Genomic DNA, 72,089 nt, shown 5'->3' with positions numbered 1-72,089 from the left:
GTACCACCTCATACCGCATTAGGGCACCCCTAGCACCTCTACTTGTCATGTCATGCATCGCTATGCATCTGTTTGCTTAATATTTATTGTTTCTTCCCCCTCTTCTCTCCGATAGACTACGAGACCAATGCCGCTGCTACCCAGTACGACTACGGTGTTGACGACCCCTCTCTCTTGCCAGAGCAACCAGGCAAGCCCCCCCCCCTTGATCACCAGATATCGCCTACTCTTCTCTATACTGCTTGCATTAGAGTAGTGTAGCATGTTACTGCTTTCCGTTAATCCTATTCTGATGCATAGCCTGTCATTGTTGCTACAGCTGTTGATACCTTACCTGCAATCCTAAATGCTTAGTATAGGATGCTAGTTTATCATCAGTGGCCCTACATTCTTGTCTGTCTTCCATGCTATACTGTCGGGCCGTGATCACGTCGGGTGTTGATCACGGGTATATACTATACCTACTACACATGATATATGTTGTGACTAAAGTTGGGTCGGCTCATTGAGTACCCGCGGTTGATTCACGAATTGGGGGCTGGAAGGACATACTTTCCCGACGGCCCTCTGTGTGGATCTTCGAGGTGGAGCGATAGGGCAGGTTGAGACCACCCAGGTGAGAGGTGGGCCTGGCACTGGTCGGCGTTCGCGGTGACTTCAAGATAACACGCTTAACGAGATCTTGGTATTTGATCTGAGCCTGGCTACTGGCCTATACGCACTAACCAACTACGTGGGAACAGTTATGGGCACTCGACGTTGTGGTATCAGCCGAAGCCTTCTTGATGTCAGCGACTGAGCGGCGCGCGCCGGGTTGGACCGCGTAACGTAACTTCCTTTGTAATGGAGGTTGCTAGGTCTGCTCACCGGCCGCCCTCGCAACGTGTAGGTGTGCAATGGGCGATGGGCCCAGACCCCTGCGCCATAGGATTTAGACCGGCGTGCTGACCTCTCTGTTGTGCCTAGGTAGGGTTGCGACGTGTTGATCTTCTGAGGCCGGGCATGACCTAGGAAAGTGTGTCCGGACAAAGGGGATCGAGCATGTTAGGAAATGTGGTGCACCCCTATAGGGAAGTTAATCTATTCGAATAGCCATGATCTTCGGTAACAGGACGACTTGGAGTTGTACCATGACCTTATGACAACTAGAACCGGTTACTTAATAAAACACACCCTTCCAAGTGCCAGATACAACCCGGTGATCGCTCTCTAACAGGGCGACGAGGGGAGGATCACCGGGTAGGATTATGCTACACGATGTTACTTGGTGAACTTACCATCTACTCTCTTCTACATGCTGCAAGATGGAGGTGGCCAGAAGCGTAGTCTTTAATAGGACTAGCTATCCCCCTCTTATTCCGGCATTCTGCAGTTCAGTCCACATATGATACCCTCATTCCATTTGATACCAATGCATACATATGTAGTGTAGCTCCTTGCTTGTGGGTACTTTGGATGAGTACTCACGGTTGCTTTGCTCCCTCTTTCCCCCTTTCTATACCCGTTTGCTGCGACCAGACGATGGAGCCCAGGAGCCAGACGCCACCGTCGACGACGACTCTTGCTACACTGGAGGTGCCTACTACTACGTGCAGCCCGCTGACGACGACCAGGAGTAGTTTAGGAGGATCCCAGGTAGGAGGCCTACGCCTCTTTCGATCTGTATCCCAGTTTGTGCTAGCCTTCTTAAGGCAAACTTGTTTAACTTATGTATGTACTCAGATATTGTTGCTTCCGCTGACTCGTCTATGATCGAGCTCTTGTATTCGAGCCTTCGATGCCCCTGGCTTGTAATATGATGCTTGTATGACTTATTTCTATTTGTAGAGTTGTGTTGTGATATCTTTCCGTGAGTCCCTGATCTTGATCATACACGTTTGCGTGTATGATTAGTGTACGATTGAATCGGGGGCGTCACAAGTTGGTATCAGAGCCGGCTGCCTGTAGGAATCCCCCTTCGACACTCCTTGGCCGAAGTCGAGTCTAGACATTACAAAACTTTTTACTAACATGGATGTGTGTCTTACGGGCCCACATCGCCATTTGGGTGGTATTAGGATCTTTTACTCCTCGATCTTTACTCTAGAACTCTAAACTCTCTTCTACTCGGGTTAAATGATTTTACTAACCCTAACATTAGGATCCCGTGACCACGTTCACCCCAAAGTTGGATAAGCCCTAGCTATTCTTTAGAGTAGTATATTGAACATTATCCACACTGTCATTTGACTCCTTTGAAACATCTTTGTTTTCAGATGGAACCCACGAGACAGGTCGTGCGCCACACGACGGCCATTGGTGCCTCAGGATCACCTGTTGTGTTGGTTGAGATGATGACCTATCTGGGTTATCGCTGGCACCCTGAGTACACCGTCTACGAGGAGTACCAGGACTTCAACCAGGAGCAGTACCGTGCCATCGTCCACCTCTACTCTCGGGAGTATGACTCCACTACCGTGCTGCACACTGCTCATGGTGTTGGAGTGACTATCGACATGGCGGTCCACGATGCTGCTTATGCTGCTCTGACACGTCTTCGTGGAGAGTACCGGGAATTGGACACCTCCCCCTTCAGGCACATTGCTATCGCATCCGATGTTGGTGCGGAGGGATACTACACTTCTGCCTACTCCACTGTCACCCGAGAGCCCTTGTACCATTAGAACCTGGTTCTGCATGCTGATGGGCTGGATAAAGCTAACCGAGCTCTTCCCCACGAGTTGTACACCACCCGTCAGCACCTGTACCGTGCTCTGACGCTGTTGCACCCCTCTGTCCGATCTGGTGATCTGTCGCGTTCTGTGATCTACCCTGCCAGGACCGTGATGCCCCAGGGTGTCGGCTGGCCGGATGTGGGAGGCTACTCTCCCGCACTTGGTCCTCTCCTGCCACCTGCACGTCGGGTTCCGCACTAGAGTATCCACGGACCCCAGGCTACTCACGTGGAGGACTTCCCTTCGCGTCACTACCAGCTGTCCGGCTACACCTACCTCCACAGTTCCTCCTGGGACTGATGTAGGCTTGCTTATTAGTGTTAGATGCATTCGCCATGAGCCTGCGTGCCGCCTATGATGTTCTTAGCCTATGTACTGAACTCTATGTACCGAACTCTATGCATGATCTCTTTTGTAAGATATGCCAACTACTATGTAGTATCTATCGTGTTCCTTTCATTATGCATGTTTTATCATGAATGATGTTTGCCCTTGCAAATTCTCAATGCTGACCTACCCCTGTTATATATTAGCGGGATGGTTAGACCAGGTGGTCATGGTCGTGGTGTCCATGCCCCTCCACCGCCTGAGTACATGGCTGGTATGATCCAACATTTCTAGCTGAACCGTCAGTTCATGGAAAATATGATGGCTCAGTTTCCTCGCCCCAATATGAACCAGCAGCCAGCCCAAGTGACACTGCAGGATTTCATGCGCCTCAACCCAACCATGTACCGCAGCTCAACTCAGCCTCTGGATGCTGATGACTGGCTCCGTGACATCAACTATGAGATGGAGTCTGCTGATGTAGCCCCTGCCAGCTATGTCACCTTTGCTTCCTTCTTCCTGAAAGGACCCGCTGCTCAATGGTGGGACAGCCACAGGCGTACTCTGCCGGTTGGAACAATCATCACCTGGCCAGACTTCCAAGCTGCTTTCTGTGCTCACTTCATTCCTTAAGGAGTCATGGACCGTAAGAAGCGTGAGTTCCGCAACCTCACCCAAGGCAACAAAACTGTGGAAGCTTATCAGCGGGGGTTTCTGGATCTGTCCCGCTATGCTGAAGAAGACATTGCAACTGATGCACGCAGACAGGAGAAGTTTCATGATGGACTTCAAGCTGACATCAAGCTCGCACTTTTAGTGCATGACTTTGCTGATTTCGCCACCTTGGTGAACAAGGCCATCAATGTCGAAACTGGTCTACAGGAACACCAGAGCTCTCACAGGCGCAACCATGACACGGGCTCATCTTCGGGCCCGTCCTCGCAGAAGCGTAGGATATGGATTCCCAACAGCATGTACCAGCCAACTGCACCTACTCCAAGACAGTCCTATGCTGCACCGCGTCTGCCTCCCCCATCAAATAGGCAGCCAAGACTTCCAGCTCCACCACTCCGAGCTCCTGTTCCCACTCCCAATAATGGTCTGTGCTACAAGTGTGGCCAACTAGGTCACCTCGCCAGGAACTGCTTTCAGAACCAGAATCAACTGGCCCTTCCTGCAGCTGGCCGTGGAAGCAACCAGCCTCGCAACAACAATGCCAGGTCTTATGGTCGTGTTCATGCCAACCACGTTGATCTCAACGAAGTTCTAGACCAGCCTGCTATCGTGATGGGTACACTCCTCGTAAATTCAGTACCAGCATCTGTTTTATTCGATACAGGTGCATCACATTCATTCATGTCAGAGGATTTTGCATTCATGCATGGCATTAAAAGCGAGGACATGAACACTTTGCTATTAGTACACACTCCCGCGGGCCTATGTCGGACCTCCATGATTTGCAACGACGTCCCCGTTGAAATCGAAGGACTAGAATTCCTTGTCTCTCCCATCATACTGAAGTCATGTAGCATCGACCTCATTCTGGGAATGGATTGGTTGAAAGTGCATACTGCTTCTATAGTTTGCGCCACTAATATCGTCCATCTGCTACACCCTTCTGATGAAATAACTTCTTACCAAGCTCATCTAGTTCAGAACACCGAGGCACGGCTTTATGCCTTGAATGCGTTGAACGCTGCACCACTCGAGGGCATTGAAAACATTCCCATCGTTCGTGAATTCCAAGATGTCTTTCCGGAAGAACTTCTAGGGATTCCCCCTGCTAGAGCTGTCGAATTCATCATCGACTTGAAACCAGGCACCACTCCTATAGCCAAACGACCCTACAAGATGCCGCCGCATGAACTCATTGAGCTTAAGGAGGAAATCAACAAATCTCTTAGCAAAGGTTTCGTTCGCCCTAGTTGCTCTCCTTGGGGAGCACCTTCTCTCTTTGTTAAGAAGAAGGATGGGACGAACCGATTAGTCCAAGACTACCGTCCTATAAACCAAGCTACCATTCAGAATAAATATCCTCTTCCTCGGATCAATGATCTTTATGATCAACTGGTTGGATCATCAGTGTTCTCCAAACTCGACTTGAGGTTGGGTTACCACCAGATCCGTGTTCGTGAAGAGGATATCCCAAAGACCGCCTTCGTGACTCGGTATGGATCATACGAGTACACCATCATGTCATTCGGCTTAACGAATGCTCTAGCCACTTTCTCTCGTCTGATGGACTATATATTCATGGATTACCTCGACAAGTTCGTCATGGTTTATTTGGACGATATCCTTGTATTTTCCAAGAACAAAGAAGAACATGCTGAACATCTTCGTCTTGTGCTGGAAAAGCTTCGAGAGCATCAACTCTATGCTAAGTATTCCAAGTGTGAATTCTGGCTCCCCGAAGTAACCTATCTTGGGCATGTCATCTCCAAGGATGGTATTGCCGTCAACCCTGAACGAGTTCAGGCTATTGTCGATTGGACTCCCCCGAAGAATGTCAAGCAAGTCCGAAGTTTTCTCGGTCTCGCCAGCTATTGCCGTCGATTCGTCGAGAACTTCTCCAAGATTGCCAGGCCTTTGACTAACCTGTTGCATAAGGGTGTCAAGTTCCAATGGATAGACAAGTGTCAGGAAAGTTTCCAGGCGCTCAAAGACAAGTTGACTTCTGCCCCAGTGCTTGCTCCACCTGATACTAAGGACTTCGTCATTTACTGCGACGCTTACCGTCAAGGATTAGGCTGCGTACTAATGCAAGAGCGCAGAGTGATTGCTTATGCCTCTCGTCAACTGCGCCCTCATGAAGAAAACTACCCAGTTCACGACCTCGAGCTTGCTGTTATCATTCATGCTTTGAAGCAGTGGAGACATTACCTTCTCGGTAATCGTTGCGAGATCTTCACCGACCATCAAAGTCTAAAGTATCTGTTTACTCAGCCAGACCTAAACCTCCGTCAGCAGAGATGGATGGAGACTATTGCAGATTTTGACATGGGTATATCCTATACCCCAGGCAAGACTAATGTAATGGCTGACGCCTTGAGCCGCAAGTCTTAATGCAACCACCTCCAGGTTCACAAAGTTCAGCCCTTGCTTGTTGAAGAATTCAAAAAGCTGAACCTTCATATTGTTCCCCCCGGTGCACTCGCTCCCCCTCCCCCAAAGTTCCAAAAGATGAATCTTCGTGTTGTTACTAAGGGTTCTCTAAATACCCTGGCTGTCATACCAGATCTCATAGATGGTATAAAGACTATTCAAGGTTACGACTCTGAAGTCCAGAAGATTAAACGCCATCTCGCAGAAGGAATGCCCTCATTCTTCACTATCGCCGAAGATGGCGCCTTGTACTTCAAAGGCCGCCTAGTGGTACCATGTTCGAGGAAAAACCTGGATCAGACTAAAAAGGTTATGAAAGAAGCTCATGATATGCCTCTGTCCATCCATCCTGGTAGTACAAAGATGTATCAGGATATTTGACAAAGATTCTGGTGGTCTAATATGAAGCAGGACATTGCTCGATATGTTGCTGAGTGTGATGTTTGCCGCTGTATCAAAGCAGAGCATCAAAGGCCTGCTAGAACTCTGCAACCTATCTCTATTCCTGAATGGAAATGGGACCATGTTGAAATGGATTTCGTCACTGGGTTTCCCAAATCGCAGAAAGGTAATGATGCTATTCTTGTCGTCATTGACTGGCTTTCTAAAGTTGCACATTTTCTGGCGGTCAAAGAAACAATCACTGCTAGTCAGCTTGCAACTCTCTACATGTCCAGAATTGTTTCACTTCACGGAATTCCACTGGTTATCAGTTCAGACCGTGGCAGCTTGTTTACTTCAAGATTCTAGGCAAGTTTCCAAGAAGCTATGGGAACTCATCTATCGTTCAGTACTGTGTTTCATCCTCAGTCGTAAGGGCAGGTTGAACGTGTCAACCAGGTTCTCGAAGACATGCTTCGAGCTTGTGTAATTTCCTTCGGCAAGAAATGGGAGGAATCTCTTCCATATGCCGAGTTCTCTTATAATAATAGCTATCAAGCTAGTCTGAAGATGTCCTCCTTCGAAGTATTATATGGAAGAAAGTGTCGGACCCCTCTGAACTGGTCAGAAACTGGGGAATGTCCACTCTTCGGTCTGGATATTATCCAACAGGACGAAGAACAAGTCCGCATTATTCGCGAGAATCTCAAGACTGCTCAATCACGTCAGAAAAGTCAGTATGACCGTCATCACAAAGACATGGTCTATCAACCTGGCGAAAAGGCTTATCTTCGAGTTACACCAATGAAGGGTGCTCACCGCTTCGGGATCAAGGGCAAGCTAGCTCCTCGCTATATCGGTCCCTTCACTATTCTCGAAAGGCATGGAAAACTGGCATATCAACTGGAGCTTCCGCCGAACCTTTCTCAGGTTCATGACGTGTTCCACGTGTCACAGCTCCGCCGTTGCTTCAAGAATCCAATCCGAGCAGTGGATCATGAAGTGCTCGAATTGCAACAGGACCTCTCCTATAAAGAGCATCCGGTCCGCATTCTTGACCAAGCTGAATGCCACACACGTCAGAAAGCGATCAAGTTCCTCAAGGTCCAATGGTCGCATCACTCTAAAGATGAAGCCACTTGGGAACGCGAGGACCGCCTGCGTGATGAATACCCCGCACTATTTCCTTCTACCTCCTAAATCTCGGGACGAGATTTCTTGTAGTGGAGGAGTTTTGTAACGCCCGGATAATCATGCTACAGCAATCCCATGTTAACGATGCCACGTCACCTCTATCACTGTAGTTAATCTCGGGTTAGTTCAAAACCGATTCAAATTCAAATTTAAAATAAAATTAAATAATAAAAGCTTTCAAAAGATAAAACAAAAATGTTCGGGCGGTGCCATAATTTGCATATGTAATTATGGTGTGATAATCACATTTTTATAAAGTGCCTAAGTATTTTAAAATGAATTAAAACATAAAAGAAAATAAATAAAAAGAAAAACTAAAACAAAAAAAGAAAAAGGGAGAAAGCCCCCCCTCGGGCCATCTGTGGCCCAGCTGGCCAACCCAACTGGGCAAAGGGCCAACCAGGCCGGCCCCCCTCACTCCATAACCCCCCTGCCCCACTACCGCTCCCACTCCCCTCCCCCCACGTCGCCACTCCCTCTCCCCTCTCCCGATCCAATCTGGATCGGGGCAAAAAAACCCACTCCCCTCGCTCCTCGCACCCCCCTCTGCCCGCACTGGTTCGGGCACGACGCCCCAACCCCGTCGTCGACGCTCACCGTCACCGCCTCCGACGCGACTGGACCCCGCCGTCCTCTCCGTCTTCGCCATCGTCCTCGACCTCCCCCCCCCCCCCCCCCGCCCCCCCCCCCCCCCCCCCCCCCTACGGTGAGGCCCTCGGCCTCCTCTTCCCCTCTCTCCCTGTCGAACACCGTCCTCCACGCCCGACGCCGTTCCCGCCCGCTCTAGGCCGCACTCGCCCTCCACCGCTACCACCCGCATGCGCTGCACCCGCGCCGTGGCGGGCCCTCTGTTGTTGCTCTACCCCACCGCGTTGCCGCCCTCTTCCTCACCCGACGACCTCGCCGCGCTCCCGCTCGGCCCCTGGCCTCGCCCGCAGCCTCCCGTGCGCTGCTCTCGCGTCGCCGTGCTGTGCAGCCCGCACTGGCACCTCGCTCGCGCTCTCCACAACCAGCACCATGGCGACCGCGCCCTCCTCCACACGCGCACGCCGCCGGCCTGCTCTGCCCCCCCCCCCCCCCCCCCCCCCCCCCCCCCCCCCCCCCCCCCCCCCCCCCCCCCCCCCCCCCCCCCCCCCCCCCCCCCCCCCGCTCCGCCCCCCCCCCCCCCCCCGCGGCGCCCTCCCGCCGCTCTGCTGCTGCGGCTCACCGCCGCCCAACGCTCCTCCGCCTGTCGCTCACCCGAGCATCGCCTCGCCTACGCCGCTCGCTCGCCTCACGGCGCGCCACCGCCCCGCACTCCGCCTCGCCCCGACCAACGCTGTCGCGGAGCTTCTCGTTGCAGGCCGTGTCCGCCGTTTCCCTGCACTGTTCGTCGGGCCTCATCGCTGCCGCATCCGGCGCCCGGTGCGGGCGCCCATCTGCATTGCTCGACCCTCTCCTGGGTTGGGCGCTCGCATCGCCCAGCGCTCGCATCCCCAGTGCCCGTAACCGCTATGGCCCCCTGGCCCAATGACAGCCGGGGCCCACGACCCAGAACGTTTATTAAAAAAAGATTAAAAAATATATATATAATAAAAATAAATTTACTTACTTAATTAATTAATTAACTAAAATAATTAACTTAATTAATCATGTTTAATTAACCTAACTAGCTAATTAACTTAATTAACTATCATTAGTTAACTAATTAGTCAATGATAGTGGGGCCCACACCCCTAATTAATCTTGATTAGGTTAATTAATGTGTTTAATTAAAATGGGTCACTGATAGGTGGGACCCACCTGTCAGGTTGACCAGGTCAACTGCTGATGTAATGATGACGTCAGCAAACACTGTTCTGGATAATGTTGAATTAAATTAATTAAATAAATTCTAAAATTAATTTAAATCTTTTAAAATTAATATAAAATAAACCATTACCTCAGATGGAAAAACTTTGTACATGAAAGTTGCTCAGAACGACGAGACAAATCCGGATACGCAGCCCGTTCGCCCCTCTAGTTCATCTGTCCAAAAACGCGAAACACCGGATATTTTCCTGGATGTTTCCCCCCTTCACCGGTACCACCTCATACCGCATTAGGGCACCCCTAGCACCTCTACTTGTCATGTCATGCATCGCTATGCATCTGTTTGCTTATATTTATTGTTTCTTCCCCATCTTCTCTCCGATAGACAACGAGACCAATGCCGCTGCTACCCAGTACGACTATAGTGTTGACGACCCCTCTCTCTTGCCAGAGCAACCAGGCAAGCCCCCCCTTTGATCACCAGATATCGCCTACTCTTCTCTCTACTGCTTGTATTAGAGTAGTGTAGCATGTTACTGCTTTCCGTTAATCCTATTCTGATGCATAGCCTGTCATTGTTGCTCCAGCTGTTGATACCTTACCCGCAATCCTAAATGCTTAGTATAGGATGCTAGTTTATCATCAGTGGCCCTACATTCTTGTCTGTCTGCCATGCTATACTATCGGGTCGTGATCACGTCGGGTGTTGATCACGGGTATATACTATACATATTACATGATATATGTGTGACTAAAGTTGGGTCGGCTCATTTGAGTACCCGCGGTTGATTCACTGAATTGGGGGCTGGAGGACATACTTTCCCGACGGCCCTCTGTGTGGATCTTCGAGGTGGAGCGATAGGGCAGGTTGAGACCACCCAGGTGAGAGGTGGGCCTGGCACTGGTCGGCGTTCGCGGTGACTTCAAGATAACACGCTTAACGAGATCTTGGTATTTGATCTGAGCCTGGCTACTGGCCTATACGCACTAACCAACTACGTGGGAACAGTTATGGGCACTCGACGTTGTGGTATCAGCCGAAGCCTTCGCCTTCATGATGTCAGCGACTGAGCGGCGCGCGCCGGGTTGGACCGCGTAACGTAACTTCCTTTGTAATGGAGGTTGCTAGGTCTGCTCACCGGCCGCCCTCGCAACGTGTAGGTGTGCAATGGGCGATGGGCCCAGACCCCTGCGCCATAGGATTTAGACCGGCGTGCTGACCTCTCTGTTGTGCCTAGGTAGGGCTGCGACGTGTTGATCTTCTGAGGCCGGGCATGACCTAGGAAAGTGTGTCCGGACAAAGGGGATCGAGCATGTTAGGAAATGTGGTGCACCCCTATAGGGAAGTTAATCTATTCGAATAGCCATGATCTTCGGTAACAGGACGACTTGGAGTTGTACCATGACCTTATGACAACTAGAACCGGTTACTTAATAAAACACACCCTTCCAAGTGCCAGATACAACCCGGTGATCGCTCTCTAACAGGGCAACGAGGGGAGGATCGTCGGGTAGGATTATGCCACACGATGCTACTTGGTGAACTTACCATCTACTCTCTTCTACATGCTGCAAGATGGAGGTGGCCAGAAGCGTAGTCTTCAATAGGACTAGCTATCCCCCTCTTATTCCGGCATTCTGCAGTTCAGTCCACATATGATACCCTCATTCCATTTAATACCAATGCATACATATGTAGTGTGGCTCCTTGCTTGAGAGTACTTTGGATGAGTACTCATGGTTGCTTTGCTCCCTCTTTTCCCCCTTTCTATACCCGTTTGCTGCGACCAGACGATGGAGCCCAGGAGCCAGACGCCACGGTCGACGATGACTCCTACTACACTGGAGGTGCCTACTACTACGTGCAGCCCACTGACGATGACCAGGAGTAGTTTAGCAGGATCCCAGGCAGGAGCCATGCGCCTCTTTTGATCTGTATCCTAGTTTGTGCTAGCCTTCTTAAGGCAAACTTGTTTAACTTATGTTTGTACTCAGATATTGTTGCTTCCGCTGACTCGTCTATGATCGAGCTCTTGTATTCGAGCCTTCGAGGCCCCTGGCTTGTAATATGATGCTTGTATGACTTATTTTTATTTGTAGAGTTGTGTTGTGATATCTTCCCGTGAGTCCCTGATCTTGATCGTACACGTTTGCGTGTATGATTAGTGTACGATTGAATCGGGGGCGTCACATAAGTGGCCTTTTGTTGTTTGCAGGGAATGATTCTGAGTGGCCTATGTTTTGCCAGAATGTTGGTTCATTTCCGTTCCAGCAAATTTCAGGCGCTCGATTTGTCCACTTTTTAGCAAAGGTCATGCCGAAATTTTCCGTGAATTTCGGCATGACTTGAGCCCTTAGGGCATCGTTTAGACTTTGGGTTTTGTTTAGATTAAAGTTCACCATAGCTGCAACTTCGCGTACTTCATTTGTGTTCAACGACCAGACAAAGGTGTCACAGAGCCCCACCTTATTCAATAAAGCTTTCCTCTTATATTCGCAATATCCAGATTGCAATCTTAGTTTCTTGCTTGTTCTTTGTTTTCCTGCAGGAAACGGACCTTCGTGGTCAGGTTTTTCATGCTCCGGTGTGGTCAATAACCTCTCGGAGTTGGTTTAGCGATTGCTAAGGCGTGACGTCCTCGCACGTTCATAGTCGGATCGTCAAAGTCGACTTCCTCCAAAACAATAGCCACCATCTCATCGAAAGATGGGACACCTTTGCCTCTATCACATGTTCTCCTCAGTGTTCTTGGAGATCTATTCGATGTAATCTTCTTTTGCGGTGTGTTTGTCAAGATCCGATGAATTATGGATTGATGATCAGCTTATTTATGAATATTATTAGAATCTTCTCTGGATTCTTTTATGCATGATTTGATATCTTTATAATTCTCTTCGAACTATCGGTTTAGTTTGGCCAACTAGATTGGTTTTTCTTACAATGGGAGAAGTGCTTAGCTTTGGGTTCAATCTTGCGGTGTCCTCTCCTAGTGACAGTAGGGGCAGCGAGGCACGTATTGTATTGTTGCCATCGAGGATAAAAAGATGGGGTTTACACCATATTGCTCGAGTTTATTCCTCTACATCATGTCATCTTACTTAAAGCGTTACTCTGTTCTTCATGAACTTAATACTCTAGATGCAGGCAGGAGTCGGTCGATGTGTGGAGTAATAGTAGTAGATGCAGGCAGGAGTCGGTCTACTTGACACGGACGTGATGCCTATATTTCATAATCATTGCCTTGGATATCGTCATAACTTTGCACTTTTCTATCAATTGCTCGACAGTAATTTGTTCACCCACCATATTATTTGCTATCTTGAGAGAAGCCTCTAGTGAAACCTATGGCCCCGGGTCTATTTTCCATCATATAAGTTTCCGATCTACTATTTTGCAATCTTTTACTTTTCGATCTATAAACCAAAAAACCCCAAAAATATTTACTTTATCTTTTGTTTAGTTTTATCTATCTCTATCAGATCTCACTTTTGCAAGTGACCGTGAAGGGATTGACAACCCCTTTATCGCGTTGGGTGCAAGTGTTTGATTGTTTGTGCAGGTATTGGTGATTTGTTCGTTGTCTCCTACTGGATTGATACCTTGGTTCTTTAACTGAGGGAAATACTTATCTCTACTTTGTTGTATCACCCTTTTATCTTCAAGGGAAAAACCAACGCAAGCTCAAGAAGTAGCAGGCAACCATTAGTCCATAGGGATTGTCATCAATTACCAAAACCAAACATGGGGGCACCATGCTCTTTTAGAGGTGTTCATGAAGACGGCGTTGTTGTTGGAGATGATCGCCATCATGATGGTTCCCCCGGCAGTGCTCCGACGCCACTGAAAGAGAGGGGAGAGATCCCCCCTCCTTCTTCTTCTTGATTGGCCTCCCCCTAGATGGGATAAGGGTTCCCCCTCTAGTGCTTGACCTCCACGACCCCCGAGGGGCAGGAGCCCCTCCGAGATTGGATCTCTCTTTCCTCTAGGGTTTCTTCTTTGTTTTTGGTACTATTTTACGGGCCAAGCACCATTTCTTAAATATCTAGATATTCGTGACTCTGATCAGGCTAAAATTTTAACACAATATTTCCCGATATTAGCTTCCTTCCGGCCGAAGTACACCTCCAACCGACTTACGGGTGGCCACAGGCTCACTCGGCACGCCTGGAGGCTAGGAATGTGCTCTGAGCTTGTGGAGCCCATGGGCCTCCTATTGCAAATTCTTACGCCAAAAAATCAGATATATTCCCCAAAAAATCGACGTAAATTTTCATGTCATTTCGACTCCATGAATTTTTCGCCTAAAAACCCCCAAAAAGAATAGAATACACGAGTTGGCCTTTGGAAGTGGGTTAATAGGTTCGTTCAAATAGAAATAATATGGATTTTTGCCAAAACTATGTGGAAGTTATAGGATAATGGCATGAAACAATCAAAAATTATAGATACATCAAAGACATATCAGCCCCCCTCCTTCTTCTTCTTCCTTGGCCATCCTCCTAGATGGAAGAAGGTTTCCCCCTCTGTTCCTTGGCCTCCATGGCTACTGGAGGGAGGGAGCCCCTCCGAGATCAGATATAATCTCCTTTGTTTCTCTCTATTTTTTGTACTATTTCTGAGGCCGAGCACAATTTCTTTTATTGTCAGAGATCCATAACTCCGATCGACCTCATTTTTTAACATGATTTTTCCCCATAAAATTATTTATCTTGTGGTGAAAGAAGGGCATCAACACAACTTTGAGGTGATTTATTACCTACGTGATTTCATCCTACTTTCTCTAATAGGAGTGGAGACTTTGGAGTGATTCTTTGGTGCACTTTGAGGGATTTTCATGTGATTCAATTATGTTAATGATGTTGAGAGATTGCACTAGTGAAAGTATGAACCCTTGGCCTTGTTTCTAAGCATTGAAACGTCGTTTTGCTCGCTTTGCTACCTTGCTGTTTTCAATTGTTTAGATTATAAAAAGTTATTTCTATCATCCATATTACACATCTATCATCACCTCTTAGCCGAACTAGTGCACCTATACAACTAACAATTGTATTGGGTGTGTTGGGGACACAAGAGACTTTTTGTATTTGATTGCAGGGTTGTTTTGGATGGGAATCATTGCATGGAAACAAAAATGTTCATACGAATTCACCCAAGATCCAATCTACTAGATGCTAGCAACGAGAGGGAAAGTGTCTACATACCCTTGTTGACCGAAAGCGGAAGCGTCCTAATGAAAGGGGTTGGCATAGCGTACTTTCTTCGAGATCCAATCTGATCCAGCACCGCACGAACGGCACCTCCGAGTGCGCACGTATGGCTCAGTGGCGTCTCACCTTCTTGATCCAGCAAGGAAGAGGGAGAGGTAGACAAGATCTAGGCCAGCACGGCGGCGTGGTGATGGAGTTTATGGTGGAACTCCGGCAAGGCTTCCCCAAGTGTCTATGAAGGAGGAGGGAGGTGTAACAGGGAGGGGATGCGCCTAGGGTTGGATGGGCTGCTGCCCCCTACGCCTCCTCTCTTTATATAGGCATGGGGGAGAGGGCTTGGCCACTCCTCCAAGCCCTAAGGGCCGACGGCCAAGGTGGGGCAGGAAATCCCCTCTTTTCCTTCCCCACTGATGCGATCCCTCTTTTTAGGGATCTTGATCTTATCCCTTCAGGATATGATCCTATTCCTTTTAGGGGGGTCTTGGTGCGCTTGGACCATGGTTGTGGGGCCTTACCCCACTACCCATGTCCATTTGGGTCCCTCCATGTATGTGGGGCCCACTCTGAAACCTTCTAGAACCTTCCCAGTACAATACCAAAAATCCCGAACATTTTCCGGAACCCTGAAAACCACTTTCCTTATATGAAACTTTATCTCCTGACCATTTTGAAGCTCCTCATGATATCCTGGATCCCATCCCAGGCTCCCAACTATCTTTGGTCTCAACATTATGAATATCCCATTACTACCCTAGCGTTACCGAAGGTTAAGTGTGTGACCCTACAGGTTCGAGAACATGCGGACATGATCGAGACAACTTCTCCGATCAATAATAAATAGCGGGACCTAGATGCCCATAATGACTCCCACATATTCAACGAAAATCTTTATCGGTTTGAACCACAGTGTCGAGGATTGAACAATCATGTATTCCATTCCCTTTGTCTCGTAATATTTTACTTGCCCGAGATTCGATCATCGGTATCACCATACCTAGTTCAATCTCGTTACCTGACACTCTTTACTCGTTATGCAATACAATATCCCCGTGACTGAACACATTAGTCACATGCTTGCAAGCTACTTAGGATGTTGTATTACCGAGAGGGACCAGAGATATCTCTCCGTCACATGGAGTGACACATCCCAGTCTTTATCCATACGACCCAACTAGTACCTTCCGAGATACCTGAAGAGCACCTTTATGATCACCCGGTTACAAAGTGACGATTGATACCCAAAGAGCATTCTTCTGGTATTAGGGAGTGGCATGATCTCATGGTCTAAGGAATAGATACTTGACATTAAGAAAGCAACATCAATTTCAACTTAGTGACGCAGTCAGATGCTAAACTTACGATTGGGTTTGTCCATCACATTATTCTCCTAATGATGTGATCTCGTTATTAAATGACAACTCATGTATATGGTTAGGAAACGTTAACCATATTTAATCAACGAACTAGTGTAGTAGAGGCTCACTAGGGACACGGTGTTTGTTTATGTATCCCCACATGTATTTGAGTTTCTGGTTAATACAATTATAGCATGAAGAATAAACATTTATCAAGAACAAGGAAATATGGTAATAACAACTTTATTATTGCCTCTAGGGCATATTTCCAACATGTTTGAGAGAGACCATCTTCATCCTACACCTCCCACGGATTGATAAACCTTAGGTCATCCACTTGAGGGAAATTTGTTGTTGTCCTATGAAACTCTACGCTTGGGGGCCCAACAGAGTCTATAAGAATAAAGTTGCATAGTAGACATCAAGCATCCCCAAGCTTGAGCTCTTGCATCATGTTGTCTCCCCTGGGTCTTAAAAACTTCATCCACACAGAACTTTTATTAGATGGGTTCGTGCAAATAACATTTCACATCATGTCTTGTTGTGGCATCAATGTTCAATTATAATATAACACTACCTACTGTATGCTAACACAACTCTAACACTCCCACATCAATGCGGCAAAATAAAATTGCAAACATAAGCAGTTAAAGAGAACTCATAAATGTGTAATGTGTTAAAATTTCATGGTTTATCACCTTCTATTGAATTGATATGATTTTTCTAGTAACAACAAACAATCTGTTTCGGCACGGCACACATAAACTTTTAAACTACCACATGCTAAAGGTAAATCTTGGGACTTTATTGTATGGTAGTGGCCGGTGATCGTGATCATGGTTGTTGGTGTAGTGGTCATTGGACCGAGCAACACTTTGCAGCAGATCGACAAAGCTCATTAAAGGACACCAAGCTTGTGTCAGCTCGGCATAAGCACGACGTTCGAAAATGCACTACAGAAGATATGGCTTACTAGACATGATCTCCGACGCCTAGTTCAACTCCTTCTAGGCGCTAGCCCGGCGCATCTTGGCCTCATTCAAGTCATGGGCCTACTTTTGCAGGTCCTCGACCAAGGTGTAACACTTAGACTTGAGCTGACCGCAGCACTCGACGTGCTTGTTGACATCTTGTTGGAGAAGGAGGGAAGCTTCTCGGATAGCCTTGCTGGCCTCCTGCTCTTCCTTTGAGCAATGTGGCGGTCTTCTCGACCGTCTCTCAGGCGAGTCGAGCTTCCTGCCCCTCTGACTGCGCCTGCTGCTGGGCAATCCAGAGCTGGATCTCCAGCTCAGCAACACGTCGCTCGACCACTTCACAAATGCTGGCAAAACATGTAAGCCATTACTAAATTCCATTAAGGATGTGAGCACACAAGCATAACAACTGAGGTGTCATACCAGTGGCGGTTTCGGTGCTTTGCTCAAGGCGTTACAATCTTGAGCTTGGACTGACTGAGTTGCTCCTTCATCGTCACTGGATCCTTGGTGAGGTGCTGGATTCCCAGTGCAACCTTTTGCACAAGACAAAACATAAAATGAATTGTGTTAAAGAACATGATATGATTCGATCCTAAGGCCACCTCTTGGAGAAGGCCTCACTCTCGGGGGCTATTGCGCCCGCGTTTTAAAGAAAATATAACTAATGCTAGTGTTTCTGAGGAAGATTCAATCCTCAAGTCGGCCGCACAACCTGAGTCTCGGAGCTAATGCATATTTGTTTACCTCTAAGTTAGTTCCCTAGTCTGGATTTGATCCTCGGACCGGTTGTGGCAAATTTACCTAAGTCTCGGGGGTTACTGGCTCAGCGGTTTATTACTTAAAATTTTCAAATTGCTAGTGAGAAGGAGTTCAATCCTCAGGTCAGCTGCTTGCGCTCTACCTTGGTCTCGGGGGCTATTGCACACTGTATTTTTTTTAAATGTGGTGATTCACCAATCTGCAGCTCGACATCTTTCCTACGGAGTTGCACCCTGGTGAAGGGCAGGGTATGAAAAATTGCTAGGCAAAGTTTTTTTAGATTCTAGATCCATACCGGATTTTGAGCCGGTACATATCTTGAGCGCTACTGGCTATACTATCATGCATAAAATAAATTGCACAATGAACACTTACCTACATGTCGGCCGCGAAGACATCCATCATGCCCTTCACGGCCTTGTTTATGGCGTCCGCCTGATCCCACACAAGCTTCATGCTGCCCCGCTACGCTGAGGTTAGTGCCCGGTTCAACCATGTCTTCTTATCCTTCGGCGTTGAAGTGTCAGCGCCAGCTCGAAAGGTGTCACTAACATCTGATCATATGTTTCCTGCGCCAGCGCCACTTCGGGCGCGAGGAAGGATCCGGGTCGGAGAAAGAACTACGACACTAAGGATCAGCGTCGTGTACGGCTCGGCCACACGCCCTCACCTTACGGTCTAACCATGGGCCATGTGGGGCCCATAGAGCCCCCCTCTGTTGGCTTCTGGTTCACTGGCTCTTTCCGAATGAGAAACTTTTAGAAATACTTATATATACTTTTTTTGTCCTCAACATGATGTTTTTCTAGAAGTTCAAAAACATAGAAAAAACATCAATCAACATTGGATTAATAGGTTAGTCCAACACAATTAATATAAAATTATGTCAAAAATATGCAATAATGGTATACAATTAGTATAAACGTAAGAAAAGTATCAAAAATATACAATTAATTATAAAGAAGTAGCATAAATGTAAGAAAATGATATCCTAAAATGTAAGACATTTTTTGACACTATTATAATGTAACAAGAATCTTACATTTTTTTTGTTTAAAAAACAAGAATCTTACATTTTAGGACGAAGGGGATAGATATGTGTAAAACATCTATAAGGGCATGCCAATGGTATGCTCCAAACCTACTGCCCCACTATCCAACTAGGTGGCTCGGATATCAAATGGAGCTCGAGTAGTAGCCCCGTGGTGTGTAGAAGAAAAGGAGAAGAGAAAGAGGGAAAAGGAGGCCAGAGATGACGCTGGGTGTTCGGGTGGGGACCTAAAAATATGACACAGGTGAGACCATTGTAATGATAGCCTCAATTTAGGGTATCGGTGAGAAAAAATCAAACCAATGCCTCATTATTTTTCTATATACCTAACTGGGTTGCTCTAAGATTGTGCCAAAAATATTTCCGTTCCCCATCCCACGGCGCACGCGCGCTCGCTCCTGATCTTCTTTAAGTTGAAGAGAAGAGAAACACGCAAAGCAGCCACCACCCCTGTCCTCCTAATCGTACGGCTCAGCGGCGCCATGTCGTCGTCGTTCAAGCCCAACCCCCTCTCGCTGAGCGTCCCGGACCCCGCTCTCGACCGCTGGCTCCGCGACTCCGGCTACCTCGACCTCCTCGACTCCTCCGCCCCCGCACCCGCCGCCGCCGCCCCCACACGCGCCAGCCCCGCATCCACCTCCTCGGGGGCCGGCGCCGCCGCCGACGTCCTCGCCTTCGCGCGCACCCTAGCCTCTCTCCTCGCGCTCAACCCCTTTGCGTGCCTCTCCGCCGCCGACCTCGCCGCGCCCACCCCCTCCTGGTCCCTCGCCTTCATCGGCGCTCCCGGCGTCGCCTCCTACTCCTGGCCCCCGACCCCCACCCAGGCCCGACTCCGCGTCCAGGAGAACGTCCGCCGCTACGCCCGCAACTATGCCGCGCTATCCGTCCTCGTCTTCGCCTGCTGCCTGTATGCCACTGCCATCTGCCCTCTTTCCTTCATCCCTGCCTTCGTTTCGTTATCTTTCCTGTCTTTGCATGTCCGTGCGTGCGGATGGAGTACTAAAGCAGCTGCTGCTGCTGTCTGTGGCGGCATGTGTGCAGGTACCGGATGCCTATGTCGCTGCTGGGGTTGCTGGCCAGCCTCGCCGTGTGGGAGGCTGTGCGGTACTGCCGGAAGCGGTGGGAGCTCGCCACACGAGCGCCCGGAATTGGGCAGGCTCTTCTGCACTGTGCCCAGATTGGTGAGTGTTGGGTTTCGAATGCTGTTTCTGCGCAAACATTGCTAGTGCAATGATGAAACGAACAGCTAGGTGGATTTCATTTGCAGCAGCATTACTGACAGTGTATAGGCATGGGTCCTTTGTTTTCTAGTAATAGATAAGATTGGTAGTGAATATATAGGGAATTCATTTCTTACTATTCTTGTGGGATAGAAAGGATATCTTGAACAGAGCAACGTACAGGTAATGAAAGACTTTTTTTTTCTTTCTTTATGATGATTCTGACGTGTTTGCTTCGTTAATTGTTCAGCAAACTTTGTAAATGCTTCGAGCAAGAAAAATGCCACAAAGTTCTATTTTCTTCAAGAAATTATTCATATGCTTGAATATGACAAAACACATAACTTGTTCAAGTTGTTCAACTTGGTCATAATGTATACTCCCTCCGTCCGAAAAAGTTTGTCCCTCAAATGGATGTATCTAGCACCAAGTTAGTGGTAGATACATCCATTTGAGGGACAAGCTTGGGATAAGTTTTTTTGAACGGAGGGAGTATTTATTTATGTAGTTTACTGATTATTCCATGCAACATATTTTCTTATTCGCTATATATATCATGAGAACTTGGTCATGATGCCACACAGTACACATTAAGAATAATTCCTCATTTGTTTTCTCAATTAGTCATTCTTAATCAATTGGAAAATATTTGTACAAACTGTAGAAGTTTAATCCATGTATCCAGTGCATACATTGATGGGAGTTGCTTGTTGCTCATTGTGTAACTTGAAATCTCAGATGCAATGGCGCAAGTGCAGCAACCTGGTTTTCGATGCGTAAAACACAAACCTCAAGGCCTACATTCTTAGGACAGTGCCAAGTTACCAATTTTCTTTCACACCTTCATCCCACCTGCCCAAATGATCACCTTAAGACACATGGGTCATGTTCATCTTTCTTTTCATTTTGAATATCACACCTGTGGTTCGGTGCTATCCTGTTAAATTTTCTTTTATTTTGAATGGTATACCTGTAGTCTGATGCTCTTGTCTCTAACTATCCGTCGGTTTTGCTCCTGAACAGCCACTGCTATACTACTATATGTATGCAACCTGCAGTTTGCTCTTGTGTATGCCATTGGGTTGAGTTATGCAGGTGAATGACCCTTTTACCTCTCTCCTTCCTTTTCGTGTCTTCTGATTATTCTTGTAACTCGCTGTGCTATGTTTTGCAGTCATGATGCTGCATGCTTCTCTTCGGAAGTTGACTCCCTCAAGCTTATCTGTTCCAGCAAATAAGAATAGGAGGGCACAGCCAAGACGAAGCTAGTTGCCATTGGAGGTAGGCTGCAGATGGCAGGTACATTGCCATGTCGTAGTACGGTGGAGCCACTGCCCTGAAAGCAATTCTACACCTAAGATCGTGTGCCCCGACTATATACGCCGTTCAATCCTTCCACAGGGTTATGTCAAAAGATATTGGCTGCATGAGTTCGGAAACGGGGAAGACGATTGCAAGAGTGAAACTGTAAACACAGCGGAATGTGGAAACAATGTGTGCTTACAATCCTAGGACTTGTAAAATCCAGTTTTTGGCACCAACGCTGATTGAAGAATTTTTGGAAGGAATTTCAGAGTCTTAATACAGTTTTGCTAAAGCACATCTAGATGTGCCATAAGTATTGCACATCTAAGTCCTATGCCCTTGATCTTGCACTGAGGTTTGTGTGGGTATTATTTTTTTTTCTTTTTCTTTTCCTTTTCTCCTTGCCACCGGGGTTTCCTCTCTGCATCCCTCTGCTTTGGTTTTTTCTCCTCCACGCACCTTTGTCTTAGAAATAATGCTCCCTTGTCTTAGAAATAATCTAAACCGAGTCGATATTTTTCTTTTCTTATCCTACTGGAAACCACATATCCTGCATTAACTTAATTAAAGCTTACCAATATTATATTAAACTTAATCAAATTTTGCTAGTATTATGTTCTGCATTGAAATCAACTCAAATTTTACCAAAACCTCAATTAAATTAAAATGTTTCTTGCCTTCTTCTACCTATACTCCAATATGATGGGTTTAAGGCATATGTTTGACTCGATTGCTGTTTAATACTGAAACATATATGCATCATTCCAACGCACAGACAACTTTTTGAACACAGTAGACAGAAACACTTATACATACATGTCCTGCATTAACTTAATTAAAACTTACCAATATATATATTCATCCCTATGAACGCATGCCCTCCCCTATGAGCACCTCCGAAAGACTTGAGCTGGCATATAATCTTTGAGATTGATGAAGTTATCACAAATATCTTCGAAGTCGACGGAGCGTATCCCATTGAACGCACATTGCCGAAAGGCTAAAATAAGGCTGGTCGTAATGGGAGTATCATATGCGGTATCATGCATGTCAACTAGATTTTTTGAATGATGTGACACACAATTAAATGAAAAAAAAGAGGATATGGCATCATATCATGATGCCGTAGCATATTAAATGATGTACTACTTTGTGTCATGCATGACAATTAATAAGGCAACTTAAGATATTAACTTATGATACTATGCATTATAAAGATAATATCATATACTAATATCATATGCATGATACTAGTATATGATACTTCCCATTACAACTAACCTAAATCGAGGAACATGCGACCATCAATGCAAGTCACAAGCAATTAACTAGTGTACCTAAATCGAGGAACATGCGACCATCAATGCAAGTCACAAACAATTAACTAGTGTGTTTAATGTTGAAGTAATGAGGCGCCTCTTCCTTTCTGAATGGTTACACCCTCCGTTTCAAACTGTAAAATGGTCTTATATTTTGGTATTTTGGGATAGAGGGAATACATCTAAATAACTCGGACGATAATTTCATAACTGAACCTGCAAGCTGATGCTCTTTTGTTGCCATGATGCATGTTTCCATAGTTCATACTACCAACGTATGTGTGAGGTCTCATGCAACATTTCATTTATTAGATTATAGACTCATTTTGTCTTGGTATATGTGATGTTACTCATGATGAGTAATAGCTATGTTACTCAATTTGTCGCTCATTAATTAGTTGGCACATCATTTTTTTTGCTTAGGTTTCATCTACTCCCTCCGTTCTTAAATATTTGTCTTTCTAAACATTTCAAATAACTACTACATACGGATGTATGTAGACATATTTTAGAGTGTAAATTCACTTATTTTGTTCCGTATGTAGTCACTTGTTGAAATGCCTAGAAAGACAAGTACTCCCTTCGGTCCTTTTTACTCTGCATATTAGAATCTAAAGTCAAACTTCATAAAGTTTGACCGTATTTATATGAAAAAATATCAACATCTGTCATGCTAAAGTTATACAATATGAAACTTTAAGTCATGACACATCTATTGGTATTGATTTCAGATTGTGAATGTTCGATACTTTTTTCTATAAAGTTGGTCAAACTTTACGAGGCTTGACTTTAGTCAAATCTTATATGCGAACTAAAAAGGACCGGAGAGAGTATTTAGGAACGGAGGGAGTATGTTACTCCCACTATAGGTAGTCTCATGTATTCTAGTCTATGTTACTCCCACTATAGGTAGCCTCATGTGTGCTAGTCATGATGCATGTTACCATCGTTGATTTGTGTAAAATCATGATGCATGTGCCATCAGCCCATCATTTGGTGTTACCGCCACCTAGGGGTGTGCTTTTTTAGGCAAACGTTACACAAGACCTTGAATAGCGAGTTCAAACACCGAAACCAAGCAGCAGCCAATAAATCAGTAACAGCATGTTCATTACGACAGGAAAAGAAAATAAACACGAAGACAGGCACATGGTTTACAACTGATAACAATTAGCATTAGCAAGTCTTTCAGTCACCACTTAACATCATGACTTCTTAAACATCAAATGGGCTGTGCCTATGGCAGGGCACACTGGAAACAGTGAATGGCCGAATTACATGTAAACTCTGAATATTTTTGATGCCCTACATGATCATCAATTTCAGTTATGGTTGGCAATCATGCATGTTGGATTGCCAACCTACTTCTGAGTATCTATACACTACACTGGCATTCCATCTAAAACAATGTGAGAATGAATCGTTAGCATTCCTAGAATCATAAAGCCGGTCAACTTGAGAATAACACAGCAAGCACTGGCAGCACCGCAGTTCCTCAATTCAGTAAATCCAAGCCTTGGGCATTTCCAGATACCCACTGCGAAAATTGAAGTGTCAGAATGGCTGCAATCACGTAATAACAATAACAATTTTGTTAAAATATATTTGCTAGATGCCTCGATTGGTAGGGCTACACATAGCATTGACTCCAGTGGAATACCAATGCTTCAGATAATATCCGGCTGAGCATCTCCAAGGGCAAGTAGCAAATTTTAGCCCCATATATGTCCACGGACAGCAGGGATCCGGCTCCTCCATTTTCCGCCCCTACAACAGCGGGCTCCATTTCACCCCTCCCCATTTGTTGGCCCCATTTTTTTGCCCTTCTCATTTTTTTTCAAACAAACTTGTTGAATACTAGAAAGGTTTAGATTGAACATAGAATAAACAGTTCAAATTTAAAAATACATAATTCAAACACAAATATTATCCGGAGTACATAGTTCAAATTTAAAGATATCGATTTGGTTGGTTTGGGGTGGGGCCGGCTTGTTCGGTCTGACATGGCGGACATGTCCAGACAGCCCATATCTGACCAACATTTGGGCTGGGTTTAGGGCAGTCCAAACTGTATGGACAATGGGGCCGGTTTGGGGAGGACCGTAGGACGGTATTTTTTGTTTGGACTGCCCGTTGGGGCGTAACCCTCTTAGGGGCGTGCCATATCTGAACCCAGGTGGCGTTTAAATGGGCAAGGGTCAGGCCCTCACCCCTTTGGTGAGTCGTATGCTGATATGGATACGGTGATAGGTGGGCAAGGATAAGGTCATCGCATCCTTAGTGGCACGCTACATCGATGCCCAGGTGTAATGAAATATGAGCAAGGGTCTTCGCATTTGACTTGACAAATATGAAGGGTAAGGAAGCTAGCCAAGCCAAGTAGGATCCGCTTAGGTAGCTCGAACGTAGGGTCCCTGGCGGGTAAGTTACGGGAGTTGGTGATACAACGGTGAGAAGGTGCTGATATCCTATGCATCCAAGAAACCAAATGTAAGCTTCGCTTTAGCCTACGAAATGATCATAGCTAGCAACCTCTTTAGAAAGAGAGAATCCCATCTAGTGACTTGTAGTGGTGGTTAACGCTCTAGCCAGATTGATTTCATCCTCTCGAGAAGAGAAGACAGACGGGTTTTTGCCTAGATTGGTGATACCTAAAGAGAGTGTTGTCCCACGACATAAGCTTGGTGCTGGCTTACTTCCACTTTCAGATATCTGTCCGGCGGAATAAGTGCGTCAAAGTCGCTAGAACGAAGTGGTGGAAGCTCAAGGGGAGGCAACTCAGGCTTTCAAGGAGGGGGTTATTAAGGAGGGTTCTTGGGAGGAAGGAGGTTATGCAAATAATAGGTGGATGAAGATGGCAACTTGAGTTCGAAAGGTGGCTTAAGAGGAGTTTGAGGTCAAGTACAAGCGAAGCAAAGGTTACCAAGTGGTGGAACAATGATGCCAGAAGGCTATTAAGGAGAAGAAAGAATGTTCGCCTACACCTGGATAGGAGTGCAGACAACATATAGAAGTACAAGGTGACAAAGAGACCACAAAGCGAGCTGCGAGTGAAGCAATGGGTCGGGCCTCTTTCAGAGTTTAAACATGAGGGAAGCGAAAGGGACTACCAAGGAAGATGGGGAATGACAACCAAGTCAAATGCATCAAGGATGGAACAGATCAAATTCTGGTTAAGGACAAGGAGATCAAGAATAGATGAAGAGAGTACTTCAACAAACTGTTCAATGGAGAGAATGGGAGCTCAGCCATTGAGCTGGACGACTCCTTTCATGATACCAACAAACATTTTGTGCAACCAATCCGTCTGAGATCAAGGAGACTTTAAAAAGGAAGAAAGCAGGCAAGGTGATGAGCCCTGATTGTATCCCAATTGAAGTGTGGAGATGCCTTGGAGCGTAGCTAACTAAGTTGTTCAACCTCATTTTTAGGTCAAACAAGATGCCCAAAGAATGTACCAACTTCAAGAATAAGGGGGGTATTCAAAGCTGTACTAATTACCGTGGATTTAAGTTGATCAGCCATAAAATGAAGTATGGGAGAGTCATTGAGCACCGCATAAGAAGAATGACAAGCGTGGCAAAAAAATCAGTTTGGTTTCATGCCTGGGAGGTCGACCATGGAAGTTATTTTCTGGGTACGACAACTTATGGAGGGATACGGGGCACAAAAAAAGACCTGCATATGGTGTTCATTGACTTGGAGAAGGCCTACGATAAGAGACCACAGAATGTCATATGGTGGGCCTTGGAGAAACACAAAGTCCCAACAAAGTACATTATCCTCATCAAGGCATGTGCGATAATGTTGTGACAAGTGTTCAAACAAGTGATGATGACACCAATGGCTTTTCAAATTTAAAATAGGACTGCACCAAGTGTCAGCTTTGAGCTCTTAGGGCAACTCCAACATGGATCACCAAAACAGACATCATCAAATGTCTGTAGGCACATCCGGACATGTCCACGAACAGCAATGGGGGCGGAGGCCATCCAATCGTAATCACCAAATGTCGACCCCATTTCAAACGGATCTTTCAAAAAAGGATGATATTTGTTAAATTTTGATATACTACAACCAAAGGACGAAATTTAACAAAGTTCCAACTAAATTGAACAAAATTTTAACTAAGCCTAAACTAAACTAAGTGAGGTGCCGGACAGTGACCTGGTAGGCATGGCCTCCAAGGCCGTTGACACCTTGTTGTCGTCACCATCGCCGTCCTTCCAGTTGGTAGAAGGCCCGCCAATGGTCATGGCAGCCCTGATCGGCCGCCGTAGCGCGCTCGTGATGCAGCTGCTCCACTGCCTCCGCCTAGCACCGACTGCCATTGCCTTTGAACCGGGCCAAGCACTCGGACTCCTCCAGCCCCTCTTTGTGGAGCTGGTCGTTGATCCGGCAGCGGCGAGTGGAGGTCTCCATGGTGGTCGTGGACCGATCAGCGGCCCAAGCCCCCACGGGCACTTGTCTGCCGAGACCCAAGGCGGCGCAACATCCGACAGCAGAACGACGCCTGGCACCGCGCGTTGCGCCACTCCCGGTACGCCGCCTCGAAAGCCACCCGGGAGGCCGACATTATTGTGCAGGACGAGTCGTCATCGTCGCCAATAGAGGTATTAGGCAAGGTGGTCGCATGCTTTGGAGATCGCCGGATAGGGCGACTCCTCCACGGCGACCGGGTGGGCTCCCAGACTATCGCCAAGGCAGGGAAAGTAGCTCCTCCTTCGCGGCGACAACTAGGCGCCACTGGATCTCGGACTATCGACGGCCAGGGACAGCGGCGCCACCTTGCTACGTAGGGGACTACGGCTCCTTCATGCGGTGTTTGATTCGGATGCCGCTGTTGAGCGGGAGCGGCAGGGAAGGCGGCACCAGACCACGGTAGTACCGTGACTCCTCGTCCATCGCGGCGGCCTCAGCAAGGAGGGGCGGTTGTTGCTACTCCACGACGTTCGAGGAGATGGGCTCCGGCTTCACCTACGACGGAGCGGTCGATGCTGACGGGCCCAGAGAATGTGATTGTCGGCACCAGGAGCACCCGCCAGGGCCGGTGGGGGTCACGAAGAACCACTTCGGGCCGTCCGACTTGCCCATCAAGGCGGCCAGAGCTGGAGTTCCATGGATTTGGGGGGAGGAGGGGCGGGGGTGTAAGGTTTGCGTCAGCGGTCGCCCAGCTTAAATACCAGGGCAAACGAATTGGCTCTACTTCAACGCGGACAGCAAACGGAGTAGGCTTCTCGAAAAACGTGCCAATGTGAATGTCAGACACACAGCTGGCAGGTCAACACGCATAAATGCATGTAGTGAAACATCTCATCCGATCAAGTCCTCTTTGACCGGCATGAATGCGGCGCGAAAAGCGGAGTGAGGATTCTAGGCAAAGCAGAACGAGGGTTATTGACATGGGTTCGCGTTGTAAAAGGCCTACATGGCAAATCTCCGGACGCCCGCAAACCACCCCTACGTTTGGTTCCGATTTGTGGGATTTCGGATGTCTGGACAAATTTGGTGATCAATGTTAGATGGCGAAAAATGTATGGGATGTCTGGTCCAGACATTTAGGGGTTATTTGGTGATCCGCGTTGGAATTGCCCTTATCTTTTTGCTTTGGTGATGGATAAGGTCGCAAGGGATATACATATCCCATGGCATATGCTCTTTGCAGATGATGTGGTGCCAGACAGGGGTTAATAGAAAGTTAGTTGTGGAGACAGACTTCGGAATCAAAAGGTTTTAGGCTCAGTAGGATTAAAACCAAGTACAAGAGGTGTGGTTTCATTACTATTAGGCGTGAGGAGGATAGCCTTGATGAGCAGGCGGTACCTCAGAAGGACACCTTTTGATGTTTGGGGTACATGTTGCAGAAAGATGTTGATATTGATGCAGATGCTCTGTTTGTAAAGCGTAGCGACGCTTAAGCGTCAGAGCACCCTCCAAGCTCAAAGCGTCCAACTTGCTTTAGATATGTGTCTAAGGCGTCCACCTTAGACATTAAAGCGTCTGCTTAGGCGTCCTGATTGGCGCTTTAGGGCAGGGAGGACGCCTTAGACTTGCCAGGCAGGGGAACAGAGATTTCTGGCAGGGAAAAAGGGCTGGGCGGGAAAACTGGGCTCACATGTGAAACAGTTACAGGGGGGGGGGGGGGGGGGGTAAGAAAGAGAGAGAGCCAAAACCAGAGCGTGCAAATCTCCGCTTTCAGCTCTTTCCTCTAGCAGCAGCTTCCTCAGATCTGCACCAGCCTTTCCTGCTCTGTTGTGTGTTATGCTATGCACAGCTCCTCTGCTGTTAGGTGCTGCTACTGCCTCTCTTATAGTAGTTGGCTAGTTGCTTACTGCTTAGTGGATGGATCAGAATATATGTGCTCACTGGCGGATTAGAATCAACGTATGTATGTCTCACTAAATGGTGCTCTATTCTACTGCCCATCAGGTTCAGAGTCTGTCTAAAGTGTCGCCTCGCTTTACGCTTAAGCAATGAGGCACCCCCCAGCGCCTCGCTTCGCTTTACCGCTTTAAAAACATAGTGCATATGTGATCCATCGAAGCAAAGCAAATGGATGACGTGGCACCAAGTTTTGGGGGTCCTCTGTGACAAGAGTGCCACAAAACCTAAGAGCCAGGTTCCATAGGACGGCGATTCGACATACAGAGACCTAAAGGATTGGAATATCATCAAAGAACTAGCCATGGATAGGGGGTGTGGAAGTTAGCTATCCACGACAGAACCATGACTAGGTTACAAGATCTTATGGGTTTCAACTCTAGCATACCCTAATTTGTAGACTAAAAGCTTTGTTGTTCTTGTGTTCCGGGCTGTCTGTCCGAACAATTGGGGCAGCTATGGGGACTCCCCTTGGATATGCGCTGAAGCTGATCAAACTTTCCATGACCAGTATAGCCAGCTCCTAACAGCAAGCTGATAACCACCTCATTCCTGATAACAATTCACTATTCCATAGGTCTAACCCACGCCAAGCCAAAGCGACCGACTCATGCTTATACAATGATATACCAATCCAGATGTCAAGCAGCAAACTGCTCCATTTTGCACCAGTCTTCACAATTATTGAGACATGGTACATGTCCAGGGACATCCATTATTTTCTGCCCGATCAAGTCTTTGCAGTAGTAACCAGAGGGGATATACAAGTATTAGCGCTGAGATGCACTAACTTATATGGATGCTTTTAGCCAATCCTAACTGATTCAATCTAGAGAACCAACACAAGCCAAGAGTGTGTTATGAAAATTTTAACCAACTCACTAATAAAAACCATTCAACATTATATATTCATGCGCTAAACTAAACCATGTTCAGAAATAATTAACATCAATCCTTGTTCACACAACCCTGGTGGTGGGGGACGCAACTCCTGTGCATCGATCATGAGACCTATGACAGATACGGAGTAATTGCTAATCCCCTTCAACATTGCAATACAGGCCTTAATTAGTGTTGACGAGTTGTAATTGTCATACACATAACATGTTCAGAAATAATTAACATCAATCCTTGTTCATACAACCCTGGTGGTGGGGGGCGCAACTCCTGTGCATCGATCATGAGACCTATGACAGATACGGAGTAATTGCTAATCCCCTTTAACATTGCAATACAGGCCTTAATTAGTGTTGACGAGTTGTAATTGTCATACACATAACATGTAAATTCCATAATTTTTGGAGGACTTCCTCCACATCATGTGTATCTATTATTAGAGCTTGCACCCAAAGAAACGTCGATAGGGCATCAGACACCACAAGCAATGTGCCGCCATTTATTATTGAATTGGAGAAATAGATAAAATGATAAATATTGTCGGTAGTTCGACTTCCCACTAACACTTGCATAGGAAGGACTGACCATTAGTCTTTTTGCTGAAATAATTCACTTCTGGTGACTCTTATTTTGGTTGATTGGACCTCTGCTTCAACATCATTAACAACTCCCCGGCATTTTGGAAATCCACAATAACAAGGAAGCCGTTGTTCATTCGAAACAAACCTGAATAAAGCATATAAATTATTGGTAAAACTACAACGTGAGAGAGACCAAAAGCAATATGATATTCAGATCTGACCTATAATCATAGGTCAACTCTTCCCATGGGTCTATATCCCGCTTTGCAAAAATGATGATATGCTCATCCCCAAGAACACTTATCACACGCGAATAACAATTAGGCTGCAATGATGAAGAGATATCATGAAAATTGCCTACCAAAATACCATAGAAGCAAATATAAGATCAAAAACTAAAAATGGTAAAGATTAGACTAGAGTATGCCAGCAGACAGCTATATGACGAAACCATTCCCATCAACCTGATCACGCATGTACTCCCTCCGTCCAAAAAAGCTTGTCCCTCAAATGGATGTATCTTGCTAGATACATCCATTTGAGGGACAAGCTTTTCCGGACGGAGGGAGTATGCACTATGCAGTAACGCAATACATCAGTATGTCATCATTAATAGTAGTGCCTCTGAACTGTTAGAACAAACAGTTTGATATTTAATAAGCTGACACAACATAAGGCCAACATACAAAGTGTATGGTAAAGCTGATTATCCCCTTATCTTCAAACAAGTACAAATTTTTCATAACTCGTTGTGAAAATTTATTTGCTTCAAAAGAGACATCCTCGTGCCAATTGTACTATATTCCTTTTTCATGACGACTTCTTATTTTGGTTAAAAAAAATGGCCAGAATAGGCACAAGTAATGTTCAACGTGAATTTCCTCAAAATATACCCCATTGTCCAACCACCCATATGTACAGTATGTAGTGGCCCAGAATTCGAAGAAATACCATGCCAAGGTTATACAACAATTAATGAGAATATAATCCATACTCCTCAGCACATAAAAGATATGAAGGGATCTGAGCTGCTAACAAAGTGGAAAGCACATGCATAGTAGACCAAGATTTTTCTTACCTCGCATGAGTGATTGATCAAATGGGCTATGCTTCCTGCTCGTGTAGCGTCAATAACACGCTCATCATCTATCCTGAACATGTATGTCCCAGCACCCTGCATGGAGTTACTTTGAGTAGTTAACAGATTGTAATTACTATCCAAGTAGAGCATAGTTAGATAACAGGTGTTTTCTACCAGTATCATGGAGGCATGTATACTGAGCTAACATTTTGAGACAGTGGGTACCAAGCTGGACCATGTGTACCAAATATAAAGAAAGTTAATTCTAACATACATTGATTAGTGTTACAGTGACAAGCATGCAAGCAGAACCTATTAGATACAAGAGATATCCATTTATGACTGACCGTGAGAAAATATATGTATGGTCTATAATCTTCTAATTTATGTACAGTACTGTCGGAATTTTTAGTCCTCTATTGACCCTTCATTCAATCCCTTTCATTTTCTTTGTTTAACCAAATCGGGTACATGGTTCTCTCCTGACGTTTTCGTCCCTCAAATTCTTTTCACCAATACTTCGATTTAAAAGCTACTACTCCCTCTGTCGCTATTTATATGGCGCACACGTTATTCGAGGTTCAACTTTGACCAAAAATATGTGGGTTGTGTCACAAAACATGCACCATTTAATTTGTACGTATTAAAATGCAGTTTGTACATTTTTATTACATATAATTAATATATTATCAGTGAAATTAATGGTCGAAATTTTATCACAAACAACAAGAGTGACATGTAAATAGGGACAGAGAGAGTACCAGTTGTGAGTTTGGAGGGGGGGTTGGGGTTGAATTTCATATATTTGTTAAAATCGACAGTTGGTTTTATCAGTTGAAGGTCTGTTAATTCCAGATGTCATGAATATATTAGAATGGACAGTTGGTACCAGTTGAAAACTGGAAGTGCTCCACTTAAATGCTTACTTTTCTGAAGTTGAAAGTTACCATTCAACAACCTAAAGGTAGGAATGGGTTCTGTGTTCATTCTTGTCTCCACTGTGCCGCTGGCCAGCAACAAAACCATCGCTAGACGAAGGAGAGGCAGAGCGGGAGGCAGCAAGAGGGAAAGGGGCATGACGTGGATGCTAGTGGCGTCATGGATAATGGTCAGAGCACACAGGGTCAGAGGACGTGTGGGAAGGTCTCCACACCCATGCTCATGTAATAATAGCTGACACCCATTCAACATAAGATCAACTTACAAGCAACCATATTAAAAGCTGCAAAATTTTGTTGTGCATATTGACGTATCAACAATTCTGAACACCCAAAAGATGTAAATTCCAAACAGAACTTACCACCAAAGAGTTGTATATATGCCGCTCTCTAAGGTCTGATATCGGTGGCCTAACAAGCTCCCCTATGTATTCGATCATCTGAACAAGTAGATACAAAATAGAGAATTTCAGAACATTAGCACAAATAGCATCACAGTCATCTTCAAATAATCGACATATTTTACTGTTTGCAGTGCTATCAGGCAGTTACAAAATCTTCCCTAAAAGAAACCCATCTCCTTTCCAGAAGCGACCACAATCTATAAGGGGAAGTTACAGAAACATACCATGTCTCCTGCCTTGTGTGCAACCTTTGCAAAAACACCAAACCCATGAATTCTTGATTTTCCTGCCAAGAAAAATCATAACATAAAACACAATTCATAGAAAGCATAAATCAGAATCCCAAACTAATACTAAGTTTCAGTTATAATCCACCCACTGGCATGTCTCATTATAGAGCTCATGCTAATATATGCACATGTTTTCACCGGACAGATTTATACCAAGATCGTATACACTTCCTATAGATTTGACTATTATTGCAGAAAATGATTCATCTAGCATCCACAAAAGAGTTAACAGAACAGCATAAATGATGAAGCAGCAGTTGATAAATACTTATATGATACAGTATGTGTAGTAACCAATTAGTGTATTCAAGTTAAAAGTAAAAAAAGATGCTTTGCAAATAAATAAGACCACAAAACACACTTTTTTTTCTTCAACAAGATAATAAAAAAGAAACTAATCATCTTCAGAAATAATGCTATGGAGATGCCATTGGTTCAAAGATTAGTGAAACTCACCAAAAGCTAGTCTCTTCCTGAATGTGGCCTTCATGCTTTTATATTTTTCAGCCATAGAAGACACATTGACAGAAGCTTCTTGTGATGCAGCATCCAACAAGGCGACTGATTGAATTGGTTCACAGCTAGTATCACAGCCTACTTTATTTTGGCAGTAGCCACTAACAATATAAGGCATGTTCTCCACATACAAACGCTTTACAGAAGCAGTAGCTGTAACTTGAGGTTGTTGTTGGCCTCTTCTCCGGTGAAAATTATAGGGCTCTGAACAAAGGAATGAGTAAACAGAGATGTCACCGAGGAGCGAGAACAGAATAGATAGGTAATCATAAGGATAGGAGATCGTCTACTAATAAACAAACATAGCCTTTCAAGAACTAGGCAACCCCATCCCATAAGACTTCAAGATTCACTTTCAAACCAAAACAATAATAATAATAATAATATCTGAGCAACAAATCTATATAAAAAAGCTGAACAGGAGAGCAAAATTCAACAGGGCATATTGTTTAAGGTGTTTCTTTTGTGAGGATAGTTAAAAGTGACTATCTTAATACACAACCAAAATGAATATGTGCAGAACTTTTGGAAAGATGCTAGTCAAATAAACATTGCTATTACCAGTCCTTGCACAACCAGATGATGAAGCCGCGTCTGTCTGAACTAACTGAGCAGGGTTACCAAGATTACTTTCAAGAGATGGACGTTCAGTAGATGGTTGTCTGTGCTTCTTGCAATACGAGAGTAGACGAATACATGGGTCCTCATCCTCCTCAAGTAACATGAGATGGATTTTGTCATCATCTTCAAGCTAAAATTAACATAGTACTAATTAAGGTATAAAATTAGTCCCCAAGAAAGTAGGGTCACTTACATTGAAGTAATTTACCTCAACACATAGATCAGCAGCACGTGCACAGAGCGGGTGATATGCAACTCGACAAGTAGGATGTGAGCACTACATTGATGCATGGAGAAGGGTCATAATATATTATAGGTGTCACAACATAAGCTTAAACAGTTCCTGAAGTACCTGTATGCAAGCTCCATAAGCAACTGTACAAATGCTGCATAGAAGTTTCCAGCGGTCCTGGAGATAACTTAAAACTGAAAATGTTTCTACAAAAATGCTCCAAAAGCTGTCACCTAAGTCAAGAGTGGAAGGGGTGAAAACCTTGTTGATTTTGCTCAATCCATCAATGGGTTCCATTCTCTTTACATCTTTTAAGCATGTTTCTGCAACCAATATAAGATTAATAAGAAAACTAAAGTATGTCATGATATGATACCACTAAGAAAATATATGGAGTGGTTAAGTTATTATACCAGGAATCCATATTGCACATGCTAGATGAGCCCAACGGCCATCTGTTGTAGGTTTCATTGCACCCCCTACAAACAGAGATTGCATCTTATAAGTACATAGACTCGCTTTGCAAGAAGTCCAACACAATTGTATACCTGTGACAGGACATAGGCAGCATCGTGGGGACACGCGAGGTGCCCCAGGTCGGCACAGGTTGCATAACCAAAGTACTCCATTCAATGGTTCTAGTTCGCCATAGCACCGAGCATGAACCTGAATCATGTTAAGGCTGTCAGGATTTGTTAATACTTATATTTGACAATATTCATTGAGTTGAGTGATCCTGTAAGTGTATACCATCATACGGCACTTGTCACATTGCAAGAACAAATTGTCTTCATACTCCTGGAAGGCAAAAGAGAATTTAAGTAACTTTTCAGTTTCATTACTTGCATTTTGAATAAGCATGAGAATAGGATTAGGATCATTTACCTCATCCATATCACAAACACTGCAAAAGTCTAGATCTTTCCAATTAACATGAACAGCTCTGTAACCACGGAGGGTATCCCCACCATTTTCAAAATACTTCAAACACGACCTTGCATTTGGCAACTCCTAACAAATACACAAGTAACTTTGAAGTTAACAAAGATAAAGAATGGTATGCATTATCTAAAGCATACCAATATGAAGTCAATACAAAGAAGAAGGCAAAAGCCCTGACAGAGAATGGCATCACTACATGGCAACAATGATTTCCATTTTTCAATGAAACTTGTAAACACGCATCTACAATATGTGCATCAATGCTTTCACCAAAGACAACTCTTTTTTTGTGGAAAATGGTAGGAAATGCTGGTAAGGCGAGCACGGTAGTATCAAAGCATAAAAGTAAATTCACCAACATAAATGATTTATTCAATCCCAACCTCAGGGTGAACAAGATAAACAAAAAATATATTCTCCTTTTTGTCCATGAGGAAGAATTCAGGCATTAAAGAACGCATTGGCTCTTTCCTGATCATAATGTAATACTAGTATGAATGAACAAAATATGAATTTGCAATAAATGGTAATGTCTCCTTATCCAACAAAAGGGCTATCTGAAGCAATGGGAAGCATCGCCAAACTAAGTAAAAAAAGAGTGTTGACTAATTTGAAATACTAGGTTGACGGCTGAAGTGTATGGCATCAGCCAATCACATATTCACAGAAACAACAAAACTTCCAATCCACAAAAGTCCAGTACCAGATACATGGGTGGGTATAAATCAAATAACCAATAATACTGAACTGAAATACAAATAACAAAAGGCCATAGACAAAACTTAGACTTACAGAAATGATTATCAAAACAAATGTGCATTTATAAAAGAAACAAAAGACCTTTCTTAAAGATGAATTAATTGTCTAGCACCAATGCACTGCCTAACAAAAGTAATACTGATAAAATGAAGCGTGAAAACCATGAAAGCTATTTGTTTAAAAACCTGAATAAGCTGCCTAATTTGTGGGTTTGAAAAGCCAAACATGTCAGAACCAGATCTCTGACAAACATTTCCTTCCAGTTCCGAGGTAACATTGCACTGTTTTTCTTTTATCCTGCAGTATATCTCCTTCCAGCATGCATTAGGCGTAGAGCCATCAATCTGGTCAACAAAAGACATCATGTTAGTAAATGTACAGATTCCGAACTGCTGAATTTGTCAAAATGCTGCTATATCCAAGGCATATCAAGAGGGTTTCGCTGATAATCCTAAAATATGCTCTTTTTAATGAACCATGCAGTGATCATTCAGAGCAGCAAATAAATTGGCTGATTTGAGAAGAGACTCAAGTTTGTGGTTACTGCACTGTGTTGCACTGAACCTATTTTATAATCTGCTGCAGAAACTTAGCCAGCGGAAGTAGGAAATACTGAAATAATCTAATGAGAAGATGATGCAACACAGCCAGGAATATATGAAGGCAGCTATTTACTGCAGTTCAAGGTACATTTAATCACAATGCCACCTAAGCGAGCTATTATTAGAGCATCATCTACAAGTATAGTAAAGCAAACATTCCATCACAGCATCATGCAACATGCACAATGAGACGAGGACACTAGCTTATATATGTGAATTTCTTCATAATAGTAAACTAAACTTTAGCAAGTGATACAGACAGCAATATTCATTGTGACAACACAATGATATTGCTAAGAAACTATCATCTGCATTGGTCCTTAGGATATCCCTTCCATACATGGCAATGAAACACAACATCATGATATGCTTTAGGCCTACGCTTAACACTAAAGATTCAGCAAAATGGAGTATCAACAGAAACAGGATTGGTACTAGTACAAAAATTTCAATCTGCTTACCTGCAATCCATCTTCCGAGATCACCCTAAACAAAGGTCGTGCTTTAATATCTGAATTCCTCAGTACTTCCATTTTGTAAGATGTTACTAGGTGTGGATCTGTGAAAGTATTACAGTGTACTCGTAAAACATACTCTCATGAGAGTAAACTGTTCCAAAATGGAACACCAAATTTCATGCAAGCTTGATGACAGTCTGGAGCTGAACAAATACCTTTTACTGATGCGAACTTCCTGAAAGCAGTATACCCTTCAGGCCATATGTGCATTTTGTTATGGAAATGGTCTGAATCAGATACTATCCTGCCTGGAAAGAAATTCACACAATCAGGTTTGTTATACACTAAGAAGAACGAACAAAGGAGGAAATGCGCATATAAACATAAACATGCAAAGCTCAGTCAGCACCAAGAAAAGGGGTCAGCAGAAGATATACAACAGCATAACAAGATGAATATGACAAATAAGAGCTCCATAAATGCTCGAAGGCAATAGTGTCATCTTAAGTAATGTTCAGAATGATTTCTCTGATGGAAACCTTCTATGCCTACATTAAACACAATCAAAATGGAGTTTCAATGGTATAATTTTTATGGCACATAAAGTTAAATGACAAAATATGAAGACGCAACATAAATTGGGATGGAGGGAGTAAATGGAAATCAATTATTTCTTTTGAAGGGTTATGGGTAGGAAGAACAAACTAAAACAGATCAGTGTTTTGGATTATTGGTGCTAGTGCAATCTGAACTGCATCATCCTTGAACATATAACATATGTTCATATCTCTGGAACAGATATAATTCCATTTTTGAGTCGACGAGTCGTTCTGGGGTAGCGACTCTTGACTAGTTGTGACTAGTCAAGACTCATGGTCGATGAATCGACATGCGACAAGTCGACATAAGTTAAGCAATAGGTACAATAAAATTACCAGAGTATATGTATACCTGGACATCAATAAAATTACCATAGTATATGTATATACTTATTAATAGTCTGTAATAAAAAAATTGAGTCATTCGACTCGAAAACCACGACTAGTTGCGACTCATCCAACTAGTCGAGTCGACATCTTGAGTCAACCTGCCAGTTATGACTCGTCGATTAGTCGACGACTAGTCGCTCGACTCAAAAACAGTGCTATCCAGAAGTGCCAAGTCTGCTTGTGTCTCCCACCAAGGAAAACTTGCATAAAGCGGCAGCATCGTAGCTCAAAAGGGCAGTCCAAGATTCAAGTGAGAAACAGGGTATCCGTGAGATGGGTAGGATGGACATGCTTCCGGAGCATTTTTGCATCTTTAAACTTATATTGGGGGCTACTGTACTATTTACTCGAACATACCTAGGTTGCTCACGCGAAGATTTCCTAGTTCTATTTGAGTCATTTCAGCATCCTCTCCATTTTCTTCTTCTCTTTCTTCTGATAAATTATCACAAGAGCCTATCGCGTCATCTTGGCCATTAACATCAGAACCATCATTTTCAATGGATTTCCGAAGTTGCAACATATTTTCTGGAAGCTGTTGTGTGAGGAGAAACCTACACAATCGGTATTTTTCAGTATCATACCAATAGGGCATCATGCAAGATAACAGAAAATCTTTCGAGTCTATGATGTGTATTCAGGAAAAAAACAATTATTGCTTAAAAATATAAAAGAGGTTCTGGACTCATACTCCTTGGCTTCTTCTAAGCCTCGGGAGAAGCGTGTTTGCTTGCATTTGAGATGCAAGGAAGAAAGAAGGCCATTCAGAAAGGGCACCGCCTGCTTCGACTTAATCCTGAGGTACAAACACAACTTTAGTGTACTGCTTCGAAAGAAAAAGAAAAAATATGCTATAATCTTTTCACAGAACCAAACCTTGCAAAATCATGGGTGCCAAAGAATTGAACAAGTATTGATTGATCTAACCGAATTGGCTTCAGGGCCCGGCTAGCATGAACATTTGACTCGTCCACTATAACAGCTGGCCACATTGCATGACCTGTTAAGGCACACCAGGCTCATTACATGAGAACAAATTTCAAGTCACTGGGAAAAGTGAGAAGCCTACACATAAAAGGGAGCACTGAAAGATGGCAAATCAACCACATAACTGAATGAAACAATTGAACAGAAAGGGAAATCCATGTCACTTGTTTACTTTAGGAATGTAGGAATGCAGAGGAAAATAGGACTCAATTATCAAATAACAAGTATGACAGGTAATTGAGGAGATGAATAATGAAAATGTCAAATAATAAATCAATACTGGGCTTAACATTAGAAAGCATTTTCTGTAAAAAGAGACAGTTAACCATCTAACACATGTGATGTGCATGAGAAATCAAATAAAGTTGTATAAGTTGATGCAAAACTACCATAAACACTAGAATAAATAAAATATCACACGGTAAAAGTTCAAGGTAATCTGGACAATGACTACAAACAATGGAATAAAACTTGTGATGACTGACAGAATAAACAGAAAAGACCATTGGCATCTAATCGCAGATAACAGCTGGAAGCATCGGCACTCATAAGAAAAAGACATAGGAGTACCTGTTATTTTAGCCCACACTAGATCATCTGGATCAAGACCTTGGTAGTCATGAAAGCTGACAGCAAGTGCAAGCAGCTCATCGTATCCCTTCTTATCCAGGTTAGATGCTCCAAATTTCAGGTTCAGGCTCTTCATTTCCTCGGATGAAATGGAAAATTGTATCCTTTCATTAGCTAGGGTAAGGTCTTCTGCTTCACCGTCATCGTACTTCACCTGCAATTCGTTTAGCTTTAGATATCAACTACACGACATTTCACATGGCACTCTTCATAGTGCGGACATTACATGGAAAACAGAGTGACACATAACGAGCCTTTTAGTAAGGAAAATGCAGAGAAGATTATCAAATTCAACTCACAGCAATTTTTCATGAATAAGAAAAATAAGAACCAGGGATATAGAAAGCATACAGAATGCTTCTTGGTTAGTTCCGTGTAGGCCGTGATGGAACCCTTGTACCAATCATCATCTAAGGGCCAGAAAACCTGCATTCACCATCAAAATTGAGGCCCCAGTTTGGCTGCATTCCATATAGTGATGAAACAACCACATGCTCAGAACAGACGTCGCCAAGAACTTGCCTTGCACACTAAACCGACAAACGCCTGCGGATCGGCACCCTGAATTTCCAACCTGCGACAAAGCCGGCGTCAAAATTACACAGAGAACAAGTATTCTAGTTGGCCGTTCCTTGTTGCTGAAGCCGTGAGGAGAGTTTCATTGCGAAGCAAGCACAGATCCAACTTACTCTACCCATCTCTTCTCAGATGGAGAGGCGGCCTCCAGCTGGCTGCTGCGGCGCCGTCGCCTCCGGGGCGCCGAAGTGCTCTCCTTCTGCACTCCCCCTCTGCGCCTCGGCTGCCGTCGCCCCAGCAGCTCCTCCCCGTCTCTATCCGCGCCCAATGCAGGCGGGGCGGAACCCAGGCTGAGCAGCTCGTGCTTGAGTGGGCGCTTCCGCCGCGAGCCCCTGCCCAGCGCCTCCTCCTCCTCCTCCGGCTGCCGCGGCGCTGTGGCGGGCGAGGACGGTCGTGGCTCCTCGAGCCGCGGCTTCTTGCGGCGACGGCGGTAGTAGACGATCACGGGCGGCTTGGCGCCCGCGGCGGCGGAGGCGGAGCTGCGGGGCTTCTTGGGGGGCGGGCAGGGGGCGGTGGAGGAGTAGACGCGGCCGAGGGGGAGGTAGCGCATGGGGTGGTCCCCGTCCTCCCCCTCGTCCTGGTGCACGAAGCTCCCCTCCACGGCGATCACCATGGCCGGCGGGTAGGGTTTCGGGTGCCGCTCCTCCAGCGCTGCACGCCCTAGGGCTTTCGGGGATTTGGGGATTGCAGGGGGGTTCAGTGAGGGGGGGAGGTTCCCGTTTGGGGTGGGCGACGCGTCGCCAAATCTTTTGGGGGGGCTCAGCGCGGGAGCTAGCATCGCCTCCGCGCCTCTCTCTATCTCTCTCACCGCGGAGCTGGATGGGGATTTCCCGATTTCTTTTCTCCGCGGCAGCCCTCCTCCGCTCTGCTGGCTGGCTGCTGCGCCTGCGCTGCTGTCTCCCGTTGTTGCCAGTGCCAGTGTGCATTGCCCGTTCGCTGGTCTTCTCGCCATCATACCACGGGGTCCCTGCGGTCTTCTTTTCTTCTCCGTCAGTGTTCCAATTAGGCTTCCAGTTAGATGTGATAAGAAGAATATGAATCTCGGTACAATAATAGTATTTCTAGACAGATTTTATACTTGCATTGGGATCTATCAAAGTGCATGGTATCCGGCTTAAACATTCAAATATGGAAAAAAACGCAAACCGGTCAATTTGAAACAGATGGCTCGGGCCGTTGAATATAAAACGAGCGGCCAGATCATCGTCTTCTTCCTCGAACCGTTTTTCTTCCCGCGCTCTTAATCTTCATCCTCTCCTCTCCCACGAGACAAAGATTTCTCCCCCTCCCCAGCCTGCCCTTTGCCTCGTCTCTGGGGAGTTCCCGTCCAAGCCGGCTCATGCTCCATACAATTCGAGCGGTGATCGAAGCTAAAAGGCCCACACATGCACATGTCTAACCTCTAGCCCGCCTCTGTTTGCAATCTGTGGCGGCGGCGGCTCACTCCTAAGGAGGCCCCGACGAGGATGCCTTGACCGGTTGCGCCATCCCCGGTTTGGCCTCATGTGTTGCCGCTCCTTCCTGCAAGAACAGACTAATGTGATTAGGGTTTCACGCAAACCAAGGAATAGCAAACCATCAATTCTGTAGTGTTTAGCATCTGAACTGAGGAAAAAATATGTTGAATTGGCAATAGTACTTGATGTCAAGTCGAGAAAAACAGTAGTCTCTTTCTTTGCTTGCATCAAAGGTCAACGGATAGAGAAATCCATCTTCATCGTTGATTGAATCAAAACGCATGTGCATCGCTCCTTTGACAGTTTGTTGTATTAGCGTCCATCCATATTTGTTCTTACGTCTAAGATGAAGATAGAATCACACACGCTAATTACTCACCTCTATCACCGGGAATTGAAGCTCTGCAGGGTCGTTGCTCGGTCAAGAACAATGTCGATCCTTATTGTTGCCTCCAAGAGAAGAGAATGGCGTGGCGGTGTCGAAAGCATGCGATGGAAAACATGCAATTCTAGATTTGTTGACAAAAAAGGAAATGTGAGAAAGACGAACAAGTGCGTGCACGGGCAATGAAAGGGGCAAAGAGGGAGGTATTTTGGGAATGCATGGTTACCATGACATAAAACCTTCTATTTCAAGTTAGCAAAGGCCTTGCAAGACATATCTTCATGCATAAATGGATCTATCAGACATGCCAATATCAAGTTAACCTTCTAGTTTAGTGATGCTCGGGCAATTGAAAATTAATATAGGGTGAATGTATACATCATATCTCTAAACGTGTTACTCGTGAAAACGTAGGGCCCTATAGCCAACTTAGTCATCTGACTTGCTCAATCCTGTTGGGAATTAATGTATAGTGTTGTGCCTATCATGTTTATAAATTTGTTATGTGTGATCAATTACGACTATAAACTCATCCACCCCACAAAGGTGCCTGGACTAGTGAAATTGCATTGTCTCCCAAATTTTAGTTTGGTGTTGATGATAATAGGGTTACTGAGGACTAATGTCGTTTATCAAGTTTACCTCGGGTCATTGGTCTCTCGGTGATTGTTTACATACAAGATTGACCTCATATTTCAAAATGGAAAAGGGCATCGGTTTTCCGGAGACTAAGGTTTTTCGATTCCATTTGAGTCATAGGACAACAACATTATTAAGAGGGGTCAACGTGTTTAAGGAAGTTGGGGAACATACCTACTATACATACATTCTCCCGCTATGCCAAATAATTCAAAGGGTAAAACCCTAAGCAAATCTAAGATGTGATGGGACCCCCTAGGTCCCTGGGTCCAGGGGACGGGTCCCTAGAGTCCTTGTCATTCTACATTTGGACACCACGGGTCCCCAGACTCGCGGACCTCCGGGTCCTCTATGCCCCAACCCCTTAGCAACAAGTCCCTCTATATGGCTTAGGTCTCCGGGGACATGTACCTCCATGAAAGTGCATTCATCTCTAAATGGCGTTGTGTGATGGGAATGTGGTTAATGGAACTAGTGAAGGTTGTTGAGATTTATCTCAGGTCATTGGTTCCCCGAAGTTTTATTTCGAAGATGGTTGACTCCCCCCACACACACACACTTCAAAACGGTCAAAGGCATGGTTTTCCAACGACTTAAAACTTTTTTTTTGGTTTATTTGAGTCGTAAGACAACCGCACTATCAAGAGGGGTCGAGGTGGGTGGATGAAAGCGTGGGAACACTCCATAACATATACACGAGCTATCCCATCCTATCCACTGCAAAAATCCACAAAGTCTACCCAAGATGTGCCCATTTGCATGTTGCCCCATGCACATGGGTTCTAGAGGTCGTGCACGCGGGGTCCAGGGAAAACTCTCTGGACACCCCGTGGACATGGGGTAGGTTGAATTTCTCTGGACACCTTGTGTGCACGGGGTCTAACCCTCCGTGCACACGGGGTAGTGAGAATTCTCTCCGCACACGACCCACGTGCACATGGGGCGACAAGAATTCTCTCTGGACACCCCGTGCACATGGGATCTCCAGCCTACCATCGTTTAGATTTTGGGGATGACTATATAAAGCCCTTGTTCCACCTCCAACCACTCAACCCTAATGTCTTGAGCTACTCCACCTTTGATAGATTCCACTTCACTTAATACTTTGAATCACCCCCCCCAAACACCTTGATTCTTTGGGGATAGAGAGAGCAAGACCCATCTACAATTTGACCAACTGATTCTTGTTCCCCACTCAATTTCTTCATCCAAACTTGTTGGTCTTGGAGCTTAGGCTCCTAGGCGGTTAGACGTTCCTCCGAAAGCTTCCTTATGTCTAGTATGCTCCAAAGAAGTTTGTAAAGATGTGGTGGTCACCTTCAAGACCAACCCTCGAGCAATTCGAGGCTCATTCGTTGGGGGTGACCCGGAGGGACACTTGGTGGCGTTCTGGAGCCTGTGTTCCGGGACCGCTTCAACGGAGATTACCGCTCCCAAAGAGTGTGAACTTCGGGATAAATCTGTTCCCGTGAATCACTTGTGGTTAATCCTTTCTGGCACTTTACTTCCCTTGCATGCTTGTGGCTTGCTAATTAGATTGTTTCCTAGCATACTTTGCTCTGAGCTTGCTTGCCATGTCTAAAGAACCTACTTTATCTATAATTCCCTGAAATTGGTAAATATTGTTAAAATTTATAGTCTCCTATTCACCCCCTCTAGTTGATCATATCGATCCTTTCAGATGACGTGGTGTCACCCCCTTACAAATAGGTATGATTGTCAGGCTCAAAGAGACATAGTGATTGGCCCTGCGCGGGGATCGAGGCATTGTGGGGCTCCGCAATGGTCATGTCCCATGATTTTCATTGTAAATGCGGGAAAATAGATAACGCTCATCGATTCGGTTCCATTTTGGCAATGATGGCATCTCGCACGCGCAAAATAGGCGAGTCTATCGATGCAGTGTGCACGTGTCACCACATTTGGGTCGTTGCTTGGGCGCCCTGAACGGCTATAAAGAGGGCCCACAGCCGACGTGGGGTCATTCCTCATTCTGCTACTTGCTTTCTTCTTCCTTGCAAGCCTTATCCCACCATTACCAAAAGATCCTGTGAACTATCCATCTAGTTTGTTTCCTCCTCGACTGCAGCTTACCAAAATCTGCCCAATGGCACATGGCGAGGGAGGTCGTAGGCATAGCAACAGGGGAAGAGGTAGTTCATGCTGGTGGCTACATCAGCCCTGCCAGTGAGGGCAAGAAGGAGGCCATCACTAACAGTATGAAGCAAAAATGGTTCCCCTCCACCACCAAATGCAAGAACCTGAGGGATCTCGTGGCATAGGGGTTCCTGCCAAGGAAGGGAGTGTTGGCTTGGTCGCAGGTGAAGAAAGGACCAACGGGCTAAAGTCAAAATCATCAGTTGGGCCTTCATCCTCGGAGTCTTGTGTGTGGCTCGCCAAGTATTCCAACTCGGCATCCCTCTCTTCGAAATAAGTGCAAGTTGCATCATTAAGCTTATCAGATGTGATTGCGGCCTCCTATGTGAAGGAAATATACCCTAGAGGCAATAATAAAGTTTTTATTTATATTTCCTTATATCATGGTAAATGTTTATTATTCATGATAGAATTGTATTAACCGGAAACTTAGTACATGTGTGAATACATAGACAAATAGAGTGTCCCTAGTATGCCTCTACTTGACTAGCTCGTTAATCAAAGATGGTTAAGTTTCCTGACCATAGACATGTGTTTTCATTTGATGAACGGGATCACATCATTAGAGAATGATGTGATGGACAAGACCCATCCGTTAGCTTAGCATTATGATCGTTTAGTTTTATTGTTATTGCTTTCTTCATGACTTATACATATTCCTCTGACTATGAGATTATGCAACTCCCGGATACCGGAGGAACACCTTGTGTGCTATCAAACATCACAACGTAATTGGGTGATTATAAAGATGCTCTACAGGTGTATCCGAAGGTGCTTGTTGAGTTGGCATAGATCAAGATTAGTATTTGTCATGCCGTGTATCGGAGAGGTATCTCTGGGCCCTCTCGGTAATGCTCGTCACTATAAGCCTTGCAAGCAATGTGACTAATAGATTAGTTGCGGGATGATGCATTACGAAATGAGTAAAGAGACTTGCCGGTAACGAGATTGAACTAGGTATGAGGATACCGATGATCGAATCTCGGGCAAGTAACATACCGATGACAAAGGGAATGACGTATGTTGTTATGTGATACGTCGACAACGTATCTATAATTTTTTATTGTTCCATGCTATTATATTATCAACCTTGGATGTTTTATATGCATTTATATGCTATTTTATATGATTTTTTGGACTAACCTATTAACCTAGAGCCCAGTGCCAGTTTCTGTTTTTTCCTTGTTTTAGAGTATTGCAGAAAAGGAAAATCAAATGGAGTCCAATTGACCTGAAACTTCACGGAACTTATTTTTTAGACCAGAATAAGCCCACGGAGTATCAGAGATGGACCAGAAGAGTCCCGGGCTGCCCACGAGGGTGGGGGGCGCGCCCCTTGCCTTGTGGACAGCCCGGAGATCCACCGACGTACTTCTTCCTCCTATATATATCCATATACCCTAAAAACTTTAGAGAGCAGAATAGATCAGGAGTTCCACCGCCAGAAGCCTCCGTAGCCATCGAAAACCAATCTAGAGCCGTTCCGGCACCCTGCCGGAGGGGGAACCCCTCACCGGTGGCCATCTTCATCATCCCGGCGCTCTCCATGATGAGGAGGGAGTAGTTCTCCCTCGGGGCTGAGGGTATGTACCAGTAGCTATGTGTTTGATCTCTCTCTCTCTCTCGTGTTCTTGAGGTGGTACGATCTTGATGTATCACGAGCTTTGCTGTTATAGTTGGATCTTATGATGTTTCTCCCCCTCTACTCTCTTGTGATGAATTGAGTTTTCCCTTTAAAGTTATCTTGTCGGATTGAGTCTTTAAGGATTTGAGAACACTTGATGTATGTCTTGCGTGGGATACCCGTGGTGACAACGGGGTATTCTATTGATCCACTTGATGTATGTTTTGGTGATCAACTTGCGGGTTCCGCCCATGAACCTATGCATAGGGGTTGGCACACGTTTTCGTCTTGACTCTCCGGTAGAATCTTTGGGACACTCTTTGAAGTTCTTTGTGTTGGTTTGAATAGATGAATCTGAGATTGTGTGATGCATATCGTATAATCATACCCACGGATACTTGAGGTGACATTGGAGTATCTAGGCGACATTAGGGTTTTGGTTGATTTGTGTCTTAAGGTGTTATTCTAGTACGAACTCTAGGATAGATTGAACGGAAAGAATAGCTTCGTGTTATTTTACTACGGACTCTTGAATAGATCGACCAGAAAGGATAACTTTGAGGTGGTTTCATACCCTACCATAATCTCTTTGTTTGTTCTCCGCTATTAGTGACTTTGGAGTGACTCTTTGTTGCATGTTGAGGGATAGTTATAATGATCCAATTATGTTATTATTGTTGAGAGAACTTGCACTAGTGAAAGTATGAACCCTAGGCCTTGTTTCCTAGCATTGCAATACCGTTTATGCTCACTTTTATCATTAGTTACCTTGCTGTTTTTATATTTCAGATTACAAAAACCATTATCTACTATCCATATTGCACTTGTATCACCATCTCTTCACCGAACTAGTGCACCTATACAATTTACCATTGTATTGGGTGTGTTGGGGACACAAGATACTCTTTGTTATTTGGTTGCAGGATTGTTTGAGAGAGACCATCTTCATCCTACGCCTCCCACGGATTGATAAACCTTGGGTCATCCACTTGAGGGAAATTTGCTACTGTCCTACAAACCTCTGCACTTGGAGGCCCAACAACGTCTACAAGAAGAAGGTTGTGTAGTAGATATCAAGCTCTTTTCTGGCGCCGTTGCCGGGGAGGTTAGCGCTTGAACGTATATCTTTAGATCTTGCAATCGAATCTTTTTGTTTCTTGTTTTAGCACTAGTTTAGTTTATAAAAGAAAACTACGAAAAATATGGAATTGAGTTTGCCTCATACGCTTCATCTTTTTAATATCTTTTGTGAGTATGATGGAAAGGAAAATTGTGCCAAAGTGTTAGAAGAAGAATGCATTAAAATGTTTGGCACTAAATCTTTGAATGATGAGCATGATTGCAATGTTATTAGTATGAACTCCTTGAATATCCATAGTACTAATGATGATTGCACTAGTTATGATGAAAATGTCTCCTATAAACATGTCAATTTTTGTGGAGTGCATTGGGTTTGCAAGTACACACCAAATAGGGAAGATATATATTGCAAGAGTCATAAGCATTTAGAAACTAAATGGTTGCAAGAAAGGCTAAATGTTAGTGTTGAAAATTAAAAATTTCTTAGCCATACTTGTCAACTTTGCAATGAACATGGTCATTTAAATATCAAATGCAAATTGTTACATGATCGAATCATGTCCAAAAATTGTGATGACTTGATTTCCCTTGCACATTATAATGAACTTAGTTTGCTTTTGGGTTATGAAGAAATGAAACGTCAAACTAAGATTATTCCAGAATATAACCTCGAGAAATTCCTCGATATTGATCTAGAAGAAATTTATATGTATTGTGCGGTGAATTGCATTGAAAATCCTTATATTGCCAATTATATAAAGAAAACAAAACAAATAGAAGATGAAGAGAATACTAATGAAAGGGAAGAGACTTCCCAATATCCTCCTATTATTTCTTATGATGAATCAGGTAACGAGGAGGAGCCTTCTATTCAACCAATCTCATTAATAAGGAGCTCCAAAAAGAGGATTGAACCCAAACATGATGTGGTGAAAAAGAAGAAAAGAAAAAGGAAGAGAGGTAAAAAGATATCTCTCCCAAATAATGCTGCTCCTATTACTGTTGTTCCTCATGAAAATATAATTGTGGAAGATGATGCACTTGATGATGATCTCGTTATGCCTATTGCTTGCTGTGATGATTATGATTGGGAAGATAATGATACTTCTTATGATCTTGAAAATCTTTTTGGCACTTGCTTGGAAGAATATGATAATTGCTATACTATTGGTGCTATCCATACTATTAATGATGAGGGTGATTATGCTTATGATATGAAAAGGCCCAAGCTTGGGGATGCTATGTTTGATGAATATGATGTTTTTGAGAATACATTTGCTGCAATTAATGTCTGTCCCAAGCTTGGGGATGCTACGTTTAATGAATATGATATTTTTAGTCTCCCAAGTTTTGATATGCAAAATTATAATGATGATAGCATGCCTCCTACTTATGATGATTATATTGATGAAAGTGGGTTTGGAAGAGTGTCAACTTTAGGAAGTAATGATCCCACTATTTTGGAGGATGTTGAATCTTATTATTATAATTATGAAAGTGGATTTGGAGAGGTCATGACTTTATTTAGTGATGATTCCACTATCTTGGAAGAGGTTTCAATCGATTATGATGAGAACAAAGTTGCTACTTATGATAATTATTGTGATGATACATATTGTTGGAAATATGCCCTAGAGGCAATAATAAATTGGTTATTATTATATTTCCTTGTTCATGATAATCGTTTATTATCCATGCTAGAATTGTATTGATAGGAAACTCAGATACATGTGTGGATACATAGACAACACCATGTCCCTAGTAAGCCTCTAGTTGACTAGCTCGTTGATCAATAGATGGTTACGGTTTCCTGACCATGGACATTGGATGTCGTTGATAACGGGATCACATCATTAGGAGAATGATGTGATGGACAAGACCCAATCCTAAGCCTAGCACAAGATCATGTAGTTTGTATGCTAAAGCTTTTCTAATGTCAAGTATCATTTCCTTAGACCATGAGATTGTGCAACTCCCGGATACCGTAGGAGTGCTTTGGGTGTGCCAAATGTCACAACATAACTGGGTGGCTATAAAGGTACACTACAGGTATCTCCGAAAGTGTCTGTTGGGTTTGCACGAATCGAGACTGGGATTTGTCACTCCGTGTAAACGGAGAGGTATCTCTGGGCCCACTCGGTAGGACATCATCATAATGTGCACAATGTGATCAAGGAGTTGATCACAGGATGATGTGTTACGGAACGAGTAAAGAGACTTGCCGGTAACGAGATTGAACAAAGTATCGGGATACCGACGATCGAATCTCGGGCAAGTATCGTACCGATAGACAAAGGGAATTGTATACGGGATTGATTAAGTCCTTGACATCGTGGTTCATCCGATGAGATCATCGTGGAGCATGTGGGAGCTAGCATGGGTATCCAGATCCCGCTGTTGGTTATTGACCGGAGAGTTGTCTTGGCCATGTCTGCATGACTCCCGAACCCGTAGGGTCTACGCACTTAAGGTTCGATGACGCTAGGGTTATAGGGAAAGTATGTACGTGGTTACTGAATGTTGTTCGGAGTCCCGGATGAGATCCCGGACGTCACGAGGAGTCCCGGAATGGTCCGGAGGTAAAGATTGATATATAGGAAGTATGGTTTTGGCCACCGGAAGTGTTCCGGGCATCGCCGGTAGTGTACCGGGACCACCGGAGGGGTCCGGGGGTCCACCAGGTGGGGCCACCAGCCCCGGAGGCCTATATGGGCCAATAGTGGGAAGGGACCAGCCCCTAGGTGGGATAGGGCGCCTCCCACCAAGGCCCAAGGCGCCTCCAATAGGGGAAGGGGGCAAACCCTAGGGCAGATGGGCCCTAAGGCCCACCCTAGGTGCGCCTCCCCCTCTCCCCCTTGTGGCCGCCACCCTAGATGGGGTCTAGGGCTGCCGCACCCCTTGGGGTGGGAACCCTAGGTGGGGGCTCAGCCCTCCCTATCCCCCTATATATAGTGGAGGCAAAGGGGCAGCCCAATATACGATTCAATCTCCCTGTTGGCGCAGCCCTACCCCTCTTCCTCCTCGTCTCTCCTAGTGCTTGGCGAAGCCCTGCTGGAGTCCCGCACTCCTCCACCACCACCACGCCGTTGTGCTGCTGCTGGATGGAGTCTTCCCCAACCTCTCCTTCTCCCCTTGCTGGATCAAGGCGTAGGAGACGTCACTGGGCTGTACGTGTGTTGAACACGGAGGTGCCGTCCGTTCGGCACTAGGATCATCGGTGATTTGGATCACGATGAGTACGACTCCATCAACCCCGTTCACTTGAACGCTTCCACTTAGCGATCTACAAGGGTATGTAGATGCACTCTCCTTCCCCTCGTTGCTAGATTACTCCATAGATTGATCTTGGTGATGCGTAGAAAATTTTGAATTTCTGCCACGTTCCCCAACAGTGGCATCATGAGCTAGGTCTATGCGTAGTTACTATGCACGAGTAGAACATAAAGTAGTTGTGGGCGTCGATATTGTCAATTATCTTGCCGTTACTAGTCTTATCTTGATTCGGCGGCATCGTGGGATGAAGCGGCCCGGACCAACCTTACACGTACGCTTACGTGAGACCGGTTCCATCGACTGACATGCACTAGTTGCATAAGGTGGCTGGCGGGTGTCTGTCTCTCCCACTTTAGTCGGATCGGATTCGATGAACAGGGTCCTTATGAAGGGTAAATAGAAATTGGCAATTCACGTTGTGGTTTTGGCGTAGGTAAGAAACGTTCTTGCTAGAAACCTATAGCAGCCACGTAAAAACTTGCAACAACAATTAGAGGATGTCTAACTTGTTTTTGCAACAAGTGTTTTGTGATGTGATATGGCCAAAGGATGTGATGAATGATATATGTGATGTATGAGATGATCATGTTCTTGTAATAGGAATCACGACTTGCATGTCGATGAGTATGACAACCGGCAGGAGCCATAGGAGTTGTCTTAATTTATTTATGACCTGCGTGTCAATATAAACGTCATGTAATTACTTTACTTTATTGCTAACCATTAGCTGTAGTAGTAGAAGTAATAGTTGGCGAGACAACTTCATGAAGACACGATGATGGAGATCATGGTGTCATGCCGGTGACAACGATGATCATGGAGCCCCGAAGATGGAGATCAAAAGGAGCAAAATGATATTGGCCATATCATGTCACTTTTTGATTGCATATGATGTTTATCATGTTTTTGCATCTTATTTGCTTAGAACGACGGTAGTAAATAAGATGATCCCTCATTAAAATTTCAAGAAAGTGTTCCCCCTAACTGTGCACCGTTGCGAAGGTTCGTTGTTTCGAAGCACCACATGATGATCGGGTGTGATAGATTCTAACGTTCGAATACAACGGGTGTTGACGAGCCTAGCATGTACAGACATGGCCTCGGGACACATGCGAAACACTTAGGTTGACTTGACGAGCCTAGCATGTACAGACATGGCCTCGGAACACGGAAGACCGAAAGGTCGAGCATGAGTCGTATGGTAGATACGATCAACATGAAGATGTTCACCGATGATGACTAGTCCGTCTCACGTGATGATCGGACACGACCTAGTTGACTCGGATCATGTAATCACTTAGATGACTAGAGGGATGTCTATCTGAGTGGGAGTTCATAAGATGAACTTAATTATCCTGAACATAGTCAAAAGGTCTTCGCAAATTATGTCGTGGCTCGCGCTTTAGTTCTACTGTTTAGATATGTTCCTAGAGAAAATTTAGTTGAAAGTTGATAGTAGCAATTATGCGGACTAGGTCCGTAAACTGAGGATTGTCCTCATTGCTTCATAGAAGGCTTATGTCCTTAATGCACTGCTCAGTGTGCTGAACCTCGAACGTCGTCTGTGGATGTTGCGAACATCTGACATACACATTTTGATAACTACGTGATAGTTCAGTTAAACGGTTTAGAGTTGAGGCACCGAAGACGTTTTGAAACGTCGCGAAACATATGAGATGTTTCGAGGGCTGAAATTGGGATTTCAGGCTCGTGCCCACGTCAAGAGGTATAAGACCTCCGACGATTTTCTTAGCCTGCAAACTAAGGGAGAAAAGCTCAATTGTTGAGCTTGTGCTCAGATTGTCTGAGTACAACAATCATTTGAATCGAGTGGGAGTTGATCTTCCAGATGAGATAGTGATGTTTCTCCGAAGTCATTACCTCCAAGATGCTAGAGCTTCATGATGAACTATGATATATCAGGGACATATATGATGATCCTTGAGATATTCGCGATGTTTGACACCACAAAAGTAGAAATCAAGAAGGAGCATCAATTGTTGATGGTTGGTGAAACCACTAGTTTCAAGAAGGGCAAGGGCAAGAAGGGATACTTCATGAAATGGCAAATCAGCTGCTGCTCTAGTGAAGAAACCCAAGGTTGAACCCAAACCCGAGACTAAGTGCTTCTGTAATAAGGGGAACAGCCACTGGAGCAGAATTACCCTAGATACTTGGTAGATGAGAAGGCTGGCAAGGTCGATAGAAGTATATTGGATATACATTGTGTTAATGTGTACTTTACTAGTACTCCTAGTAGCACCATGGTATTAGATACCGGTTCGGTTGCTAAATGTTAGTAAACTTGAAATAAAAGGCTGCGGAGTAAATGGAGACTAACTAAAGGTGAGCTGGCGATATGTGTTGGAAGCTTTTCCCTAGCTTGATGTGATCAAGCATCGCACGCTCCCTCTACCATCGAGATTGGTGTTTGCATTGAGCATAGACATGATTGGATTATGTCTATCGCAATACGGTTATTCATTTAAGGAGAATAATGGTTACTCTGTTTAATGAATAATACCTTCAATGGTCTTGCACCTAAAATGAATGGTTTATTGAATCTCGATCGTAGTGATACACATGTTCATGCCAAAAGATATAAGATAGTAATGATAATACCACCTACTTGTGGCACTGCCACGTAAGTCATATCGGTATAAAACGCATGAAGAAGCTCCATGTTGATGGATCTTTGGGCTCACTCGTTTTGAAAAGTTTGAGACATGCGAACCATGTCTATTGGTGTATATGCATGAAGAAACTCCATGCAAATGGACCGTTTGGACTCACTTGATTTTGAATCACTAGAGACATGCAAATCATACCACATGGGCAAGATGACTGAAAGCCTCGTTTTCAGTAAAATGGAACTAGAAAGCAACTTGTTGGAAGTAATACATTTTGATGTGTGCAGTCCAATGAGTGCTGAGGCGTGTAGTGGATATCGTTATGTTCTTACTTCACAGATGATTTGAGTAGATGTTGAGTACATTTACTTGATGAATCACGAGTCTGAATTATTGAAAGGTTCAAGTAATTTCAGGGTGAAGTTGAAAGATCATCGTGACAAGAGGATAAAATATCTATGAGATGAATATCTGAATTACGAGTTTGGCACAGAATTAAGACATTGTGGAAATTGTTTCACAACTAATACAGCCTGGAACACCATAGTGTGATGGTGTGTCCGAACATCATAACTGCACCCTATTGGATATGATGCATACCATGATGTCTCTTATCGAATTACCATGATAGTTTATGGGTTAGGCATTAGAGACAACCACATTCACTTTAAATAGGGCACCACGTAATTCCGATGAGATGACATCGTATGAACTATGGTTTAGAGAAACCTAAGCTGTCATTTCTTAAAAGTTTGGGGCTGCGACGCTTATGTGAAAAAGTTTCAGGATGATAAGCTCGAACCCAAAGCGGATAAATGCATCTTCATAGGACACCCAAAACAGTTGGGTATACCTCCTGTCTCAGATCCGAAAGCAATAAGGGATTGTTTCTAGAATCGGGTCCTTTCTCGAGGAAAAGTTTCTCTCGAAAGAATTGAGTGGGAGGATGGTGGAGACTTGATGAGGTTATTGAACCGTCTCTTCAACTAGTGTGTGGCAGGGCATAGGGAGTTGTTCCTGTGGCACCTACACCAATTGAAGTGGAAGCTTATGATAGTGATCATGAAACTTCAGATCAAGTCACTACCAAACCTCATGGGATGACAAGGATGCGTACTACTTCAGAGTGGTACGTAATCCTGTCTTGGAAGTCATGTTGCTAGACAATAATGAACCTACGAGCTATGGAGAAGCGATGGTGGGCCTGGATTCCAAAATGGCTCGAGGCCATATAATCCGAGAGAGGATCCATATATGAAAACAAAGTGTAGACTTTGGAAGAACTGCTTGATGGTCGTAAGGCTGTTAGGTACATATGGATTTTAAAAGGAAGACGGACAATGATGGTAAGTATCACCATTAAGAAAGCTCGACTTGTCGTTAAGATGTTTTCTGACAAGTTCAAGGAGTTGACTAGGATGAGACTTTCTCACTCGTAGCGATGCTAAGAGTCTGTTGGAATTATATTAGCGATTACTGCATTATTTATGAAATCTTGCAGATAGGATGTCAAAAAACATTGTTTCCTCGACGATTTTCTTGAGGAAAGGTTGTATGTGATACAACCGGAAGGTTTTGTCAATCCTGAAAGATGCTAACAAGTATGCAAAGCTCCAGCAATCCTTCTAAGGACTGGAGTAAGCATCTTGGAGTTGGAATGTATGCTTTGATGAGATGATCAAAGATTTTGGGTGTATACAAAGTTTATGAGAAACTTGTATTTCCAAAGAAGTGAGTGGGAGCACTATAGAATTTCTGATGAGTATATGTTGATGACATATTGTTGATCAGAAATGATGTAGAATTTCTGGAAAGCATATAGGGTTATTTGGAAAGTGTTCTTCAATGGAAAACCTGAATTAAGCTACTTGAACATTGAGCATCAAGATCTATAAGGATAGATAAAAACCGCTTAATGGTACCTTCAAATGAGCACATACCTTGACATGATCTTGAAGGTGTTCAAGATGGATCAGCCAAAGAAGGAGTTCTTGCCTGAGTTGTAAGGTATGAAGTTAAGACTTAAAGCTCGACCACGGTAGAAGAAAGAGGAAGGACGAAGGTCGTCCCCTATGCTTTTGTCATAGGCTCTATACGGTATGCCATGCTGAGTACCGCACCTGATGTGTGTCTTGCCACATATCTGGCAAGAGGGTACAAAGGTAATCTAGGAGTAGATCACCAGATAGTGGTCTAAATTATCCTTAGAGGAATAAGGATATGTTTCTCAGTAATGGAGGTGATAAAGAGTTTGACGTAAAGAGTTACGTTGATGCAAGCTTAACACCTATCCGGATAGCTCTGAGTAGAGATACCGGATACGTATAATGGAGCAACAATTTAGAATAGCTCCAAGTAGAACAGTTATTTGAAATGGCTCCAAATGTAGCGTAGTAGTTGCGTCTACAAGATGACATAGAAATTTGCGAAGTACATACGGATCTGAATGTTGCAGACCCGTTGACTGAAACCTCTCTCACAAGCATAACATGATCAAACCCAGAACTCTTTGGGTGTTAGTCACATGGGGATGTGACCTTGAGTGTTAATCACATATCGATGTGAACTGGATTATTGACTCTAGTGCAAGTGGGAGACTGTTGGAAATATGCCCTAGAGGCAATAATAAATTGGTTATTATTATATTTCCTTGTTCATGATAATCGTTTATTATCCATGCTAGAATTGTATTGATAGGAAACTCAGATACATGTGTGGATACATAGACAACACCATGTCCCTAGTAAGCCTCTAGTTGACTAGCTCGTTGATCAATAGATGGTTACAGTTTCCTGACCATGGACATTGGATGTCATTGATAACGGGATCACATCATTAGGAGAATGATGTGATGGACAAGACCCAATCCTAAGCCCAGCACAAGATCATGTAGTTCGTATGCTAAAGCTTTTCTAATGTCAAGTATCATTTCCTTAGACCATGAGATTGTGCAACTCCCGGATACCGTAGGAGTGCTTTGGGTGTGCCAAACGTCACAACATAACTGGGTGGCTATAAAGGTACACTACAGGTATCTCCGAAAGTGTCTGTTGGGTTGGCACGAATCGAGACTGGGATTTGTCACTCCGTGTAAACGGAGAGGTATCTCTGGGCCCACTCGATAGGACATCATCATAATGTGCACAATGTGATCAAGGAGTTGATCACGGGATGATGTGTTACGGAACGAGTAAAGAGACTTGCCGGTAACGAGATTGAACAAAGTATCGGGATACCGACGATCGAATCTCGGGCAAGTATCGTACCGATAGACAAAGGGAATTGTATACGGGATTGATTAAGTCCTTGACATCGTGGTTCATCCGATGAGATCATCATGGAGCATGTGGGAGCCAGCATGGGTATCCAGATCCCGCTGTTGGTTATTGACCGGAGAGTTGTCTTGGCCATGTCTGCATGACTCCCGAACCCGTAGGGTCTACACACTTAAGGTTCGATGACGCTAGGGTTATAGGGAAAGTATGTACGCGGTTACCGAATGTTGTTCGGAGTCCCGGATGAGATCCCGGACATCACGAGGAGTTCCGGAATGGTCCGGAGGTAAAGATTGATATATAGGAAGTATGGTTTTGGCCACTGGAAGTGTTCCGGGCATCACCGGTAGTGTACCGGGACCACCGGAGGGGTCCGGGGGTCCACCAGGTGGGGCCACCAGCCCCGGAGGCCTACATGGGCCAATAGTGGGAAGGGACCAGCCCCTAGGTGGGCTAGGGCGCCTCCCACCAAGGCCCAAGGCGCCTCCAATAGGGGAAGGGGGCAAACCCTAGGGCAGATGGGCCCTAAGGCCCACCCTAGGTGCGCCTCCCCCTCTCCCCCTTGTGGCCGCCACCCTAGATGGGATCTAGGGCTGCCGCACCCCTTGGGGTGGGAACCCTAGGTGGGGGCGCAGCCCTCCCTCCCCCCCTATATATAGTGGAGGCAAAGGGGCAGCCGAATATACGATTCAATCTCCCTGTTGGCGCAGCCCTACCCCTCTTCCTCCTCGTCTCTCGTAGTGCTTGGCGAAGCCCTGCTGGAGTCCCGCACTCCTCCTCCACCACCACGCCGTCGTGCTGCTGCTGGATGGAGTCTTCCCCAACCTCTCCTTCTCCCCTTGCTGGATCAAGGCATAGGAGACGTCACCGGGCTGTACGTGTGTTGAACACGGAGGTGCCGTCCGTTCGGCACTAGGATCATCGGTGATTTGGATCACGACGAGTACGACTCCATCAACCCCGTTCACTTGAACGCTTCCGCTTAGCGATCTAGAAGGGTATGTAGATGCACTCTCCTTCCCCTCGTTGCTAGATTACTCCATAGATTGATCTTGGTGATGCGTAGAAAATTTTGAATTTCTGCTACGTTCCCCAACACATATGCTATAAAAAGTAGTGATGATTATATTTATAAAACTTGTCATGATTATGATTACCCTTTTTCTGAACATTACTCTTTTAATGTGGAAACAATTTATAGTATTCAAGTCTCTTATGATACTCCCACTATTCCGATTGAGAAGAATTTTGCTTATGAAGAGAGTAGTAAATTTTCTATGCTTGTAGATCATGAAAAGAATGCTTTAGGTTCTGGTTATATTGTTGAATTCATTCATGATGCTACTGAAAATTATTATGAGGGAGGAATATATGCTTGTAGGAATAGCAATAATATCAAGTTTCCTCTCTATGTGCTTAAAGTTTTGAAGTTATGCTTGTTTTGCCCTCCTATGCTAGTTGATTATTGTTCTCATAAGTTGTTTAATCACAAAATCCCTATGCATAGGAAGAGGGTTAGACTTAAATGTGCTAGTAATATTCTTCATGATGCTCTCTTTATGTTTCAATTCTTATCTTTTATGTGAGCATCATTGAAATCATCATGCCTAGCTAGGGGCGTTAAACGATAGCGCTTGTCGGGAGGCAACCCAATTTTTATTTTTGTTCCTTGCATTTTGTTTCTGTTTAGTAATAAATAATTCATCTAGCCTCTGTTTAGATATATTTTTATGTTTTAATTAGTGTTTGTGCCAAGTAGAACCTTTGAGAAGACTTGGGGAAAGTCTTTGCGATCATGCTGTAAAAAACAGAAACTTTAGCGCTCACGAGATTTGCTGCCATTTTTTATTGGAGAGTGCTATTTAGTTAATTATTTTTGAAGATGATTAATAGATAAATTCCTCATGTCCAGAAATTTATTTTAGAGTTTTTGGGGTTCCAGAACTTGCGTTAGCTACAGATTACTACAGACTGTTCTGTTTTTGACAGATTCTGTTTTTCGTGTGTTGTTTGCTTATTTTGATGAATCTATGGCTAGTAAAATAGTTTATAAACCATAGAGAAGTTGGAATACAGTAGGTTTAACACCAATATGAATAAATAATGAGTTCATTACAATACCTTGAAGTGGTGTTTTCTTTTCTTTCGCTAACGGAGCTCACGAGATTTTCTATTTTGAGTTTTGTGTTGTGAAGTTTTCAAGTTTTGGGTTAAGATTCGATGGATTATGAAACAAGGAGTGGCAAGATCCTAAGCTTGGGGATTCCCAAGGCACCCCAAGGTAATATTCAAGGACAACCAAAAGCCTAAGCTTGGGGATGCCCCGGAAGGCATCCCCTCTTTCGTCTTCGTTCATCGGTAACTTTACTTGGAGCTATATTTTTATTTACCACATGATATGTGTTTTGCTTGGAGCGTCATTTTTTTAGTTTTGCTTGATGTTTGAATAAAATACCAAGATCTGAAATTCTTAAATGTTAGAGAGTCTTCATATAGTTGCATAATTATTCGACTACTCATTGATCTTCACTCATATCTTTCGGAGTAGTTTGTTGTTGCTCTAGTGCTTCACTTATATCCTTTTAGAGCACGGTGGTGGTTTTATTTTATAGAAATAATTGATCTCTCATGCTTCGCTTATATTATTTTGAGAGTCTTTTAGAACAGCATGGTAATTTGCTTTGGTTATGAAATTAGTCCTAATATGGTGGGCATCCAAGAGGGATATAACAAAAACTATCATATAAAGTGCATTGAATACTAAGAGAAGTTTGATACTTGATGATTGTTTTGAGATATGGAGATGGTGATATTAGAGTCATGCTAGTTGATTAGTTGTGAATTTGAGAAATACCTGTGTTGAAGTTTGTGATTCCTGTAGCATGCACGTATGGTGAACCGTTATGTGATGAAGTCGGAGCATGATTTATTTATTGATTGCCTTCCTTATGAGTAGCGGTCGGGGACGAGCGATGGTCTTTTCCTACCAACCTATCCCCCTAGGATCATGCGCGTAGTACTTTGTTTCGATAACTAATAGATTTTTGCAATAAGTATGTGAGTTCTTTATGTTGGAAATATGCCCTAGAGGCAATAATAAATTAGTTATTATTATATTTCCTTGTTCATGATGATCGTTTATTATCCATGCTAGAATTGTATTGATAGGAAACTCAGATACATGTGTGGATACATAGACAACACCATGTCCCTAGTAATCCTCTAGTTGACTAGCTCGTTGATCAATAGATGGTTACGGTTTCCTAACCATGGACATTGGATGTCATTGATAACGGGATCACATCATTAGGAGAATGATGTGATGGACAAGACCCAATCCTAAGCCTAGCACAAAGATCGTGTAGTTCGTATGCTAAAGCTTTTCTAATGTCAAGTATCATTTCCTTAGACCATGAGATTGTGCAACTCCCGGATACCGTAGGAATACTTTGGGTGTGCCAAACGTCACAACGTAACTGGGTGGCTATAAAGGTACACTATAGGTATCTCCGAAAGTGTCTGTTGGGTTGGCACGAATCGAGACTGGGATTTGTCACTCCATGTAAACGGAGAGGTATCTCTGGGCCCACTCGGTAGGACATCATCATAATGTGCACAATGTGATCAAGGAGTTGATCACGGGATGATGTGTTACGGAACGAGTAAAGAGACTTGCCGGTAACGAGATTGAACAAGGTATCAGGATACCGACAATCGAATCTCGGGCAAGTACCGTACCGATAGACAAAGGGAATTGTATACGGGATTGATTAAGTCCTTGACATCGTGGTTCATCCGATGAGATCATCGTGGAACATGTGGGAGCCAACATGGGTATCCATATCCCGCTGTTGGTTATTGACCGGAGAGTCATCTCGGTCATGTCTGCATGGTTCCCGAACCCGTAGGGTCTACACACTTAAGGTTCGATGACGCTAGGGTTATAGGGAATAGATATACGTGGTTACCGAATGTTGTTCGGAGTCCCGGATGAGATCCCGGACGTCACGAGGAGTTCCGGAATGGTCCGGAGGTAAAGATTTATATATGGGAAGTCCTGTTTTGGTCACCGGAAAAGTTTCGGGTTTTATCGGTAACGTACCGGGACCACCGGGAGAGTCCCGGGGGTCCACCAAGTGGGGCCACAAGCCCTGGAGGGCTGCATGGGCCAAGTGTGGGAGGGGACGAGCCCCAGGTGGGCTGGTGCGCCCCCCCCCACCAAGGCCCAAGGCACAAGGAAGAGGGGAAGGGGCAAACCCTAGGGCAGATGGGCCCTAAGGCCCACCCTGGTGCGCCTCCCCCTCTCCCCTCCCCTTGGCCACCCCTAGATGGGATCTAGGGGGCTGCCGCCACCCCTAGGGAGGGAACCCTAGGTGGGGGCGCAGCCCCTCCCCTTCCCCTATATATAGTTGAGGTTTGGGCTGCCCAATACACACGAGTTCCTCTCCTTCTTGGCGCAGCCCTACCCCTCTCCCTCCTCGTCTCTTGCGGTGCTTGGCGAAGCCCTGCTGGAGTACCACGCTCCTCCACCACCACCACGCCGTCGTGCTGCTGCTGGATGGAGTCTTCCCCAACCTCTCCTTCTCCCCTTGCTGGATCAAGGCATGGGAGACGTCACCGGGCTGTACGTGTGTTGAACGCGGAGGTGCCGTCCGTTCGGCACTAGGATCTCCGGTGATTTGGATCACGACTAGTACGACTCCTTCAACCCCGTTCTCTTGAACGCTTCCGCATAGCGATCTACAAGGGTATGTAGATGCACTCTCCTTCCCCTCATTGCTGGTCTCTCCATAGATAGATCTTGGTGACACGTAGGAAAATTTTGAATTTCTGCTACGTTCCCCAACAGTGGCATCATGAGCTAGGTCTATGCGTAGTTTCTATGCACGAGTAGAACACAAAGTAGTTGTGGGCATTGATTTTGTTTAATATGCTTACCGTTACTAGTCCAATCTTGATTCGGCGGCATTGTGGGATGAAGCGGCCCGGACCGACCTTACACATACTCTTACGTGAGACTGGTTCCACCGACTGACATGCACTAGTTGCATAAGGTGGCTAGCGGGTGTCTGTCTCTCCCACTTTAGTCGGATCAGATTCGATGAAAAGGGTCCTTATGAAGGGTAAATAGCAATTGGCATATCACGTTGTGGTTTTTGCGTAGGTAAGAAACGTTCTTGCTAGAAACCCATAGCAGCCACGTAAAACATGCAAACAACAATTAGAGGACGTCTAACTTGTTTTTGCAGGGTATGCTATGTGATGTGATATGGCCAAGAAGAATGTGATGAATGATATGTGATGTATGAGATTGATCATGTTCTTGTAATAGGAATCACGACTTGCATGTCAATGAGTATGACAACCGGCAGGAGCCATAGGAGTTGTCTTTATTTATTTATGACCTGCTGTCAACATAAACGTCATATAATTACTTTACTTTATTGCTAACCGTTAGCTGTAGTAGTAGAAGTAATAGTTGGCGAGACAACTTCATGAAGACACGATGATGGAGATCATGATGATGGAGATCATGGTGTCATGCCGGTGACGATAATGATCATGGAGCCCCGAAGATGGAGATCAAAAGGAGCAATATGATATTGGCCATATCATGTCACTATTTGATTGCATGTGATGTTTATCATGTTTTTGCATCTTGTTTACTTAGAACGACGGTAGTAAATAAGATGATCCCTCATAATAATTTCAAGAAAGTGTTCCCCCTAACTGTGCACCGTTGCGACAGTTCGTTGTTTCGAAGCACCACGTGATGATCGGGTGTTAGATTCTAACGTTCACATACAACGGGTGTAAGACAGATTTACACACGCGAAACACTTAGGTTGAGTTGACGAGCTTAGCATGTACAGACATGGCCTCAGAACACAAGATACCGAAAGGTCGAACATGAGTCGTATAGAAGATACGATCAACATGAAGATGTTCACCGATGTTGACTAGTCCGTCTCACGTGATGATCGGACACGACCTAGTTGACTCGGATCATGTAATCACTTAGATGACTAGAGGGATGTCTATCTGAGTGGGAGTTCATAAGATGAACTTAATTATCCTGAACATAGTCAAAAGGTCTTCGCAGATTATGTCGTAGCTCGCGCTTGAGTTCTACTGTTTAGATATGTTCCTAGAGAAAAATTAGTTGAAAGTTGATAGTAGCTATTATGCAGACAGTAAAAGGCTTATGTCCTTAATGCACCGCTCGGTGTGTTGAACCTCGAACGTCATCTGTGGATGTTGCGAACATCTGACATACATGTTTTGATAACTACGTGATAGTTCAGTTAAACGTTTTAGAGTTGAGGCACCGAAGACGTTTTTGAAACGTCGCGAAACATATGAGATGTTTTGAGGGCTGAAATTGGGATTTCAGGCTCGTGCCCACGACAAGAGGTATAAGACCTCCGACAATTTTCTTAGCCTGCAAACTAAGGGAGAAAAGCTCAATTGTTGAGCTTGTGCTCAGATTGTCTGAGTACAACAATCATTTGAATCGAGTGCGAGTTGATCTTCCAAATGAGATAGTGATGTTTCTCCGAAGTCATTACCACCAAGCTGCTAGAGCTTCGTGATGAACTATAATATATCAGGGACATATATGATGATCCTTGAGATATTCGCGATGTTTGACACCACAAAAGTAGAAATCAAGAAGGAGCATCAATTGTTGATGGTTGGTGAAACCACTAGTTTCAAGAAGGGCAAGGGCAAGAAGGGATACTTCATGAAACGGCAAATCATCTGCTTCTCTAGTGAAGAAACCCAAGGTTGAACCCAAACCCGAGACTAAGTGCTTCTGTAATAAGAGGAACAACCACTCGATTAGAATTACCCTAGATACTTGGTAGATGAGAAGGCTGGCAAGGTCGATAGAAGTATATTGGATATACATTGTGTTAATGTGTACTTTACTAGTACTCCTAGTAGCACGATGGTATTAGATACCGGTTCGGTTGCTAAGTGTTAGTAAACTCGAAATAAAAGACTGCGGAGTAAACGGAGACTAGCTAAAGGTGAGCTGGCGATATGTGTTGGAAGTTTTTCCAAGCTTGATGTGATCAAGCATCGCACGCTCCCTCTACCATCGAGATTGGTGTTTGCGTTGAGCATAGACATGATTGGATTATGTCTATCGCAATACGGTTATTCATTTAAGGAGAATAATGGTTACTCTGTTTATTTGAATAATACCTTCAATGGTCTTGCACCTAAAATAAATGGTTTATTGAATCTCGATCGTAATGATACACATGTTCATGCCAAAAGATATAAGATGGTAATGAGAGTACCACCTACTTGTGGCACTGCCACGTAAGTCATATCGGTATAAAACGCATGAAGAAGCTCCATGTTGATGGATCTTTGGGCTCACTCGTTTTTTTTTAAAGTTTGAGACATGCGAACCATGTCTATTGGTGTATATGCATGAAGAAACTCCATGCAAATGGACCGTTTGGACTCACTTGATTTTGAATCACTTGAGACATGCAAATCATACCACATGGGCAAGATGACTGAAAGCCTCGTTTTCAGTAAAATGGAACTAGAAAGCAACTTGTTGGAAGTAATACATTTTGATGTGTGCAGTCCAATGAGTGCTGAGGCATGTAGTGGATATCGTTATGTTCTTACTTCACAGATGATTTGAGTAGATATTGAGTATATTTAGTTGATGAATCACGAGTCTAAATTATTGAAAGGTTCAAGTAATTTCAGGGTGAAGTTGAAAGATCGTCGTGACAAGAGGATAAAATATCTATGATATGATCATAGAGATGAATATCTGAATTACAAGTTTGGCACAGAATTAAGACATTGTGGAAATTGTTTCACAACTAATACAGCCTGGAACACCATAGTGTGATGGTGTGTCCGAACATCATAACTGCACCCTATTGGATATGATGCATACCATGATGTCTCTTATCGAATTACCATGATAGTTTATGGGTTAGGCATTAGAGACAACCACATTCACTTTAAATAGGGCACCACGTAATTCCGATGAGATGACATCGTATGAACTATGGTTTAGAGAAACCTAAGCTGTCATTTCTTAAAAGTTTGGGGCTGCGACGCTTATGTGAAAAAAGTTTCAGGCTGATAAGCTCGAACCCAAAGCGGATAAATGCATCTTCATAGGACACCCAAAACAGTTGGGTATACCTCCTGTCTCAGATCCGAAAGCAATAAGGGATTGTTTCTAGAATCGGGTCCTTTCTCGAGGAAAAGTTTCTCTCGAAATAATTGAGTGGGAGGATGGTGGAGACTTGATGAGGTTATTGAACCGTATCTTCAACTAGTGTGTGGCAGGGAACAGGGAGTTGTTCCTATGGCACCTACACTAATTGAAGTGGAAGCTTATGATAGTGATCATGAAACTTCAGATCAAGTCACTACCAAACCTCGTAGGATGACAAGGATGCGTACTACTTCAGAGTGGTACGTAATCCTGTCTTGGAAGTCATGTTGCTAGACAACAATGAACCTACGAGCTTTGGAGAAGCGATGGTGGGCCTGGATTCCAAAATGGCTTGAGGCCATATAATCCGAGAGAGGACCATATATGAAAACAAAGTGTAGACTTTGGAAGAACTACTTGATGGTCGTAAGGCTGTTAGGTACATATTGATTTTAAAAGGAAGACGGACAATGATGGTAGGTATCACCATTAAGAAAGCTCGAGTTGTCGTTAAGATGTTTTCCGACAAGTTCAAGGAGTTGACTACGATGAGACTTTCTCACTCGTAGCGATGCTAAGAGTCTGTTGGAATTATATTAGCGATTACTGCATTATTTATGAAATCTGCAGATAGGATGTCAAAACATTGTTTCCTCGACGATTTTCTTGAGGAAAGGTTGTATGTGATACAACTGGAAGGTTTTGTCAATCCTGAAAGATGCTAATAAGTATGCAAAGCTCCAGCAATCCTTCTAAGGACTGGAGTAAGCATCTCAGAGTTGGAATGTATGCTTTGATGAGATGATCAAAGATTTTTGGTGTATACAAAGTTTATGGGAAACTTGTATTTCCAAAGAAGTAAGTGGGAGCACTATAGAATTTCTGATGTGTATATGTTGTTGACATATTGTTGATCAGAAATGACGTAGAATTTCTGGAAAGCATATAGGGTTATTTGGAAAGTGTTTTCAATGGAAAGCCTGGATTAAGCTACTTGAACATTGAGCATCAAGATCTATATGGATAGATCAAAACGCTTAATGGTACTTTCAAATGAGCACATACCTTGACATGATCTTGAAGGTGTTCAATATGGATCAGTCAAAGAAGGAGTTCTTGCCTGAGTTGTAAGGTATGAAGTTAAGACTTAAAGCTCGACCACGGCAGAAGAAAGAGGAAGGACGAAGGTCATCCCCTATGCTTTTGCCATAGGCTCTATACGGTATGCCATGCTGAGTACCGCACCTGATGTGTGCCTTGCCACATATTTGGCAAGAGGGTACAAAGGTAATCTAGGAGTAGATCACCAGATAGCGGTCTAAATTATCCTTAGAGGAATAAGGATATGTTTCTCGGTTATGGAGGTAATAAAGAGTTCGACGTAAAGAGTTACGTCGATGCAAGCTTAACACCTATCCGGATAGCTCTGAGTAGAGATACCGGATACGTATAATGGAGCAACAATTTAGAAAAGCTCCAAGTAGAAAAATTATTTGAAATGGCTCCAAATGTAGCATAGTAGTTGCATCTACAAGATGGCATAGAAATTTGCAAAGTACATACGGATCTGAATGTTGCAGACCCGTTGACTAAAACCTCTCTCACAAGCAAAACATGATCAAACCCCAGAACTCATTGAGTCTTAATCACATGATGATGTGAACTAGTTTAGTGACACTAGTAAACTCTTTGGATGTTGGTCACATGGCGATGTGACCTGTGAGTGTTAATCACATGGCGATGTGAACTAGATTATTGACTCTAGTGCAAGTGGGAGACTGTTGGAAATATGCCCTAGAGGCAATAATAAATTAGTTATTATTATATTTCCTTGTTCATGATAATCGTTTATTATCCATGCTAGAATTGTATTGATAGGAAACTCAGATACATGTGTGGATACATAGACAACACCATGTCCCTAGTAAGCCTCTAGTTGACTAGCTCGTTGATCAATAGATGGTTACGGTTTCCTAACCATGGACATTGGATGTCATTGATAATGGGATCACATCATTAGGAGAATGATGTGATGGACAAGACCCAATCCTAAGCCTAGCACAAAGATCGTGTAGTTCATATGCTAAAGCTTTTCTAATGTCAAGTATCATTTCCTTAGACCATGAGATTGTGCAACTCCCGGATACCATAGGAATACTTTGGGTGTGCCAAACGTCACAACGTAACTGGATGGCTATAAAGGTACACTACAGGTATCTCCGAAAGTGTCTGTTGGGTTGGCACGAATCGAGACTGGGGTTTGTCAATCCGTGTAAACGGAGAGGTATCTCTGGGCCCACTCGGTAGGACATCATCATAATGTGCACAATGTGATCAAGGAGTTGATCACGGGATGATGTGTTACGGAACGAGTAAAGAGACTTGCCGGTAATGAGATTGAACAAGGTATCGGGATACCGACGATCGAATCTCGGGCAAGTATCGTACCGATAGACAAAGGGAATTGTATACGGGATTGATTAAGTCCTTGACATCGTGGTTCATCCGATGAGATCATCGTGGAACATGTGGGAGCCAACATGGGTATCCAGATCCCGCTGTTGGTTATTGACTGGAGAGTCATCTCGGTCATGTCTGCATGGTTCCCGAACCCGTAGGGTCTACACACTTAAGGTTCGATGACGCTAGGGTTATAGGGAATAGATATACGTGGTTACCGAATGTTGCTCGGAGTCCCGGATGAGATCCCGGACGTCACGAGGAGTTCCGGAATGGTCCGGAGGTAAAGATTTATATATGGGAAGTCCTGTTTTGGTCACCGGAAAAGTTTCGGGTTTTATCGGTAACGTACCGGGACCACCGGGAGAGTCCCGGGGGTCCACCAAGTGGGGCCACAAGCCCCGGAGGGCTGCATGGGCCAAGTGTGGGAGGGGACCAGCCCCAGGTGGGCTGGTGCGCCCCCCACCAAGGCCCAAGGCACAAGGAAGAGGGGAAGGGGGCAAACCCTAGGCAGATGGGCCCTAAGGCCCACCCTGGTGCGCCTCCCCCTCTCCCCTCCCCTTGGCCGCCCCTAGATGGGATCTAGGGGGCTGCCGCCACCCCTAGGGAGGGAACCCTAGGTGGGGGCGCAGCCCCTCCCCTTCCCCTATATATAGTTGAGGTTTGGTCTGCCCAATACACACGAGTTCCTCTCCTTCTTGGCGCAGCCCTACCCCTCTCCCTCCTCGTCTCTTGTGGTGCTTGGCGAAGCCCTGCTGGAGTACCACGCTCCTCCACCACCACCACGCCATCGTGTTGCTGCTGGATGGAGTCTTCCCCAACCTCTCCTTCTCCCCTTGCTGGATCAAGGCATGGGAGACGTCACCGGGCTGTACGTGTGTTGAAAGCGGAGGTGCCATCCGTTCGGCACTAGGATCTCCGGTGATTTGGATCACGATGAGTATGACTCCTTCAACCCCGTTCTCTTGAACGCTTCCGCATAGCAATCTACAAGGGTATGTAGATGCACTCTCCTTCCCCTCGTTGCTGGTCTCTCCATAGATAGATCTTGGTGACACGTAGGAAAATTTTGAATTTCTGCTACGTTCCCCAACACTTTATGACTAATGTTGAGTCCATGGATTATACACACTCTCACCCTTCAACCATTGCTAGCCTCTCTAGTACCGCACAACTTTCGCTGGTACCTTAAACCCACCATATACCTTCCTCAAAGCAGCCACCATACCTACCTATTATGGCATTTCCATAGCCATTCTGAGATATATTGCCATGCAACTTCCCACCGTTCCGTTTATTATGACACGCTCCATCACTGTCATATTGCTTTGCATGATCATGTAGTTGACATCGTATTTTTGGCAAAGCCACCGTTCATAATTCTTTCATACATGTCACTCATGAAACATTGCACATCCTGGTACACCGCCGGAGGCATTCATATAGAGTCATATTTTGTTCTAAGTATCGAGTTGTAATTCTTGAGTTGTAAGTAAATAAAAGTGTGATGATCATCATTATTAGAGCATTGTCCCATGTGAGGAAAGTATGATGGAGACTATGGTTCCCCCACAAGTCGGGATGAGACTCCGAACGAAAAAAGAAGAAGATAAAGGCCATAAAAAAAGAGAAGGCCCCAAAAAATGAGAGAAAAAGAGAGAAGGGGCAATGCTACTATCCTTTTACCACACTTGTGCTTCAAAGTAGCACCATGATCTTCATGATAAAGAGTCTCTTATGTTGTCACTTTCATATACTAGTGGGAATCTTAACTTGGCTTGTATATTCCAATGATGGGCTTCCTCAAAATGCCCTAGGTCTTCATGAGCAAGCAAGTTGGATGCACACCCACTAGTTTCTTTTGTTGAGCTTTCATACACTTATAGCTCTAGTGCATCCGTTGCATGGCAATCCCTACTCACTCACATTGATATCTATTGATGGGCATCTCCATAGCCCGTTGATAAGCCTAGTTGATGTGAGACTATCTTCTCCCTTTTTGTCTTCTCCACAACCACCCTTCTATTCCACATATAGTGCTATATCCATGGCTCACGCTCATGTATTGCGTGAAGATTGAAAAAGTTTGAGAACATCAAAAGTATGAAACAATTGCTTGGCTTGTCATCGGGGTTGTGCATGATTTAAATATTTTGGGTGGTGAAGATGGAGCTTAGCCAGACTATATGATTTTGTAGGGATAACTTTCTTTGGCCATGTTATTTTGAGAAGACATGATTGCTTTGTTAGTATGCTTGAAGTATTATTATTTTTATGTCAATATTAAACTTTTGTCTTGAATCTTATGGATCTGAATATTCTTGCCACAATAAAGAATTACATGGACGTTTAATATTGACATTTATATAAGCAATCAAAAATTCTGTTTTTATCATTTACCTACTCGAGGACGAGCAGGAATTAAGCTTGGGGATGCTAATACGTCTCCAACGTATCTATAGTTCTTGATTGTTCCATGCTATTATATTATCAACCTTGGATGTTTTATATGCATTTATATGCTATTTTATATGATTTTTTGGACTAACCTATTAACCTAGAGCTCAGTGCCAGTTTCTGTTTTTTTCCTTGTTTTAGAGTATCGCAGAAAAGGAAAATCAAATGGAGTCCAATTGACCTGAAACTTCACGGAACTTATTTCTGGACCAGAAGAAGCCCATGGAGTATCGGAGATGGACTAGAAGAGTCCCGGGCTGCCCACGAGGGTGGGGGCGTGCCCACCCCCTGGGCGCGCCCCCTGCCTCGTGGACAGCCCGGAGATCCATCGACGTACTTCTTCCTCCTATATATATCCATATACCCTAAAAACTTTAGGGAGCAGAATAGTCGGGAGTTCCGCCGTCAGAAGCCTTTGTAGCCACCAAAAACCAATCTAGACCCGTTCCGGCACCCTGCCGGAGGGGGAACCCCTCACCAGTGGCCATATTCATCATCCCGACGCTCTCCATGACGAGGAGGGAGTAGTTCTCCCTCGGGGCTAAGGGTATGTACCAGTAGCTATGTGTTTGATCTCTCTCTCTCTCTCTCTCTCGTGTTCTTGAGGTGGTACGATCTTGATGTATCGCGAGCTTTGCTATTATAGTTGGATCTTATGATGTTTCTCGCCCTCTACTCTCTTGTGATGAATTGAGTTTTCCCTTTGAAGTTATCTTATCGGATTGAGTCTTTAAGGATTTGAGAACACTTGATGTATGTCTTGCGTGGGATACCCGTGGTGATAATGGGGTATTCTATTGATCCACTTGATGTATGTTTTGGTGATCAACTTGCGGGTTCCGCCCATGAACCTATGCATAGGGGTTGGCACACGTTTTTGTCTTGACTCTCCAGTAGAATCTTTGGGGCACTCTTTGAAGTTCTTTGTGTTGGTTTGAATAGATGAATCTGAGATTGTGTGATGCATATCGTATAATCATACCCACGGATACTTGAGGTGACATTGGAGTATCTAGGTGACATTAGGGTTTTGGTTGATTTGTGTCTTAAGGTGTTATTCTAGTACGAACTCTAGGATAGATTGAACAGAAAGAATAGCTTCGTGTTATTTTACTACGGACTCTTGAATAGATCGATCAGAAAGGATAACTTTGAGGTGGTTTCGTACCCTACCATAATCTCTTTGTTTGTTCTCCGCTATTAGTGACTTTGGAGTGACTCTTTGTTGCATGTTGAGGGATAGTTATATGATCCAATTATGTTATTATTGTTGAGAGAACTTGCACTAGTGAAAGTATGAACCCTAGGCCTTGTTTCCTAGCATTGCAATACCGTTTATGCTCACTTTTATCATTAGTTACCTTGCTATTTTTATATTTTCAGATTACAAAAACCATTATCTACTATCCATATTGCACTTGTATCACCATCTCTTCACCGAACTAGTGCACCTATACAATTTACCATTGTATTGGGTGTGTTGGGGACACAAGATACTCTTTGTTATTTGGTTGCAGGGTTGTTTGAGAGAGACCATCTTCATCCTACGCCTCCCACGGATTGATAAACCTTGGGTCATCCACTTGAGGGAAATTTGCTACTGTCCTACAAACCTCTACACTTGGAGGCCCAACAACGTCTACAAGAAGAAAGTTGTGTAGTAGACATCATTATGCAGTTTGACCGATAAAGATCTTCGAAGAATATGTAGGAGCCAATACGAGCATCTAGGTTCCGCTATTGGTTATTGACCGAAGATGTCTCTCGGTCATGTCTACATAGTTCTCGAACCCGTAGGGTCCGCACGCTTAACATTCGATGATGATTTGTATATGAGTTATGTGATTTGATGACCGAAG

The 72,089-nt window shown here is 44.3% G+C and overlaps 2 protein-coding genes across 6 annotated transcripts; one reads left to right on the top strand and one right to left on the bottom strand.

The window, feature by feature from the left end:
* Positions 1-19,275: 19,275 nt before the first annotated feature.
* Positions 19,276-21,721, top strand: LOC125508944 (PRA1 family protein H). Its single transcript, XM_048673764.1, has 4 exons — positions 19,276-19,769; positions 19,904-20,043; positions 21,106-21,177; positions 21,257-21,721. The coding sequence occupies exons 1-4, from the start codon at positions 19,345-19,347 to the stop codon at positions 21,349-21,351; spliced, it is 732 nt and encodes a 243-aa protein (XP_048529721.1). The 5' UTR covers positions 19,276-19,344; the 3' UTR covers positions 21,352-21,721.
* Positions 21,722-23,856: 2,135 nt separating this feature from the next.
* Positions 23,857-41,506, bottom strand: LOC125508943 (histone-lysine N-methyltransferase TRX1-like). 5 transcript variants are annotated; one of them, XM_048673759.1, is made up of 25 exons: positions 40,704-41,506; positions 40,537-40,588; positions 40,366-40,440; positions 39,955-40,168; positions 39,274-39,397; positions 39,089-39,193; positions 38,755-38,951; positions 37,624-37,716; positions 37,412-37,509; positions 36,534-36,692; positions 35,533-35,658; positions 35,398-35,445; positions 35,196-35,313; positions 35,061-35,126; positions 34,909-34,970; positions 34,768-34,824; positions 34,609-34,692; positions 34,356-34,506; positions 33,735-33,998; positions 33,213-33,274; positions 32,947-33,024; positions 31,644-31,739; positions 30,787-30,890; positions 30,570-30,710; positions 23,857-24,243 (listed from the first exon to the last, which is right to left on the bottom strand). In XM_048673759.1, exons 1-24 carry the CDS (start codon positions 41,366-41,368, stop codon positions 30,572-30,574), a joined length of 3,237 nt encoding a protein of 1,078 aa, XP_048529716.1. In that variant the 5' UTR covers positions 41,369-41,506; the 3' UTR covers positions 23,857-24,243; positions 30,570-30,571. The 5 variants fall into 5 exon arrangements, with proteins under 5 accessions (XP_048529716.1, XP_048529717.1, XP_048529718.1 ...); XM_048673760.1 differs by having other exon boundaries at positions 34,356-34,503; XM_048673761.1 differs by having other exon boundaries at positions 34,624-34,692.
* Between the last annotated feature and the right edge of the window lie 30,583 nt (positions 41,507-72,089).

The sequence above is a fragment of the Triticum urartu genome, chromosome 5, assembly GCF_003073215.2.
Source record: "Triticum urartu cultivar G1812 chromosome 5, Tu2.1, whole genome shotgun sequence".
NCBI lineage: Eukaryota > Viridiplantae > Streptophyta > Magnoliopsida > Poales > Poaceae > Triticum > Triticum urartu.
Note: the sequence above shows the minus strand (reverse complement) of the source record. Positions and strands in the feature narration are given on the sequence as shown.

Coding starts and splice junctions, on each gene's coding strand:
- LOC125508944 (XM_048673764.1), top strand. CDS start 19,345: ATGTCGTCGTCGTTCAAGCCCAACCCCCTCTCGCTGAGCGTCCCGGAC. Junction 19,770..19,903: donor CTCGTCTTCGCCTGCTGCCT/GTATGCCACTGC, acceptor GCATGTGTGCAG/GTACCGGATGCCTATGTCGC. Junction 21,178..21,256: donor CATTGGGTTGAGTTATGCAG/GTGAATGACCCT, acceptor TATGTTTTGCAG/TCATGATGCTGCATGCTTCT.
- LOC125508943 (XM_048673758.1), bottom strand. CDS start 41,368: ATGCTAGCTCCCGCGCTGAGCCCCCCCAAAAGATTTGGCGACGCGTCG. Junction 35,659..36,533: donor AAATTAGGCAGCTTATTCAG/GTTTTTAAACAA, acceptor TGTATTTGTTAG/GAGTTGCCAAATGCAAGGTC. Junction 34,971..35,060: donor ATGTGCAATATGGATTCCTG/GTATAATAACTT, acceptor TATTGGTTGCAG/AAACATGCTTAAAAGATGTA.